General features: G+C 39.6%; 3 protein-coding genes across 6 annotated transcripts in view; 2 read left to right on the top strand and 1 right to left on the bottom strand.

Moving 5' to 3' along the window:
- Positions 1-3,750, top strand: part of sla1a (Src like adaptor 1a) — a 4,610-nt gene extending 860 nt beyond the window's left edge. For both annotated transcript variants that reach the window (XM_062435756.1, XM_062435757.1), the window contains 6 exons: positions 385-484; positions 692-778; positions 1,032-1,135; positions 2,296-2,427; positions 2,899-3,028; positions 3,255-3,750. In XM_062435756.1, coding sequence (XP_062291740.1) covers positions 385-484; positions 692-778; positions 1,032-1,135; positions 2,296-2,427; positions 2,899-3,028; positions 3,255-3,456 — 755 coding nt within the window. In that variant the 3' untranslated portion in view covers positions 3,457-3,750. The remainder of the gene's footprint in view (positions 1-384; positions 485-691; positions 779-1,031; positions 1,136-2,295; positions 2,428-2,898; positions 3,029-3,254) is intronic.
- An 8,926-nt stretch (positions 3,751-12,676) lies between these two features.
- On the top strand, positions 12,677-14,903 carry abitram (actin binding transcription modulator). Of its 2 annotated transcripts, XM_062435719.1 has the most exons (7): positions 12,677-12,814; positions 12,989-13,040; positions 13,651-13,780; positions 13,884-13,960; positions 14,072-14,141; positions 14,418-14,566; positions 14,605-14,903. In XM_062435719.1, the coding sequence occupies exons 1-6, from the start codon at positions 12,733-12,735 to the stop codon at positions 14,553-14,555; spliced, it is 549 nt and encodes a 182-aa protein (XP_062291703.1). In that variant the 5' UTR covers positions 12,677-12,732; the 3' UTR covers positions 14,556-14,566; positions 14,605-14,903. The 2 variants fall into 2 exon arrangements, with proteins under 2 accessions (XP_062291703.1, XP_062291702.1); XM_062435718.1 differs by having other exon boundaries at positions 14,418-14,903.
- Positions 14,904-15,174: 271 nt separating this feature from the next.
- On the bottom strand, positions 15,175-67,285 carry ctnnal1 (catenin (cadherin-associated protein), alpha-like 1). 2 transcript variants are annotated; one of them, XM_062435717.1, is made up of 19 exons: positions 66,936-67,284; positions 35,528-35,717; positions 30,808-30,995; positions 29,848-29,967; positions 28,352-28,441; positions 27,957-28,127; positions 26,886-27,086; positions 25,844-25,930; positions 25,331-25,489; positions 24,386-24,478; positions 22,657-22,807; positions 21,563-21,600; positions 21,437-21,487; positions 20,934-21,088; positions 20,549-20,597; positions 19,970-20,026; positions 18,403-18,522; positions 17,655-17,738; positions 15,175-16,573 (listed from the first exon to the last, which is right to left on the bottom strand). In XM_062435717.1, exons 1-19 carry the CDS (start codon positions 67,029-67,031, stop codon positions 16,403-16,405), a joined length of 2,271 nt encoding a protein of 756 aa, XP_062291701.1. In that variant the 5' UTR covers positions 67,032-67,284; the 3' UTR covers positions 15,175-16,402. The 2 variants fall into 2 exon arrangements, with proteins under 2 accessions (XP_062291701.1, XP_062291700.1); XM_062435716.1 differs by having other exon boundaries at positions 16,400-16,573; positions 22,642-22,807; positions 66,936-67,285.
- Between the last annotated feature and the right edge of the window lie 4,804 nt (positions 67,286-72,089).

Raw genomic sequence — 72,089 nt, 5'->3', positions numbered from 1 at the left:
AACCACGGTTAAAATGTGCTCTGTAAAATAAAAATGTGCAACAATGTGTAAAAATGTTATTTTGTACTCAGCCTGCACACAGCACTGAAGCACAATGACTTCCGTTATTTAATGCAGGAAGTCTGTATTTTCAAATTGCATTGATAAAAAGAAATGTTGCCACAAAATGTCATGTTACAGTATGCATAGGTATAACATTTATATTTAGAGGTTGCCTGATGGTATCAGATATGACATGATAAAACAGTTTTGAAACTAACTTCCTTAATTTCTTTCATAACTGACTGAGGTTTGGTCTTGAATACCTCTGGACATTCCCAATTCATGATGTCTGTTTCAGCATTTGTCTGTGTTTGTAAAAGCTGTAAATATTTTTCTTGGCAGGCTCAGAAGACGACATGGTGGTAGTGCTCCACGACTACCCAGCTCCTGAAATCAGTGAGCCCGTCTATAGGATGGGGGAGAAGCTCAGAGTCATCGCACAGTATGTTTTTGCATTCTTCATTAAAAAAAGATCCAGTTCCAGTTAAAGCCTTTATTAGTAGATCAGACACATATTTGGTGAACAAACGATTACAAATGAGGAAATGAAGTCAAACAGACAGAAAGGACCATATGTAACTGCAGTATAGAGAAGTGCTCACAGAAAAGGGCAGTGGTTGATTCCTTTGTGCTTCTTTATGGTGATCAGGGAGGCTTATTGGTGGAGAGTCCGCTCTATCCAAACAGGAATGGAGAACTACATACCCAACAGCCACGTGGCAAAAGTCTACCATGGGTGAGTGCAAATTAGTAACAACAAAAAGTTATCAAATTCATCTTCTTCCACTACCTACCCCTACACTTATCTAAGATCTCTATCTTAACAGAGGAAGCAGGAGATCTTAGTAAAGCAAGATATTAGTCATATGTTCTATGTGTTTATTGCAAGGTTCTGTGTTTAAATATGAAATGGATTTATGCTGTTTGGGTCTAAAAAGCTACAGGTAATAAATCTGATATTTCACTCACCATGTTTTTTGTTCTATCAGTTGGCTGTTTGAGGGGGTGGAAAGGCAAAAGGCTGAAGAGCTGCTGCTTCTACCTGGGAACCGAGTGGGCTCCTTCCTCGTACGGCAGAGCGCCAGGGAGAGAGGTAAGAACACTTAGGCCTACTCACAGCGGATTACGCAGTCGGCTTTGTTTGTTTGGTTCAAACTTGGCTGTTTGTAAAAGTAAGGGGGAGAGATTAGATCAGGATGTCAAGAACACAACGGTGGAGTCAAAGGCAAGACCAGTTCTGGTCAGATTCAGGTCAGAAGAGAAAATGGCCAACTGACAAGAAAATTCACTGACATTCACAGATAATTTTCCAGCGGAATATATATTTTTATATAATAAAAATGACAATTGAGAGTTTGAATAAAATTATTTTTTAAATAAATGTCTTTCACAACAGTTAAGGTATTATTATCCCATGAGCTAAAATAAAAAAAAAAATATTATATTATATCATATCATATTATATTACATTATGAATTAATTTCAGGTTTGGAGAATTGACATGGTCACCACTTGTCCATTGTTTAATTCTGTCTGGTGAGCTTTGTTGCATATCATGTTTCCAAAGGCAAACAGCCCAAAATATTTAATAAAAAACAGCATCATTTTGGGTTTGACATTTTGGGAAATACACCTGTTTGCTTTCTTGCTTAGAAGTAGATGAGAAGATCAATACCCCCCTGTCTTTTTGGACAATATGAAGCTATAACCAGCAACCAGTTAGCTAAGCTTAGCATAAAGAATGAGAAACAGCTACCCTGACTCTGCCTGAATATAAAAATAGACCTTCAAGTACCACTAAAGTTCTATATTTATCATGTGATATCCTGTTTGTTTAATCATTTTTAAAAATTGAAGTGTAAAAGCAAGAACCTGTGGTTTGGCAGAGTCAGGCTACCTGCTTCCGTCTGTTAGTCTTTATGCTAAGCTAAGCTAACTGACTACTTCATGGACATATATAAGTAGTATTGATCTTCTACTATTCCTTTAAGGACATGCATTAGAGGAATTAACTGTAAATGTTACGGGAGACAGACATTACAGGGCAGGACTGTATTTCATGTAACTTCTTCTTTCACGATGACCTGACAATGCCATTAGCCTATCATTGTATCAATGTTCTTTGTTGCTGTCAAAATTATACTGACCTGACATACAGAATACTGTGATGTACTTGTTTTCTGAAACATAGCAGTTTGGTGTTATGACTGAAAGTTTGAGTGATTAAATGTATGGTGTGTATGATGCCATCAGGTCTGTACTCGCTCTCAGTGAAGCATAGGATCGTAAAGCACTATCGTATCTTCAGGCTGGACAACAGCTGGTACTACATCTCTCCTCGACTCACCTTCCAGTGCCTTGAAGATATGATCAACCACTACTCTGGTGCGTGGATACACAAACACACTAAGAACTAAACAGAAAGTCGCAACAACAACTAACTCAAGGCATTTCTAAATATAGCGCCATACACAAGCACACACATCAGAGTTCGTGGTCACACATACTGAAAATTCATTATCATGATCTTTATATAGCTTTCTTGTCATTGTTCAGCTTTTTATATATTTCCTGCACCGACAGAACATTTTTGTAACAAACAGGAAATGAGATATAAAATATGCAAGCTTGATAATGACCACTGATGCATACATGGGGAAAAACTTGTTTGACTTAATTGTGGTTGTAGTGGAGTTATTCTTGGCCAATATGGATCCCCAACCCCTTTTCACAAGTTCTGTTCGCTTGAGCAGTCGAGTGCATGAGTGCTTAATGTGACTTATGCAAAGTGACATTTGCTCTGTATTTGTTTGTAAGCTTGTGAACTGAATTTGACTTCTCCTTTTACCCTTTCAGACTCTGCAGATGGCCTGTGTTGTGTGTTAACCTCTCCCTGTCTATCCGGCATAACACCGGCACCAGATGCAACCCCTGGACCTCCACCTGTAGTCATGCGACGCAACTTTGACTGGAATAAAATAGACAGGTACAGTAGAAGCTTGGTGGTGATAATTTCCTGCTTTAAACATATCAGCATGTTAGTGGATGATGCTTCTAGCATGCATTAAAGATACTCGGTGTGAAAAGATGGGAACTAAATTTGTGTCGCCTGATGAAATTATGGAAACTCAAGGGGGTGCATATGAATATTAAATAATTCACAAATGAAAAAGAAATGCTCTTATTCATTTGTTCATCTCCTCCCTGAACAGGAGGCAGCTTGTCAGCACAGACAGCTGCACCAACAACATGGTCAGCTACGGAGTCAGGAACAGCATTGCCTCCTACCTGTCCTTCTCTGGGAATCAAGACCCTGCACAGAACAGAGCAAAAAGCAGAAAGAACAAGAGTAAATCTGTTTATGCTATCCCTGAAAACGGACTCTCAAACATTGACTACGCTGGTGACTTCTAGAGAAAACAGTGGAATTTGAAAAGACTGGAATACCTTCACATGGAAGTCAATAGAGGGCATCCTTCTCTGATCATTCTCCACCACATTTCCCATGTCGGACTGACAGTTGTATTAAACATCATGGACAATAGCTGTATTTCCATCTAATGTGAAGCAAATTTTAAGCGAATTTTCGTCAGAAGTTGGTGGTATAGGTTACATTATGCATGGCTGTAATAAATAGAGTAGAAGAAGTGGAGGCTGTGAACTGGGGAAAAAAACAGTTGCCCTGGCCATTAAAAAGAGATAAATGGAGAGAGGTCTTCAGGAATTTCTTTCGATTAGGCAAGCTGTAATTGTTCTTTCATGTCAGCTAGCATTGGCTATATTTTCGAGATATCCAGGAAGATGCCACCAGTGAAAACAGCTGACCAGTCATTTGATTTAAATGTTTGCTATGTCAGAGATTATTGGGCCAAGGTGTTTCCATCTCCCATTAACTCTTTCTCAAAAATGCAAAAAACACCAGCAATTGTAGAAATGTTTTTGCGAAACTGAGGACTTTTTTTTTCCATAAACCTTTTCTAATGTGGTACTTCAAAATGCGCACAAAAATACATTGACGGATACAGTGTTGTCGTGTATGATGAAGCTTCTAATGTGAGCACTCTGAAGTACCTTAACAATAACACAAATGATCATGACCCCATATGGTACACTTACACCTTGATTTAACTGATAACAAGGAACTAAAAGATGGAGCTTAACTGGACGATTGTGCAATTGAACTGCAAAATGTGTATTCTATACACAAGCTAGAAAAACAAACGGCCTGGCATTATGATAGTCAAAAAGGAGACTTGAATGCTATAAGGCATTAATAGCAGGTAACATTAATGTGTATAGGCTTTCAAACTATTTTCTTGGGCTCTTACTGTAATAAATCCTTAATGGTAAAATGGTCATATGTGACACCAACTTAAACCTGTATTTTCTTATTTGATTTATTTTTCACCCTTTAAAAGTTTATATGGTAGGCAAGTTGGTTAACATGTTAGCACATGATAGCTTATTTACACATTAAGCAGATAAGCAGCATTTATTTGGAGTCATGTTTGTGTTCACCTGGTGAAAGTAAGTACTCTCCTTTGTTCTCCATCAACTCATAAGGGAAATATCCAGCTCTTGCTATTTATCTAGCTGCTAAATGCTCCACTATGTTCAACAGCTATAGTCACTGACTTTATCTGTCATTTAGTGCTGGTCAGGTAGTGTACATGGGGTTTATCAGCCTTCCATAATCTTCCTTTTCATGGAGGAATATATACCGCATATAGATTTATACAGCATGTAGTGTTGATGAAATAGACAAAATTATAATTTGTAAAAATTAAAACCATTCATTATGAAATAAATAAAAACAAACATTAAGTGACAAGCCAATCATCTATTTTATGTGTAATACTATTCTAATCTTTGACATGAGCAGTAGTGAAGCAAACATTAGACTCATGGTTATCTGAGAACTAGTTCTCAATCCTCATCCTCCTCCTTTGTCCATTCAGGTTCTTTGGCAAATACAGTGCCACAAGATTGTCTTGTGCGTCAATACTTTTAAACATTTGGAACCCTTGTGTTAATTGAATAAGAGCCAGAGTTAAAATCTACAGAAAACTACAACGGGCTAATGTTCTGAGAGTTCCTAAAGGAAAATGTCCTCACAAACATATCTGTTGAACTAAATTGTGGTTATTATTGAATGTCTGACGGTCTCACTAATGCCACATGGTCACCATATGACAGGCTGACTTAACAACTGCTCTTTAATAAGATGATAAACTCACAGCGTTTCTTACATAATAGCATGCAATATGTAAATAATTATCACCACTACAATGGAATTGTTTGTGTCAGAAAACACTAAAAAACAAACTCTCCTCCAACATTTTAATTTTTGTGCTTAAGCAACTCCCTCTTTTGTATTTAAGGACGTCACATTAATATATTTAACCAGTAACCCTAAAGATGAGACTGTGTGTATACATATAGTACATATACTTGAGTCTAGAGCAGAGAGAGAGCAGCAGCATGTGTTGTTATCTTTAGCTTTTCTGCCCCTTGCTGGTGCATCTGAGTCAGAAAGCAATGCATGATTAATATGGCTGAGAATGCAAACAGAGTCGTTCTCTAAGTGAGCAAAAGTTTAAGTCAACGGAAACAAGAAAGATAACTTCATAGTTTATTATGAGGTTTCATGGTTGCAGTTTTCATTTCACGGGGGAAAATTTACAGAAAACTGTCTTAAGACCGAACTCAGGAAGTTGATGTATATCCGCAGACTAATGTGCTACACAGTGGGCAGCCTTGTCAATCTAATTTAGTTTTCATTAAAATTCATGAGCCAAGTGTGTGTGACAAGACAAGCTCAGCACTTTCTTCTCAGTTAAAGAGCAGGATCAAATGCTTGCGTTGCCTGGTTTTAAGGTCTCGTAAAATACCTGCAAGTAACCGATTGGGAGAGAAGTCAGGCGCTGTTTGTGTGTGTTAAGTGGAACAATCAGTGATGCAGACACACACATCTGGTTGCCTACTGCTGCACCATGCAGAAACTGCCGTCCAGTCAGCATTACTCACTCCTCACATCAGTCTGCCTCTCCAGACCATGTGGAACCAGTCTAGAAAACACTGGAGACGAATCCCATGTGTAGTGATATCATGTTTTTCCTAATGTATTTATCAGTGACTGAATGATTCATTGATAGTTTTGGTCAGATGTGTCTTACAACTATGAAGAAAAAGTCAAACATTGAAAGTTTATTTCTGAATCAGACTGACTGCAAAGTTATGGGAAGCATGGTTCAACAAAAAGCACTTACATATTCAAAATGAACTTAACTCGCCCTTTGACCCACCTACTCATCCATATTTACATTAAACTTTCAACAAAAAACAACTCTACCCTGAAAAAATGCAAGCATTTTCTGTAATAGCAATGCAGATAAGAAAGACAATACTCCATCACGATGCCAATCATCACACATCTGTGTGTGTACATGGTGAAAAAAAAGGCTCTCAGTGAGGCGAACAGCGGAAGAATTAAAGCCTTACAACCTTAACAAAAGCAGACACCCGCACAGCGCATGTTGTCTTATGAGAAAACCCTGGGCTCAAGATGACTTTGTGATGAGACAAGTTGAGTCCCTTGTTCTCCATCTGAATTTTTGTTTGATGTTACAGTGGATGGAAGCACCAAGGAAAACACTTGAACAATGCACTGTCCTCTGATTCTTTCCCCTTTTTTCTGAACAAAAACAAGAAGAGGAAGGAGAGCTGAGACCGATCTGTTCCCCTGTCTCTAGAAATGGGACCAGGGAACAGAGAGAAAAGGGGGATAAAGGAAGGAAATTAAGAAATGGAGGGAGACCCCTGTCCCTATAGCCTGTTTTCTGTAATCAGGTTCTTCTAATCTGGCACATACTTCCAAGCCCAGCTGTCCAAACTTCTGACTTCACCACTTCAGCGCTGGATGCTCTCTAATGCGTAGCAAAAAAATCTAGATAAATGTTTGCTTTTCTCAATGAAAAAAACGCACTCTGTACTGTTCTTTCTTGTTATGTAAAACTGCTTTTCCACCCTTTGCATAACAATTCCTTTGTCACATGGAACTGCAGCACTTTATGAAGTGGAGATGTCTTGCAGATCATCATGAAAAGTAAGGTTTCAGTAGGGTTTAGTGGATTCTAATATAAGACTCATATATAATGGTTAAACAGACATTTGGTGGATTCTTTTTTGACAGAAAACCTCACACTCTGAGCTGTTGTTTTATTTGGTGTGAAAAGGGGTGCAGCATTTTAACTTTAACTCTGACCACTTCCTTCAGTTTTAGAATAGAAATAATGTATAGATCTCTATCTACTTCTCTAAAGCCTGCACTAATATTGCAACTACTGGTTCAAAAACAATTTTGAGATTTAGCTCAACACACGGAAACAGAAAAATGGTCCACCAGAGCCAAAATTATATTAAAAGAGAGTGCTGTCAACAACATAGAGTGCTCGCTTCAGAAACAGCACATGAGAACATGTCCTTTAATGCCGAACTAAGGGCTTCAGCCAATACACACAACCGCATCCAAGACTGTCCAGAGAGCCAGGAGAAAACAAACAAAAATTGAACACTGCAAAAAAAGAAAAAAGGTTCATATCGTTGCCAAAGACTGGAGCTTTCTTATGTGACCTGCTAGGACTCTTTCTGCTTTCATTTCTTCAGCCATTTCTCATAAATAAGGCAAAATGAGGCAGTGACGTACACTGTGCTCATAAAGTCCTTTTTTCACATTCTTTAAAAGAAAATAAGGGGAAAATGGTCACGTAAACATATTCACAATCGCTACAAAACAATAGTAAGAGTATGTAATTCCGTGCTTAACGTGATTTTATTGACATGCTGCTCTGAAGTGCACGCATCTGTGTGATGACTGTTTTAATTTCTCATTAAGGACACTTGTACTTTGTGTGTAACAGCTGCTTTCTTGGTTGGACCTGAGTGATCCAGTTAATAGTTTAATAATAGAAGAACATTTGAGCACCTTAATAAAACGCTGTTAGCAACAAAGTGAGAGATTTGTGCGGCCTACCGGAATGGGGAAAAACATTAAAACATATTTTAGAATAAAACGACCATTTGGATGTGGAAAGCTTCAGTCAGGCGGTGGGATTAATGAGCTTTTCTGGGAAGCAGTTGAAGGATAGATATTTGGATTAAAAAAAGGAATAACCTGGCTCTGCTGTCATTCAACTGCCAGCTGAGTTAGAGCCCAGAGCATCCCGCCTGCTGCTGCGCTACAAACAAACACAGGAGGTGAGTTCTTCTTGGAGAAACCTCCTCTTTCCATGAGGAACTTTTCAAGCAGCTGTTTGCCACGTGGCTTCTTGCAAATAATTAACACAAGCACTGTGCAGCCACTGTCTAATTACAAATTCAGTTGTTGGTAAACCTGAATAAGCCCGGTTGCTGACTTAAAAAAATATGCATATTCCTTTCATTAAAAAAAAAAGACTTGTTAAATTTTACTGCTTTGGCAAGAGAAACGTGGTAAGAATTCAGGGCTGAAACCTCTTAATACCTGTAAATGATTCCTTGTGTGTGCATGTGGATTTTCTATCCTACCTGGCAGTGTGCATGTTCTTTCCATTGCCCTCAGCTCCTGTTGAACCCCATTTGTCTCTGGAAATGACAAGTGAGATGACAGCTATGAACAAATTAGCATCAGGAATGAGTCTGAATCCCTTCATAATCAGTGAAATGAAAGAGAAAAGGAGGTGGAAAAAGATGGATGGGCACAAAGTAATAATACATATGATGGATGTGTTATTGAGACAGAAAGTAAAATGTGACAGATAACACCAGGTCTGCTACACTAGTGACTCACAGTTACTAGAATATGCACACAGACTTGTGTTTTAATCTAAAAAATGTATTGCCTTTACTAAGAAAAAGAACAATACTGATAATCGAAACAGACATTCGGCAGCTGAAGCAAGTCAGTTTAGACCACTTCCTTTTGTTTTCACACTTTTGAGGTCAAAGTGAAATGACATCACATGGTGAGAAACCTGTATCTCAAACTTTTCAAAGAACCTAGAGACATTTTAGAACTTACATGTTTGTGTGATATTTCTACAAAACGTTATATATATGATGTTTATTTGACTTCCCACAGCTACAACTGCTGCCAGGACACCTACTCACTTTCTCCCACACAGACATACATACATATTTAAAATGCTGACTTATTTCTCCTTTATCAGAGGCAGGTGTATAGGTTACCAGCTCTTGCCATTCTCCCTTTTAATCAATGTGTTCCTCATGATAACTAGTGTATCTTCAAGCCACAGTGAGATCTCTACTTGCTTCATCAGGCCCACATCATGAACTCATCAGCTGAACAAAGGAGCAAAGAGTTCAAGTAAAAATAATAAGGCTTTGCTATTAAAGAGATCTGTCTCATTGCCCTGATAGTAATAAATTCACTACTGATATAAAAAATACAGCATAAAAATACTGCAATAAATTCTTCAACAAACAGTCTGATATTTTCAGTATTTAACACACTTTATCCTGTTCAGTTTATTGTCACCACTTTGAGGGGAGGCTGATGCAAAACAGCTCTGATGAAATGTGTCTCGACCGATCATAAAGTTGACTTGCGTGCACACATTTCTCAGAGCCTGAGGCCTCGCTGGCTTTGGAGAGAGGCCAGAAATAACAGAAAAGCTGTGATCGATTGCACCTTTGGCCGCTGATTACCACAGAGAATAACTTGACATGGGTCCAGCTTATCAGAGTGATACTACCTCTTTATAGCAATGGCATTTTATAAAGCTCACAGGATCTCCAATTAACAGAGTCAAAGCAATAGTCGTGAACTCCGGGGGTTTCAGTGCTGTTGCAGGTTAGCGCGTTCGCTGACAGCAGGCCGACAGCTTCATGACTTGCCATCTGAACTTCTCAAGGGGAAAACATATGGAAGCTGTCACCATGACTGTGACACTAACTGAGCAGCCTTTCAGCAGGATATTAAACACAACCTCACTTACATTTTTTCCTTGTAACAAAAAAACACATTTGACAGCTCTTTAAAAACAAAAGAATTTTACTGATATTACAGTTCTCTGATTGAAACCCACTTGGCATACCAGTGAATAAGACAGTTGTAAATGTGCATTCTGGCAGTATATGATTCAATCTACTTAATGGCAAATGCAGGTGAATGTGCCTCTTTGCTTTTCCAGAAAAAGGACAGACTGTATGACTTACTGGAGCATATAGAATAATGAAGGTAAGCCTGGATGGTATGCAATTCCCAAACTATGAACTGCTTAAAGAATTACTGATAGTTTGCCTGCAAGTACCATTTAAGAAAAAGAAACCCCTATTCTCGCTGTAATTCACTCTGTCTAAATTGCAGCCACAGAGAAATATCTCGCCTGTCTCTCTTACTAAAAACTGTGTGCCACAAACTAACAAATCCTTAATTTTTCTAGTCTGCTTAGATGAGTACATACCTAATAAGAAGCAGCCACAAGTATTCTAAGAGCCACCCAGACATCAACTACTTTATTGGTCAGAGCTTCACTCTTCCCTTATCAGGCTCTCCTCTGGCTCAGACGACCATCTCCACAAAGAAGCTGGACAACTTCCATTTGAAGGGAAAGACTGCTGGAGCCAAAAAGACAAACAGCAGGCCAGAGAAGAAGAGCTGCTGCAGCAGTAGCTGACGTGGAGCTACGTGTGCATCAAACACACACACATACAGAGAGAGGAGCCTGTGCAGCTGGAGACACTCGAGATGCCTGTCTGGAAGCCAGCTAGTGAACCTCGAAGTCAAGCTCTGAGAAGTGGGAGATGGAGCATTTCATTCCAACAATAAGTAGTAAAAGGTTAGGAATGTACACAGACTGACAGCTACATATAGACATGCGCAGAGAGATAAACACAGATGCAAACACACGCATACAAATGCAAACATCCAGTGAGGTCACCTATTAGTTTTCAAGACAAAAAATGTAAATTGTCAAACATTCAGATGAGCTTTTACAGAAAGTCATCTATTCTGTCTGAGGATCTTCAGTTAAGTATCTGATCCTGATTGTACTACTGCATACGTACAGTAGAAGATCTTTTGTCTTTTTGATGTGACAAATCTTACCACATTAATTAAGGGTGTCAATTAGAATATACATGTTGTTGTGATAGCTGCTTGCTAAGGCAGATTTCTGGAAAATGATCACAAGTAAAGCTTTTCACTCATATAAAGGATAACTTTTTTATGGGACATGAAAGTATTTTAATCTTGATATCTATGAGATACTCCCTTTGTGTCCACTGTTTCCACACTGGTTTCGTGTTTCATCTCTGAATTAATTGCAGACTATAGCCTACAGTACCACAGACACAGAAGTAATGGAAAAAGTCATTACGATTGGCCTTGACAGCAAAACTTTCCAAGTCTTGGTAATGGTGAGTAGATACATGGAAAACTCCTTGTGCCCTCAAACGTCAGCTGAGTCTCAATTGCTCTTCCATTCTTTTTCTCTCAATTATGTGACCAAGATGAAGTCATCATTACTTAATCTGCCTCGTGCCCAGGCCAATCCCCTGAAAATGTTCTCTCAGCATTGTCCACATTGTGCAAGTAACACATCAAGCAAGATATGTCCGGTATGTGATTGGACTGGGTCAGTGAGGGTCTATTTGTGAAATCCAGGGAACATTCCTTCATTCCTGCATCCCTTCTCTCAGACCTCTAATTACATAATCCTGCAAGATGCAGACTCACCATACTGATACGACCATCTGTTTTAAGCATTGAAACTGTAGTGATGTTCCAAAACTACCCTTGTGAGATGCCTCAAAGCTGTAGCATATTGTAAACTCATTTACATGTTTAAAAAAATAAAAAAATATCAAATATTAAAATGTTTATCTGATGATGTCACTTTCATTAAGGTGAATAGATATGAAGGTGTATCCATCATGCAGATGGACTGTATTTGAATCAATTTGATGAGGAGTTTGCAAGAACAGAGTTAAATCACAGTGACTATAAAGAGACTGTATGCTGTAGTAGTTAGCACTAGTCTGACATCTAGTGGGCAATGTGAGCAACTGTTCTCTCAATGTTGCAACAGGTATGTGATGTTTTTACAGTTTACATCAGCATAAGCATGGCCAAGTAAATCTAGTCCTCAAACCTTGAGGAAGAATGGCCAAAAATAATTAAGAGTGAATAAAGTGACAATGGGATACTTCAGTGGCCAGCGGTTTGAGGCTGAACAATATATGTTTTGGGATAGTTTAAAATGAAATCCTCATGTAGTTAAAGTCAAACTGACGTAGAGCAAATGTGTGCCTACTTGTCCAGAGAAACGAGCAGCATTCAGGTTGTTTTGACAGCTGAGTCTTCAGATGGCCCTTTTCTTAAGAGCTGTGTGCTGCAGTACAGCTAGGTTTCCCCAGCTATCACTGTATGCCATTCTTCTCGAATACATAAATGTGACATCTTTGAAAATTAAAGTATAATCTTAGGTAGTGAGTTCACTTCTTTTAATCCAGAAGAGGCGAGAAAAAACAATATCCGGAACTATTTGCTGCTAAAGCTTTCGGATTCCTTTGAAGGTGGCACCGTCATGTGTGACCCAATTTATTGTCCGTCCAGTAAAGTAGTGGCTAAGTAACTGGTGCACATTGCACATTGCTATTTTTTTATAGCCTGTATTGTGAATACTTTTGATGGACGGCGTGGAGCAAAAGGACACAGAAGCAAATGCGCCTTCAGTTATCGATCGATATTACACACGCTGGTATAGAGCCGGTAAATCAAACTTGAATTAACTGTCTGTCTTGCTAGCTGATGTTAGCTGGTAGGTGGCTAACCTAGCTAACGATACTTAGACTTAGAGACTTAAGAGATGTTAATAATGTTAATAATGCATTTCATTCAAGAGATACTGAAAGCGTTTAAAATTAATTATTGTTTTGTATTTAGATATGAAGGGGAAACCGTGTGAGGACCACTGTATACTGCAGCATTCAAACAGGTAACTGATGCCTAGTTATACACTCAAACTAAGTATGGACTGAGTGACTTTAATATCTTTCTCATTTCAAATGTTCCTTTATTACTATTGGTTACGTATATAGCCCACGTATTGTAATGTTCATAATGTATAGATTGTATTCAATTATTTTTACTCTATTTTGTTTGAATTTATTAGTTTTAGTTTAGTCTAGTTTTGATTTATTTCCTTGTTTCTTGCACTGCTTTAACACGTGAATTTCCCCTCTGTGGATCAGTTAAGTCTTATCTTGACTTCTATTTTATTTTATTGAAAGTTACAGTATACATACTAATTTTAAAAAAAAACACCTATAAATGTAATGCTACCCAATAAAACAACAATACAAAGAACATTCAGGAGGTATACGCTTCATCATAAGGGTGATGTATATATTTAATATGACATTAAAAGACTATTGATTGCATATTACAGTATACAGGTGTTTCAGTTTTTCTGGTCACTCAGTGTATCTCAGTGACTAAATTATGTGTCACACTGGATTTAATCTCCACTCAATGAATGACTAATATTGCAAATTTGTGAGTTGCTTTTTAAAGTACACTTTTAAATTTGTGTTTGCTTTTTCCAGATTATGTGTCATCACTTTAGCAGAGACTCACCCGGTTCTTCAGAAAGGGCGAACAATCAAAAACATCAATTACCAGATCAGTAATGCATGCAGTCGGCTAAACAACAAAGTATCGGGGAAGTCCAAGCGGGTAATTTTATAAAGCTAGAAGCAATTTTGATCTTTATCCATTAATATTTGCATGACACCCTTTTCAAGGCCTTTAACCACCACCATTTGTTTCTATGCTACAGGGGGGTCAGTTCCTTACTGATTTTGCACCTCTGTGTAGGATAACATGCACAGATGAAACTGAGTACACAATCTACAGGTGAGCCCATAATCTGTTTTTAGAAGCATGCATGTTGTGTCCCTCATGCCTGGTTAATTAATATTTTGCCAGTGTGTCTCAATCTGTGACCCAAATCTGTCATCTATTTAGCTGCATCAGGGGTCGTCTTCTTGAGGTCAATGAGAGTATTTTAGAAAGACCTGCTCTTTTGCTGGAAAAGGTAATTATATTTTTTCATCATTATCTTATGTGCATCTTGACACCATCTATATGTTCTTTCTCTGATCATGTGAATTACAAATAATCTACACTGGTACGTTTATTTGCACAGCCTGCATACTCGTCAAATGCCTTTTAAAGTCAACACATTAAAAACACATGTTCTATATTACAGTATAGTCCACGAGGAAAGCACGCCCGCTTCCCCACTAGGATTGAATGTTATCAAAACAAATGTATGTCATTTTCATTTTTTTTGTCTGTCAAACCTGAACAGCCATCCACAGAAGGATACATTGCTGTCATCCTGCCGAAGTTTGAGGAGAGCAAGAGCATAACGGAGAACCTGTTGACCAGAGAACAGTTTGAGAGTGTCGTATCCAAGCGGAGTGTTGCCCAATCACAAACCTCTTGACAGAGCTCATTGTTCTCGCCTTATACCAGTCAGAACTGTTCTGGGAAAGTTTCTCCCTCTACCGCTTCCACCTGGTTCGGTGATGAGTGATGCACTCTCCCGGAAAGCAAAATTTACATGGGTTCACTTCAGAGGGTCTGTTGTGTATAATGCAAGCAATGCACTTTGCTTTTATACATTGAACACATTTTCAGGAAGAACTTGGCTTCCAAGTGCTTTATTTATTGTTTTGTTTTTTCTAATTTGATAATAAAAATTAAAACAGAGCATAACATGAATTCTGTTGTTAAAAACCCCAAATAATCTGTAGTTACGATTATTTTTCTAAAATGTCAATAAAGAAAACCAACAAACAGTGATTTAAGAAAAATATTGTTTATTTTTTGTGTCACTTTTATTAACCTTTCAATTGTCAAAAGAATAGATGGTCCAAAACTAGATCTATGATTTTTTTTTTCACATCTGTAGAGCCACTACAATACCCAGCATCCTTAGCTGCTCTCAAACAGTACAAACATCTCTAAAGCTTAATGTATGTTATTCATTTCAGTCACTGTTGCGCCCTCACCTAGTACCAAAGTCATTATCATACTGTATTCATATATATGTATATATATATATTTATGTATATATATATATAAATGTATGCTTCAAGTACCATATTATACATACCATATACCATTTAATACATATTGGCCTACTAGGCAGCTTCACAAGGATAGTCTTCATAACAAGTACACTTCAAGGCTCCATTTGACGCTTCCATTTCTTTTGTAAGAAAAAAGTGTTACAGTATACTGAATATGATTCGATAATGCTCAGAAAAGTAAAAAGTCCTGTCTTTCCAAACTTATCTTAGTGGTAAGTTTTTATCTTGATCAGCTGATTATTTGGAGAGACAAGGTCAAAACAGAAATAAATCTCCAGTGATGAGTTTTATATTTTAGATTAGAAGCAAGCTGAAGAGGAAAGCGTCTTCACCAGGACAATCATTTGGCATGAAACTGATTTTTGCATTGTTACTAACAGCACATGGTGAACACTCCATAGCAAACGGTATGGAAATTAGACACTGATCACATGTCATGATTGACTTTTAAAATGCTTATCCATAGGAGACTACAATGCAAGTAATTAAGGACACAATGTACCACTATGGCTAACATTACATAACAAGTGTACTTTACAAGCCCATGGCACATTGACCACAGGAGACTCAAACACAGGGTATGGTGATGATGGCATCATGCATGCTGGGTTTTCAGCCATGTCACTGTTTTGTTTTTTGTTTTTTTCTTTTTCAGTTGGCTAAGATGTGCAACACAGTTACGGTACACCACAAAGCAAATATGTTTGTTACACAGAGGCACGTAGTGAAGACAGATATATGGCTGAGTTGAGCATCAAGAGGAGTTTTTACCTGATTTCTGATCAGTTTATCTGCCCAATAGAATACAAATGATAAAAGTAATTCCAAAATCAGGTTTGTGCCAGGCCCCTCTTTGAGGAGGCTCACTTCAAATGACCAAGTCTTAGTGTTGGGTAATTGTCTCCATCTTGTGGACTGGGGTGGAACTGGTGCTTTGGGTAACAAGCTACGGGTTAAACTGCCCCAGAGCAGGGATTGGATCTGCTTTTTCTGCAGTAAACCTTATAATTATTCACTGAGACAGCAAATGCAAACTCTGACAAGGCAACCATCTTCATGCCATGGCTCTGGCCCGTTATAAAGTTGGTGCATGAGGATGAGGGGAGTAAAGTATTTCCTGGATTACATGTTCTCCAGCAAAGTGAGGTTGGCTATGTGATTCTCTGAGGGAGAACAGTGGAGGTGAATGTTTCCTGGATTATTTGCTCTCTAGGAGGTTGAGACCAGTAATGTGCTGCTCCAAGGACTTGACACCGAAGCCGTTGGTATTCTTGCCATTGAGAGCTCCCTCCTCTTTGACAGGTGTGGATGCATCCTGCCTTTCTTTCCAGTCCTGTGGGGAACCCAGGCTGCTCCTCTCTGACTTGTACTGAAAATGGACAGCACAAGAGGAAATTAACAGAAAGAGAAAATATGACAAGAAGATGTAAAAACACACTTTTAGCTACTACAAAAAAATCACACTTGAAGTTGCTAGAACCTATATTTGTCTATAAGCAATGTATCATATGACTACATGTATGTGAGAAGGCTTGCTAGTAGTGATTCTACAGCACAGTTATGGGTCTTTCAGTTTGTTTCGCTTTCAGGGCCTGCAACTTTACTGTTTTAATTCACTCTTACTGTCCTCATTAGTGTCTTTTTTTGGCCACAGCAGGCAGTTGTTTTCAGTGATAAAGTTCTAAAACTAAATGTATACCACCTGCCCAGCTCCAAACAGCAGGCAGTTACAATTACACTAAGTGACACTAGCTGCAGATGAAGGAAGTGGCATATTCAGCAAGTACAGAACTACATTTCCACCAAGAGTTGGAGACCAAAAACTATGCAAGCACATAGCATTCACCAAAGAAAAAAAATTCAAGGCCTCAACTGGTAAGGCAGATAAACTAGTATGGGATGCAAACAAATACATCGAAACTATCAACATTTTTGACCCTAATTAAACCCTGGTAGCATCATGTTTGGTAACAGCAAAGTAATTAAGTACGATAAAAACTTTTGGAATAGAAAAATAGCTGAAATTCCTAATCAGATCACAGAATATTGCATATCACCTGTTATCTCATAATTAAGAGCTCTTTACTCGTAATTCCAAGGTAGTAAGTCATAATTATGGGTGTTTCCAATTAGTTTCTCTGGTGAAGGCAATTCACTTCCCTAAAAAAAAGGAGAGTGAATACTGGACTAACATTTGTCACCTGGCCAGAAATGTTAATTTTGCTCCATATCTGCTCGATGTTAAGGCACATATTTGCAACTTCACCATAAAAAATCAAAATGGTGATAATATGTAAATGTATGTAAAAATGTTGTTGGAGGTTTAATCTTTGTTTTTTTTTGGACTACACTAACATTTCTTTCTCCTCTATTTCAGTAGATTTCCACATAGCTTGCATGAGTGCCAGTCATTCAGTCATGAGTGTTGTGTCCCATTCAGTGGCTGTCACCTTTCTGTTGAGCTTGTTACAGACAGGGAGGAGGGAGAGGACAACAGTCAAAATGCCTCTGGTTTTCTGAATGGATGAATCCACCTTGAGAAAAAGGAGAACACTAGTTTACATTCAGTGTGGATACACAGATACTTACCAACACATCAACCCAGCCGCCCACGCACACATCTTTACATTTCCCATTTTTAATGACCCCTGACAGACTCACTCTCTCATTAATGATAAATGATATAGTGAACATCAGGATAGAGAGACAGAGAGATGGGAGCAAATACATATCAAAGAGACGCTCATTAATCAGAGGACATGCTATTCTTCATCCCGTCCGTTTGATTCCAACCTTTGCCAATATTACAAGGTGACCTAAGGCAACTCATCCCTGCCCAGGATGCTCATTAATTCCTCATAGATTCATTAATGTAATGCCCTGTGTCTGATAATGGTTATATTCACAGATCACTCAAAGATTACGCCATAGCAACTAATGAAGTAACGCGGTTAGTCATGCTCTACTGTGTTCACTGATGCCCAAATGTTGTTGTCTAGGTAGTTTTGATGCTGTCAAAGCTAATTATCCTTTAGTAAGTCTTTTATGTACATAGTCCTGTGTGATATGACTCATTTACTGTGAATCAAACACAACAGACTCTGCAAAAATACGTCATTTATCCATATTAATAACAAGTGTATACACCAACAACAAAAGATGCTAAGGGAGAGATACACACAGGTGTAGTATGGGTACCTTCTGGAAGGTGGCAGTCTTGCCCTGAACAGGAGTCTTGGCCCCCATTTGCAGCTGTTGGCATAATGCCACCAGTTTCTCCATCTCTGTCATCACCGCTGACTTTTCCTCATCAACCAGCTGGAACAGAGAAAAAGACAGACATGGAGCGAGATGTCTTTCAGGACAGCAGAGATGGTTTATGATGGTACTTGCCAGGGAGGGTGGGTTAATATACAGGCATTGATAGATTTACTGGACAGGATTCACAATGATCTTGGTCAAACATGCATCACAAGAAGGAAAAAAGGGGATAAAATAAATGAAAATTGAGTGTTGCTTCATGTAATCCATCATCAACAGTCAGGTCATGATTTACTGCTAAAGTCTGTTATCCAGCTGAGTTAATCCCTAGATCTCAGTCACGGGGGCCATCAATCTACTTCAGTTACATGCATGCACACCGCAAAACACAAGCTCTTTTATTCAGTGTAGCACTACTCAGTCTGACTGACAAAAGTACATAAAACCTCTTAAACCTCAATTAAAAATTCTTAAGCACATTTGCATAAATAGCTTCATAATTTCAGTGAGGGCGACACAGGTGTGCTCTGAGAATGTTTGGCGCCAAAGAAGTATAGGAGAAGAGGATGAGACAGAGGGACTCCATTAGCACCAGTTTGTTTGATGTAATTAATCAGAAAGCGTGAGCCTCTTGATTATGAATTAGTCCTGGGTAGTAGCAGTCAACTCCCCCACCTCCATCCCTTATACACATACAGATGTGCACAAACACACGCACCCACGGATGCAGCAGAGACAAATGGTGGTCATTAATGGCTGTCAAAAAAATGTTTAATTAAATTGGAGGACCTGGGGAAGAAGTTGGTGGAGGGCAAAAGGGAGGAAGGCACCAAGGCTGCATTTATTTATCGGATCTCAACTCAGAGAGGACGAGAGGATGGTGAGAGTGTGTGACAGCCTTAATTTCCTGCTCTCGCTGGGTGATTTATAAGGCGGACCTGGCACCGTGGCATGCCAGGATGGGTGAAATGAGGGTGTGTGTGTATGTGTTTGTGAGAGACATCGTGGGTGGGGGCACAGGTCTGAGTGTGTGTTTGTGTGTGTGTAGGGTAGAAGCTCATCTCTGTGTAAAAGAATATACGCGTTTAATTTCTCTTTTGCTTATTTTTTTCAATTACTGCCTTCGATCATTTCCTGTCAGTATATTTGATCAGATTCTGACAGAGAAGCTCAAGCACACTATAGAAAATAAGAATATTTCCAGATTCTTTTGTTTTCATATTCTTTTGTATTAATTTTACTACTATTTATACATAAAAGCATAAGCCTATCTTTTTGCATTCTTTTAGATAATATGTAACATTATTTACACTTTTGAAGTGCTTGATGTGAAAAAATAGTTGAAAATAGTATTTCATGAGTAGATTGTAATGTTTTGATATTCACTAAACTGTGTGTGTGTGTGTGTGTGTGTGTGTGTGTGTGTGTGTGTGTGTGTGTGTGTTTGTGTGTGTGTGTGTGTGTGTGTGTTCAAGAAAAAGAGATTTATTGCATCAGTAAGTACCTGAGTGGAAAAACTGCGGAGAGATGAGCACAGCTGGAGCCCCTCTTCGGAAAGAACCTCAAGAGAAGAAAAGACAAAATCAAGTAATGCAAATAAAAGAAAAAACTTTTTTTTTAACTTCCACCGGGAAGCAGAAAGCACAGAGTCAGTAAATATTAGAAGATTTTACTTTTTTCTTGGCTCTTCTTATCAGTATGCCTTACCGTCTCTTTCCCCTCTCCTTCCTCTTCCTCCTTTATTTCATTTGCTCACACCCAAATAGAATAAATCCTGCCTGACATTTTGGGGCCTGGTTCTACAAATTACTGCACATTACTGGCATTGATCCCAGTTCAATAGTATACACCCTTCAATGTAATCATGTTATCACCCCATGTGGCCTGCAACAAATTGTACTATATTTCCATCATATTGATAAGTTGTAGTCATGCCCTATATCAGATCTGTGAGAGGCGTGTGGACAAAAGGATGCTAGCATTTACTAACCTATTCATTAGCCAGCCCCAGTATGTCTTTGGTCTAAGTAAAAAGAACCGAAGGTGGAGAGAAGGAGACATCAGCGGATATCGATGCACATACCTCAGCTTGGTGGAAAAGATCTAGTGTTGTTTTCAGCAGCCCCTCCCCTCTGGGAATCAATATGGGAAACACAGAAAATAAGGAAACATGGGTGATGGATGAGGACAAAACACATCCACATCAATCAACAAAAACTTAGATGAATCGCAACGATTTGATTGTAACAATGAGTCACAGCGATGTCAACTTTGTCAGTGTCTCAAACTCTGCCTGGTAAATACCGATAGCTGGGGGCTCGAGAATCTCATTAACACTAAGCCTCTAAAGAGATTCATGCAGATGCTTAAGAGGCTTTACAATGTTGAGCTCCGAAATGAATATAACAGTTCGGCAGGTTGCAGATATGAAATGTGAGACCGTGCAGTGTGTGGTAGCAGTAGGCTACCTGGTGAACAGGTACATGTTGTAGGCCATGCTGGCCAGGCTCTGGCTCTGACGGACAATGTCGTGTTCTTGCTCCTCCCACTTTTCCACCTCCGTATCCATGTCTGATGACAGCAGACGAAGCTCCAGACCCAGTTTGGCCAGGCTTGTCTGCTCCTGTATGCGCGCACACACACACACACACATACACACACGCACATGAACCCTCAAGTTTAGTGCACATCATCTTTAAAAATCCCTAATGCATAAGTGCAAACAAGGCTATTTTCATTTGTTAACACACTCAGAAGTTCTATAATCAGCATAATCCTGTGGTTCTTGCGGTGGAACAGCGTGTGAAAAACTGCTGACCAGCAAAACTGCAGCACATTACCATACAAACTCCATCAATTCTTCAACTGAGTGACACAAATTTTCCTGGAGATGAATATACTGCAGTCAGAACAGAGTACAAGACATGACATGATGTATTGTGCTGCCAGACGTGTTTGCGGTGTATGCTACCTCTGCATCCAACTTGACAGCCTTGGCAGTCTTCAAATTAGCCGAGTGTTTCTGTGGGGAAAAGGCAGAGATTACAAATGATTGTATCATAAGAATATTCATAAGGCTGGATGGTATGATACTCACCCCGGGTCTTGGAAGTGACAAATAAGGTCTTTTATCTCCTAGAAATAGAGAATTATTATGAGTATCTGAACACAAGGTCACAAGTTAAAAAAAACAGCACCAAATAATCATGTGTTTCATGTTTTAATGATAACTGAATTATGTCAGTGAGAGGAAAAAATATACCCTGTTGTTATTGCTCTTTGAATGACTGTGCACACATTCAGACTTTTTTACATGATTAGGGTGGGTAATTACAGTTATTCCATAATTGTGGTAATGAAATTGTTTCACTTTCATCACTATCCACCCTTGACACATTTTTATCTTTCATCATAAACACGAACAGCACGGTTCGTTTCATTCGGCAACAGGAAAGATAAACTCTACTGTCATCTTAATATGGGAGAGAGGGGGAGGGATTAGGAGAAAACAATCAAGCCGATCTCTTCTAAGTGTCCACATGATGTTTTAACACAGCGTTTTGGCTTTATGAGAAAACAACAGAGTGATGTACAGTATGTGTTCCTCTTAACCCAATTGAGCTGCACAGAAAATATTTACTGCCCTTCATGTCAGAGTTACATTCTTGAGGGCAACTAAGTCTTGAAAATGTGCCGTCAAATTTTTCCTGTCTTTGAGATTTCTCTGACTTGCAGTGTGAAAGCCACACCAGCCAGTGCCTTCACATGTACTTTCTGAGTCTCTGTAAGCGAGGACACTGTATTAACAGCTGAGTTTGTAAGAAGGGCTGATTTGATAAATTGAGTGGAGAGGAGGAATGAATGCATGTGTGGTTAATGGCATTGACATAATACCTTTTTGCAAAACACTTCCCACGGTCCATGATGATGAATTTTTAAAAGATATGCTCAAGCTGCATGCTTTGCCTCAACTTTGACTTTCATTAAGGCTACTGAAGGCAAAATGATTCACCAAGGTTTTATTTGATTTTTCTAGGCTGAAATGCCACAAACAGCACACTTTGCATTCATTCAATCTCCCTCTCATTCATTCTGAAGTACTCTCTGTCCCTTATATATGTGCTTATCTTTCATAGCACCCCAACCCACCCAAATACATGCAAGTACTGTACACACCCAACAAAAACACACCTCGCCTGCCTTCAAAGACGTCATTGATCTCTCTGAGCAGCAGAGCCATGTCACAGAGCTGAGACTCCCAGGCCTCACAGAACACCTCCAGGTTCTCCTTTGCTATCTTACTGGACGGGTGGAGGGCCAGCGTCTGGGCTGCTGAGATGATCTGAGTTTGAAGTTGAAGAGAGTGTGAAGAATTGTGACAGGAGAAAAGGAATAATTAAATGAAGCTTGTTACTAGGCAGAAAAATGCAGTCAGGACAGACGTAGAGGAACAAAATTAGTAGTTATTTTTCAGGAACTGAAAAATCTTCAATTAAATCAGATGCCACTATAATCTGAATGTAAACCTAAGTGTCGTCCCACCATTCAAATTCAGAATGCAAGATTGTAAGTGGCTATTCCTCTAAAATTGATCAACTCCTCCTTTAATACATGCATTGCCACTAAAGCTAGGTTAATATTTTCTAACAATGTTAAAAGCTTGTTCACACGAGTAAATTTGCAGTCATAAAATACATGTATATTTTAAATAATTACTAATACCAATTTTCACACAAAAGTCACATTTTTAATCATTTAAAAAAAACTCTGCATTTGCATTTGTTTGTGAATTTCACTCAAATTTTGTAGTGTAAAAGGAAGTGAGACTTAACCCTTTATGAGCAAAGTAATAGGGTTTCATGAGTACATTGCAGCACTTTCTGAATCATAACTCATCACACGTGTAGCAACATTCAAACATGCAATATTTTTGATTGAAATAATGTGTAACAAATCATAATATTTGATATGCTTGATTGACATTTTTTTTTATACAGGGCAAACTTTCTTTTGAAGGATTGCCGTGGTGATAGATATGATAAGTGTGACAAATAATAATTACATGATAAAACATATCATCACCATGAATTAAAAAGACAAGAGATTAAAAAATAGTAGCAAAGGCAAGAATATCAATTAAAACATTTATATTAGAAATAAACAAAGAAAGAAGCAAAAATAACAAACTAAATATATTTCTATTAGGCTCAACGGAAATAAGATTTCAGACAACTACATTTGACAAATACAACTTAAAAAACAAACACATGTGCAAGCACACACACACCCCACTTCCATGGCCTATAGTGTAGTAGTTAATAGCCAATTACCCCTGGGCCACCCCTCTATTACTTTGGGAAGACACAGAGAGATATCACCACCGCCACCCTGTACTGCAGCGTTATTGATTGGCTGACCTTTGAACTTAGGAGAGGAGTCTTTACTGCAGAGTCATGCGGGGCCTGACATTAGCGCCTGAGGACGGGAACATTATACATTGCTGGATAATTACTGGCATGGATGGTTTCCAAGAGCAAACATAATTAGATCTGGGATAGGGGGACTAGGTGGACAGCATGTTCTCAGCCATCTCCAATGTGTGGCAGGTGTAGGAGGTAGACAGAGGAGATGTGAGATAATTTGTCTATTTTCCCTCCCTCCTGTATTTAAGTAGAATATTACTCCGGTTTGATTTCACTCCCAAATTATGGTGTGACCAGTTTAACTTTACTGACACATAATAGAAATGTTGAATGGGAAATAAATGGGCCTCAAGTTTAATTACAGTTAACCTGTTGTCTTTCTAGACTCCTCCTGTCTCCCCTGTTTGCTGACATTTACTGATCAAGTCAAAGTTGCTTAATACTAAGAGCCTAAAAATAACAATGCATTCAGAAAGTGTTTGAAGGCTTAATGTTACCTGTGGACCAATAACATGGAAGGTCTCCTCGGCATGTACGCAGGTAATCTCCAGCGGCTCTGTCCCCGACACATGGTACAGCAGCCGACAAGTCTGGAGTGAAAGGCACAGGCGGAAAAAAGGTATGGTACTTCTGAGGTTTAAAAAATATATACTTCTGTAAAATGGCAAAAACACACTCAAATGTAATTGTACCTTATTGTATCACAGTGAGCAATTTGACCTGAACTTTCCCTTTAGAGTAACCGTAACATTACAGTAACCTTGTCATTTTCTGGTTATTTAAATGGAAGGCATATTGGTGTAGACTACACAACACCTGCTTCCCTGCTAAATATAAGTATATATATATGTATTATCCACATTCAAATTTAAATGTTTTGGCTTTTTTTGTGAGAGTAGGTAATAACTGAATCTAATAGCTTAACTCTAATATCTGAATAGGACACGGTTTAACACCTTTTCTTTGTTAATGACAATCAATCCTAAAAAAAATCTTAACATGTTCCAAAATGAGTACCTTTGTTCTCAGACAAATGTTTCTTTTTTAAAATTCTAATGAAAGTTTTGTTTTTGTAGGACCACTAGCAAAGACATGAAAAGGCCTGCATGGAATTTTTCCACTCAGTGTCGCTCAGTGTTTTCATTACAAAACCACAAGTTGACTTTCGTTTGGTTTCAGATTAGTCTTCCACATTTTTATTCATCTCGAGCTGTATGTGTTTCCCTGTGTAAACAAGTGCTTGTGGCATGCTGCTGGTAGCACAACTTTTTTTTTTCAAATACAAATTCCTGACGAGCAAGCTTTTTCACAGAAGAAGACAGATTGAAAGATTATTAGAAAACTAATGATGTGGACAAACATAGATTTTATTATAGATATCTGTTGGTGTATTGGTGTAGCAACTCTGTCATCTAGTCCCCTGTGCCTCCGTCCCCACCTACCTCCATCAGCTGCTCCTTCTGCTCAGTCAGAGTGCGCGAATACTCCGCCACTGCCTCCAAGTTACCCTCGGCGCCTGCAGCTTTGAGGGCTCGCAGAGACAACTGCTCTCCGTGAACTTTCAGCAAGTCTGAGGCACGACTGACTGCCACCTTATGGAGCTGGAGGAGGAGGAGGAGTGGGATCAAAGATTGTATTATAAAATAAGAAGAGGAGGGAGTAATGGAGGGTGGAGAAAAACAAAAGAGAAAGAAATATGAGTGAGAGGCTTGAATGAGAGTGGATTTTCAGCACACAGAGGAAAATGAGAAGAGTGGAAGTTATTTTAGCATAGTTGAGTTAACAGAGAGTCAGCAGGTCAGCAGAGAATGTGATAATGTGAAAAAGAAAACCAGCAACATAAGCAAAGAAACATATGAGAGACCACCCAGTCATGTTTGTCTCTCTCTGAAACGGAGTACATACATTCAGTCTCAGTGGGCAGACAGGCAGAACGGCGACAGACTGATGCTCACCTCACGTCTGAGGTCGCTGACGCTCTGACATGTCTTCAGGATGGCCACTTCCATGTCCTCTGTGGCCTCTTTGGCATGGGCAGACTGCTGCTCCAGTGAGACAGAGCCAGAAGGGAGAGAATAAAACATGAGACACAAGATGTTTTTTTCTCCCCCAACACACACATAAACATTGTAATCTGAAAGAGAGTGACGATGCACTGGCAAAGTTTGGGAACAGAATGCAATGGAAAATAAACTTTGTTTCTTAATAGCATGTTTTTTAAAACTTTCTTAACACATCTGTGACCTATTATGGTTTAAATATGCTAGGAGGATCCGCATTTTCAATGCGTAATTTTGTGTCATCAAGCAGAAAAGATTTCAACAAATTCTATGACTTAAATATTGTACAACTCATCAGTCTAAATGGAATAAAAATTCTAAATTCGCCACAATAAATATCACATTGGAATGGGTAGAACACCCAAGCGTATTTGCACAGTCACATTTACGAAGCTCTCTCTGCAATTTCAAAACACTGCAGTGTGTTCTGGTCTTTTCAATTCCCCAGATGACCTTCAATTGCAACGGCTAGCTGAGGCTCCACTGTTATTATGTTCAGCAGTCTCTCTGTGTACTCTGAACACGCTGAAGAAAGTTTACAATGTGAAACTGCAACATAATGACTTGTGTTTCAAGTCCATCAATTTCTAAGGCCAAGGAGACTCTGCTGAATGCTAGCAAGATGAGGAACGCTACGTGATGTTTCTCACTCGGCTAAACAAGCTGGGGTAAAAATGGTTATTCAAGTGGATTATTATGCTCTGTTTTTACAAGGGGGATGTGTGAAAAGAAAGTGAATGACCAGCCAGCAAGGAAATCTTAATCTGTGTGGGACTGTCTGTATGATTTTCTGTCTGTGTAGCATGCTATGTGTTTTGCGTTTTATGTCACTGTGACAAAGATAAGATTGTTATCCATATACTTCATATGGCAGCATATGTGCTTATGAATATTATTGTAGATCTATGTGTATCTGTGCCTGCTTGTGCCAACATACCGCCTCAATCCAGGCGTACACCAGCTGCTGAGAGTCCCTGTGCGCCAGCTGGCACAGACCTAGGATGGCCTGACGCTGCTCGTGGCTGGTGTAGGCTGAATCAGTGAAATCCTCTGTCCGCTCCACCAGTGCCTCCAGCTGACTGCCCACGCTCTGGGGTGAAGAGGAGTGCAGGTTCTCCCGCAGGCACTCCACACTCAACTGCAAAGGGGGGAGGGTGGGGGAAATGTTGGGAGGTGAGTTGAAGGGGCATTTGAAGGATGAATGAGAGGAGGAGGGGTGAGATTGAAGCAGCAACACAAATGGAAAATAAATGCAGTAGAGTTTTAAAGTTTACCATCTTATTTTGGACGTTACCTCACCTTTAAAAAAACAAGGACTGCACAATGTGGATTTAGCCTTAGATGCATCTGCTGCACAATAAATTCAGCAAGCAGCATCACAAGTACACAAACATAAAAGCTAGTGTTTTTATCCCTCTCCTTTCATTTCCGTGCAAATGTGTTCTAAAATGGTAGGTTTACATTAGACACTGCTTTTATACAACTCTAGTTTAACTCTGCCATTAAGGGCTTTGAAGCCATTAATTAAAAACAATTACTATCTGTGGTACTTTCATTAAGATATATTCTTTTTCTTTTCAGTCAATGGAAAAGATCACCTCAATACTATTTTTTTTCTATTGCCAGTGCACAAGGAGGTGACATATTAGTCATAGAGATGAAGGTTCACTAGTGATTCATGAGTTCATATTAGCCAAATTATCAAATAGATGGGCCTAATCCTCCATTAGAAGCTGTTGCATAAAAGACAGTGAATGCAATTAATGTTAGAAGCCAAACCACAAGTCAAGGCTTCGAACAAAAATCATGATTTGAGGATTTTTTGCTTAAAACCATATTCTTGTTCTCCTGAATAATTTGTGTAAATCTGCCAATTTCTGGAAACAACAAGACCTGTCTGCATGATGATTTGCCCACAAGAGGATCACATGCATCAGATGAGAAATACTCTTCTTAAGCCTATCATGCTGTATCCATTCCTTCACTAAATTCTAATTTCTGATCCTACCTTGAAGTCCTTGATTCCGTTGTAGATGCTGGCAGGAAGGACTTTGTTCTCCCCACAGCTCCGTGCCTCAGTGACTATCTCAATGACCTGCTCCAGGGCACAGCGCATTCGGTGGAACACGGCGTCTTTGTTGATCCGTGCCGACTCGCAATCTGGATGCCTCAGGCAAGTCTTTGGAAGCAATTCGATGCAAAATGTCAAAGCTCGTGCCCTCGTAAACACTTATCCACTTCTGTCCTTTCTTCATGAATTTCTGACTTAGTGTTGAGTATGAGTGATTGCAGCATATAAGAAACCTTGAAATCATGTAAACTTCAGAAGGCCTTAAATGTTTAAGATGGACATAATCCATATCCCTTACCCAGAGGTCCACTGTTAGTGTGCCAACTTTTTACCTTTGAGGCTGTGAGGAGCATCATGGTGCATTTCTCCAGCACTGCTCTGGCTGCTGCCATCCGGGCTTTCTTCTTCTCATCCTTCAAATCCTACAGCAGAAACACACACATACCAGATGGTAGTGGCTTTACTCCAGTTGTAACTTCTCAGAACTCTTGGGGTGTCCGAATGCAAGGAAGCATCAAAAGTATGCAACAAATCTCTTTCATGCTGGTATGAAGGGACACACAAATGTGACAGAGATTTCTCTTCAAGTTAACACATACATAAAGCTCCCTTTATTCACTGTCAGCTGATCAACAGAGATAAGAGAGAGAAATAGAAAAGAAGATACTTCATGTATGACCTGATCCATCCCCATTCATGTATTCCAGACATAAATAGACAGCTTGAATTAGGTAGATATGGGATTTGGAATAGGCAGCTGAATCAACTCATCTCCTGGCACTTCGCCATAGATTACAAAGACGAAGTGATTATCTGTCATTATTTTTGCCTCTGGGCTCGCTTGGCTTCAATAGACGAAGATGGTAGATTTTCTAAAGGGCTGTGTGCTTGTGCATGTGTGCGCCTGAGTGGCAGAGAAAACAGGGTGGTAAATGAGGAGAGAGAGCATTAGCTGCAATGAGGAGCATTGGTGAGAAACGTGATGTGTGTGTCAAAACACAAGTCCAGATGAAATTCAAAAAGTGGGATAGTCGATCCTCTATCCCTGTCTAGATATTGCAGTGGTTGAACTTTACATCGGCTTCTGCAGGCAGAGCGCTTTAGCTGCAGAGGCTGCATGTGTATGTCAAAGTGGGATTAGGAATATTTGACAGAACAAAATTGGAACCCCTGAGTTGAACTGTTTTCTGAAGCATTGAGTAAAAGTTTTATTTTTGTAAATATACACGGTTATATAGCTGATACCTTACGTGTATATATATATTCAGTGAAAGCATAGGACAGGTCGTATAAGCACTGTATTGTGATGTAAATAGTCTTTGTGGACTATGAGTCATAACTGACCTGTACGTTCCTTTTTAAGAGAAACACAGATTGGAAAAATAGACAATATGTATGGACTGGAAACCTCAAAGAAACAATAGACTCTCAAAGAAGCCTTGCTACTTCATTGTTTGATTTGTTGAGAAATTGTAGACATAATTGATGCTTGAATTATTGATCTGTTCTGAGTATGCCTGCATAAGTATGGCAAGTTACACAGCCTAATTCCACCACCTGCTCACACATTCAGAATATCTTATTTGTTAAATCACTGTCTGGTAGATTACATCCACATGAATAAACAAAATGTGCTCAGTGTTGTAGAAATGATAAATTACTCCTTGTTCATAACCACACTACATCCATTTGCAGCTTTTTGACACAATAGACTACATATACATTTCATTTATTGAGAAAGATCTGAACAGTACAGTGTGGTGATAACAGATGGTTTTGACACTTTTAAAGCAGAAAGCCAGAGTCAGTTACTTCACATGCTACTCACGTTCTGTCTGTCTCCGGTGAGGTGGGCAAACTCCACCATCTCATTGCCAAACTGACTGAAAATCTGTACAAATTCCTGGAAGGTGCTCACTCTTTCCAGATGGTCGAGGGTTACCAGGACCTGAGAGGAGTGACAAGATCAGAGTGGTGTGTTGAATGACCGCATGTGTTTTATGTTCTTCTAGTCCTTTCACACTGTAACGTCCTCCTTCTGATGTTGTGGGACATCAGCAGTACAGTATGTGCAGAAACAGTATGTCATGGACTGTGTTTACATGCAAGGAGTGATTTCTGCCCCACAAGATGTCACATTACATGCAATGAATTTTAATATATATATATATATTTTTTTTACTTTCTGGATATTCTCTTACTCCAGTGATCCCTTCTGTATTATTAATGGCTCAGTGTTTAAGAGATATCCTAAAATAAAACCAGCAGATTAAGTAGTTCCTAACCTGCATTTTAGTTAATTGTAGTCTATACAGCTGCTAATTTAGCTGCTAGTTGGCAGTGCTAACACAGCAGCTTTTACCCACGCCAGACAAAGAGGAGGAAGAGATCTAATTGTGTTTGCCAGTAATGGAGAACAGAGGGCTGTCGACCAGTCATGATTAGGCCCCCTGTTTCCATTCTTGGCTCAGTCTACAGCTGCATCCGTATCTCACTGTCTGGCTAAGAGCATAGCCAGGTACGACAGACAGAGACAGACTCTAGCTCTGTGTTTTTATGTGGTCTCTAAATGTGCTGCTTCCCTTCAATTACCTCCAGAGTACTCCTTCAGAGACTGTGCTTATCTGTTGGGAAATAAAGGACTCAGAATGGACTCTACTGAGGTGTGTGTGTGTGTGTGTGTATTCCTGTGTGAACCTGTGAGCATGTAAGGGAGAATAAGCAATAGAGTTTATGCATATCCTTCAAGGTCCTAACCCTAACCCTAACCCATACTTGTATGTCTCACCTTGTTGCGAGATGTGATTATCTGTTTGATGACGATACGGTCAGCCAGGACCAGGACTTTCGTGACTGAGGAAAGAAGCAAGCGGGCAGCCTTCACCATGCCCGTCCTATCACTGAAAACCGTGACACGTCCGTCTGACTGGGATGGAAGGGCTGATGCCACATCTGTCAGCTGAGCTATGGCATCACCTGCAGGTGGTGAGAGAAGGTTACAATCTGGTTCACCAATAGAGCTAAACAGATAAATTGGCCAGGCTGATATATTGTCTGACATTAGTGTTTTGTTATTGTTATTATCAGTGTATAAGGATGCATCAAGCCAGCCTTTTCTCTCACAGTGCCTCAAAATCAAACATAACTTCAATAAATAACATCACTAAAGCATAAGTTTCTAAGTGTAAGTGAAAACCTTCATACACCAACATTCCTTTTAAAAGTTATTTTAATTGCGTTGATTTATACAGTTTATAAGAATACATTATTTTATGAATAAACGTCACTTACATTTTTACCATTAGTTTGGCAGTATTATATATTAACAAGTGAGTGAGCTGGGAAGCTAACAGATGAATTATTAGTAACGAGAAGTTGCAGTACAGAAATGCCAAAGTTCTGTGTAAGCATTTTTATAAGTGTTTCCATTACATGTTTTGTCCACCAGAGAGCACAGGCATGTTTTTTTTAATGATTAAATAATTTAAGGGATCCTTGTCAAAAATATGTTGTTTTATGCAAGAAAGATTAATACTGGCTTATATATCCTTATCAGATTTTCTAAATTGTGAAATACTGATTCTGTCTAAGTTCATTTTAGTCAGACTATATTTAGCAATGCTGTTCGTAGACTTCTGACTCGAATTATACAGAAAAAAACCCATAACATTTTAAATTCTCTTTAAATCTGAGAATCAGATCAGTCAGATAAGGGATTACATATCCCAGCTGGCCCTGATCTTTCTGGAGGATCCCCAGAGCTGAGGAATCCTAGCTCTTTCAGAATGTCAAAATGTTCTACAGACACTCATGGTCCCCACAGGATAACTTCTAATGACTTCAGAGCTGAAAGATGTAGCTTGGAAGAAAGACCTCAAGGCCAAAGTGCTATGCCTGCTGCCACTGAGATTTTGGACCCACATAGGAGGCAGTAAATGGAGAAATGGTTAATTAATAATTTGTCTAAATGCCCTCTAAATTAGTTCAGACTTCAGATTATACTATAGCATTATGTTCTTCCAATCTGCTAGTCTTCCCCATGGGATAAAATGGGGTTCTCATATCATCCATATGATATGAGAACATGTCATCCTGGACAAGATGGAACATAGTACTATATTCAGCACAGTGGTACGACAGCTATGCCAGCCACACGCAAACACGACTGGCATGCTTTCTGGTGATGTATGAGCCATTTTTGGGGCAGGGAACTTCCCTCAAACATGCCACAGCAAATTCATTCATACACAGAATATGCAAATGCATTAGGAACCGTATGCTTATAAAGTCCAACTTTCCCTGTTTAACCTTTTTTCTGCACATAGTATCCCCAAAAAGGGAAGGGTTTTTAGGCTGCAAACCATCCCCAAAATAGTCCCTATCAACAGAAAGAGGAAAATGGCCAGAGTTAACAGTGAGAAGGAAGAAGAAAGAAATCTCAGAGATAAAGAGAGAGCTTAAATGGAGGGAGAAAGAGGGGAGGAAGGAGAGGAGGAAGGGGAAATAGGTCTCTATCGGGTCATGCAGCTTGGCTGTCTATTTGGTTTGGCTGGTCCTTTAAAAGAAGCTGCAATGACGAACTGATTGCATCCGACAGGCTGCTCTTCAGTGCCAGCTCCACTAACCAGTTAAAACATCTAGGCCTGGCTCACAAAGAATGCTGCTCAGCCCCCATGACACTACCAGGGTGGAAAGCAAAGGGCTGAGCCAACTCTCCCCTCTCCAGCCCCTGAAAATAAATCTTATGGACTCACATATAAAACAAAGCTATCACACTGACCCTTTAGTAATCAATTATATGTAGTCAAGACCTTTGTATCTCCCATTCTCTGTAAACAAAACTAAAAACTACATGAAAAAGCATCTATCATTTGAAATTCTACTGAATAGCTATACTAGTGACATAGCTCTAAAGATGAAATGTCTCAGCAACTACTGAAAGAATGGCCATAATATTTAGTGAGCAATTCCAAAGTTATTACATTTCCTGCTAAGGGGGGATCCCTTAGCATGAACTGTAATGAAATCCCTTACATTTTAATCTAGTGCCATCATCAGGCCAATCTTTTTTATTTTATAAACCATTTGGTTTATTATCACTTCCCCCTCAGCCTCAATTGTACTTTGTGTTCAGTACTTATTAATGAGGCTTTCATGTTAAATTAAGATGGTGAACATGGCACAGGTTGTCATTGTAAGCATGTTAGCACCATTCAAGTACAGCTTCACAGAGCCGTGAGCGAGGCTGTCAACTCTTGTCTTGTTTCTGTATCATTTAGATGTCATTTATGAATGAAAACCTAAAAGGCTGACCCTTGATATGTTGGTACAGGGTACCTGCAGTCTAGTACATGAGCACTCACAAACTGTCTCTAATGTGGTTTTAGCCTAATCCCTACTACCGTTTAGGCATTTATGAACCTTTGTAGGGAGAAAGAGAAAGTTAGAGAGAGAGAGAGAGAGAGAGAGAGAGAGAGAGAGAGAGAGAGAGAGAGAGAGAGAGAGAGCATGCAAATGTGAGAAGACACAGAGAGATCCAACACAGATTGCCTTCACTGACCTGCCTCATTGGATCTCTCCACCACTCTGATGATGGGTAGCATCTAATTAAACTAGTGCTTTCAGCTTGCCTTTATTTCATTCATTATAGCACACAAGGCTGAAGCCTGCCTGATTAAACTCTCCCTGCGGCTAGGTATTAGAGAAATGTCAATCCTTCTCTAACTAGCCTTTCTCTTTCCTGCAGACTTAAAACTCTACAAGGCTTTCTTGTACATCCCTCAAGATGTCTTCATCATTAAAAAAAAGAGAACAGAAACGAGAGAAAAAAAGGGGTCTTTCTCTCTTTTATCAGGGAAGAGTTTTACAGTGTCTGTCAGGAGAAGTGCAAAGGAAAACTGTGAAAACACCTCCCTGAGAGAAAAGTAAGAACCGGAATAAATTAGTCACAGTGGGCAACACACAACCTGACATGCACACATGCAGGCCTCACCTATACACACACACACACACACACACACACACACACACACACACACACACACACACACACACACACACACACACACACACACACACACACACACACACACACATTTTCTCATCAGTCTCACTCTCTCCTCCTCTTCCCACCAGCACTCTCTTTGTTTGAGTTTTAGCTGTCTTTACAAATCAGCACTGTGTGAGGATTAAACGCTTTGCTACACAAGCTCGTTCCCCCACCATAAACCTATTATCACGGTGTTGTGTCTAAATTCTTATCCAATGTGATACTGTTTCCGGTCTGCTCTGTAGTAATCTAAATGAGGTCCTTGTTTGGCCTGATAAGAACAAAGTTGCTAGAAGAAGTTTGAAGTTTTTGTGGAGGAAATGGTGACAACTACTGAAACAAAAACAAAAAATTGTCAGAGAGTTTTAATTGACAGGAAATACAGGGTTGTCATGTGTCCCAAATAGACAGCATATTAATGACAAATTGTTAGATAGAAGTGTGGAAACACAGAAAAAAACACATTTCTAGTAAAACCATCACCTCTCAGGTTCAATAAAAGCTGACAGTCCTATTACAGTGATCCAAAATTAATTTGTTTCCCACCCTGGCTGTCACCTACCCCTCCCTCTTCTCTTATGTTGTTCATGATTTTATTAGTTGTTCACAGTTTTTATACATGCATCCATGTATAAGAGCCTCATGCAGCAAATATATTCACGTTCACAACTGGGGGGCAATTTAGGCTCAAAGATTCACTTAACCTGCATATCTTACTGAAAGTCTGTATGGTAGGAAACCATAGAAATGCCGAATGGGAGAAAATGTATACACAAGAAGACCCTAGACAGCCAGCATATGCAATCCCAGGGAGAACGAGAAGTCCTTACCTCAGGCTGAGAAGCATTTCTCTACATACTTAGACCAAAGCAATTTGGCATGGGGGTTTAAGGATAACTACAATCCCTTCCATCTTGCCAACAGGCTTATGTGTTAAATCTTCACGAGCTTTCTATCAGAATCTATTATGCAGACACCTTCATCCCCTCACTATATACCGCACCCTTACGTGAAGCTGCACTTTTTTCAGTCTTTACGTCAAACTTAATAACAACAATGTCTTTAGAGCATTCTGGAGGTCTTCTGGTGTAATACTGCTCGACAGCCAAGCTGCCCAAACAAATCGAAATTTGATCAATTTGATAAAGCCGTAAGGCCTGACGGTGATGCTTTATGAAACTGTTGTGGTTTGTCTAACTGCTGTGGAGACAATAACTGAAGTCTTATTCGCTGACCAGCTAAAGCACCCTCTATTATATAGCCACAGTCATGCTTACGACATTAAAATGTAATATTCACCATCAAGAGGTCTTATAGATAAAGAATCCTTGAATAGTTTTACAACATAATTTGTGACCACGAAATAAGAGCAATTTTTGTCTCCTTCTAAGGAGAAACACTTGACAGTGTGTTAGGTCTAAGTGTAGCAAATCAGTAAAGTGTCATAAAAGTAGGCTACCTGCTCTGCGTGCTTCGAAGCAGGCTTGACCCATCTCATCCTTCAGCTCTTGGTTCTCTGTAGCGATGGCCTCCCCGACAGCAACAAAACGTCCCACTGCCACGCTCACTGCCTGACCCACCCTGTGTATGGCTGCCAAGGTGCGCTCAGACTTCTTTGGCTTGTCTTTATGGTTGATCAGAGTGGTGATCTGTAGGAACATATGTTTGAAAAAAAGGGTGAGGAAGTACATTATTTGAGTGGGAGAAAAAACATCGGAAATTTTAAAGAAATAAAAATTCTGTGAATCGTTACAAAATTGTAGCCAATACATCAGCAATGACTTTCACCAATTTTACTCATTACGTTCAGTTAACTGGTCAAGTACTACCCAGCCTGAAAAAACAGTCGTATAATGTCCTTAGTGAACTTTACAAAGTTTGAAAGAACACAACCTTGATGTCATCAGCTATTGAGTTGCATTATGGGAAATGGAGGACCACTCTGTGTTCCCAGTAAACTAGCATTTGCTTCATTCTGAGGTAGCAGGGAATGCTTCCAGAGCGTGAAAGGCAACACCCCACACTTCGTATTTGAAAGGTCATGGCTCCAAATGGAAAGGATGGCACCGACCATAAGCAGCAACTCTGAGCTTCAAATCGGCTCCAATGCAAAGGGGTGACGTCATAGTTTGCAATCCATTTTTATATAATCTATAGTTGTTCAATTCCATTGTAATGGTCTATAAATATTCCCAAAGAATACATTTCCCAGAGCCAAAGGTTCTGTCAGTTTCAATTTTGTTTCTTGACCAAAACCCAAAAATATTAAATTAACAATGACAGAAAAGCAGAAAACAGAGAGCAGAAGATCCTTATATTTAAGAATTTGGTATTAGAATACTTTTGGCATTCTTATTCGATAAATAACTTGAACATGTTACTAAGTAACAAAATAGTTGTTAATTTTCTGTTGAAAGATGAAATGACTAATGGATCAAGTTGCATGGCTACACATTGCCAAACTAGAATCAAAAATTCTTGAAAAAAATGTAAATTAAATCTTTCCTTAACATAACACTGTGAGAAAAATTCATTCAGTATCTTTGACAAGGGAGCATGTTGAGTCTGGAGCACCAACTCCATTTGCTTATCAGGACAGAGAACTTTCCTGTCTGTACAGCTACAAGTGGAGATAACATTTTGGGGGAAGGCCCATGGATAACCAAGTAAGTGTCTCAGAAAAAGAGAAAGCATGTCTACAGCACAAATATGTTATAAAATGTGAAAGAAAAACAGCAGCAAACGCAGCAGATGGGACGTGCATACACATCTTATGTGACACATACAAGGTAGTCCACCACTGGGTACACAGGAATACTCACACACAAAACTCAGATGGGGCCTCTTAGTGGTAATTGAGGGTATCAATTATGAATGGGTAGCGCCAATTATCATTAATTATTTATTGATTGCTTCCACTCTCTCCAGCTGTTATCATTGTGGGTGTGAGCGTGCATGTATGTGTCAAACTGTTTGGCCAAGGGAGTGGCGGGTGGTCCACAGCTCCAGGTGGTCCACCTTACCCAGTGAAAGTCTTTGTGAGCTTGAGAACACATGCTGATTCAGCTGGGCTCAGATGGCTGTTTGAACCAGCAGCATCCTGTCACAGCAGCATAAGGCTGACACACTATTCTCACAAAAGAATCTGAATAAAGCGCTTTGAAATGTGTTTGAGATGTATTTGAAAGTCAATCACACCATTAACCCTCAGGTGACATGGAAAGCTGAATGGATTGTTACAGATCAGCATGTCTCAGGTAGCATAAAACACATTAAATTGGCCAGATTGTGGTCAAACAAATTGTCCCAATTGAAGTTATTAATGTTTTCCTTATCTGTGTCCAAAATAAATATTTTTTGTCATACTTGCTCGACACAGTAGGATCATAAACCAATGCGTCTTGACTCTTGAGTGCCGCAGCACTAAAGACTGCGCTCGGCTGAACGGCAAACCTGAGCTATTGCCCTATGAGACATGACCCACATGAAAACTGTAAATCATCTCCACTGACAGTTTCATCAAGTATCACTGAATTTTAACGTCCTAAGAGATTTTGACAACACCGCTTCTATAGAAAGAATTTTTGCTTGTTATCACTGTCCACTACAATATGTTTCTTGTTGAGAAATGCAGTGATAATGTGCAATATGTAAGAGGATGTTTTGAAGATGGATACAGAGAAATTTTAGTATCAGGTCAGACTCTTCAAATTGCTGAGAAATGCCTTAGTGTATGACATAAATACCATAAAACATCATAGAAAGAGAGTATTACTGAAAGACTGGTGGAGGTGACAATCAAATGGATTTTAAACACATATGGTCATACACTACTGTACATTAAAGTACAGCTGAAGTCTGATGGTAGTTTGGTTCAGTCATAAACAATACAATTGCTTTGATAATAGTACTCAACCAGCAGCATTATAGGTAAAGCTTTTAGGTCAACAACCTGTAAGTCTTATTGTTCCCATCTACAAAATGAGATACGATATGAGGTGCCTTACATATAAACCAGTCTAGAAGCCATTAATAGTATATAAAGCATAAAAAGAGATACAAGGAAAAAAAGTTGAGACATAAAGAAAATGTACAAAATTGCACTCACCAAATGGAAGAGATGTGCATTTCAACATCAGCTCGTGTTTTGACCAAATTATACACCCCCCAAAAAAGGAGAACCGCAAAGGTGCTCAGAGGCATAATGAATGACTGAAGTTATGGTGCTCCACTGGAATATCAGTATATAACAGTATATGAATAACAAAAAAACACAGAAAGCTTATGTCCCCTTCAAATGGAACAAGCACATGGCTGCAATAATTTGTTACATTTCCAGCTCTTGTGTCAAGTCATTTTTTTATTGCTCTCCATTCTCTGACAGACTATTGTTCTGTAGCAAGATCATGACCCTAAAAGTGCTCATAAAGCAGTTCTTTTGATCTATCACTCATCACTTAATGTATTGATGTGTCTTTTTTTATTGCAGTATTAGAGCCTCCCTTCCTGCCAGCCTACTGTTCTTCACTGACTCATCCACACAGGGTAGGATACGCCTTAGAAAACACAAAACCCCAGTTGGCAGTACATTATGCGGCCAAACAGAGGGAATTAGGCCACAGTGACACATGATTCAGATCTACATTATAAATCAGTTGTTGTTCAATGTTAGGTGGTATTTATGTTATAGAACAGACCTGATTACAATTTCTGTAACATATGGTAGATGTTACTGATTTCCCCAGGTCCTAAGTTATTCTGCAGGACTTGGTGTGTATCACAGTGCATGTTTGAATCCAGAGAAGGAAATGCGTGTTCTCCAAGAGGACTTGTACAATGTGAGAGCATGAAAGAGGAAGCTGACCATTAAGTGTTTGCTGTTGTTAAACACCAGCGCCTCTCTAGGAGCAGTGTGAGGAAGAGAAAGTGACAAAAAGAGACTGCATAGCAGTCAGAGGGAAATGAAAGTATAGGGTCAAAGAGAAAACCTGATTACAGATCTTCCTGTACAAAAATACACAACTCTTTCTACACTGCAAAAGAGTGGAGAGTGAAGTTAGTTTAACAGGTTTAATACGGTGTGTCTGTGGAAGACAAACAGAGAGAAAAAGTCCAGTGTGAATTACAAAGAGAGAGGGAGAGAGAGCAGAGAATAACCACTGCCTGGGATTTCCTCCATTAGGGATTACTAGGTGGGTACATTTACTGGGCTGTGCAAACAGGAACAGAGCAGGGTGGAGGGAGCATAATATTGATACAGTGCCATCGCAGAAGAGAGGGCTTTGTATTTGTGTGTGTATCAAAAGACCTGCTGTCATTCTCATTCTGCAGAGAAAGAACAAACTGCATTTTCACTCTACATTTGTCAGTGAAACGCCTAGCATTTCTTATTTAGTCTGGGTATCGATTGAAAGTTTTCAATAGCACAACAAATATGATGACTTGAGTTTCTAACCAAAAAAATACTTTTTTCAATACTTAGCTTTAATAGAAGTAGAAACATTTTTCTCCAAAACTTTTTTCTTCTTTTAATTAAAGCAACCAAATTTCGCAGGTGAATGAGAATTTCGCCTAAATGGTTAAATTAATACTTAAATCAGAAAATATCAGATTGATTAATAAGTAAACAAAACTACAAATCTGATCAATGCCAATGCCAAGTACAATTTTCTGTATTCTGGCTAACAGAAATATGTCAGTCAATAGCACACCAGTATTGAGGTTTGATTCCCAGCTCTACTCCTTATAGACAGCTGCTCATTCAGTGGAGCCTTCTGGCCAAAGGTTAGGAGTTCACATTTCACTGCAGGAGTCTACTCATTTGAAGTCCATCTTGTCAGTTCATTTTTCATCTCTCTGTTTCACACACACCCTCACCATACGGTACCAGGCTGCTGTGCACTGCTGCACTCCAGCAGTGCTTGAATGCCAATGAGCGGTACCAACCGAGCCATCCGACCCAGCATCCAAAACACACTGAGGATTTATGCCAAATAAAATCCATGAAATAAGACAAATGTTGCTTTAAATGCAACACCAGAGCTCCAGCAGAGCTGCTTGTTGGCATGATTAACTAAACACTTACACAACCTAAAAAAACTTTACTCCCTCTTGGTTCAGTTGCATCCCCCTGTGCTGTAACAGCTTAGCAACAGAAGGGTTTGAAAAAGGCCTGATCTACATTTTAATGTGATGAATGTGAGAGCCAAGTTGGAATATACAGTACATTCTCTTGAAGTGGCCCACTTGTCCCTGTTCCTCCCTTACGTCATAATGAAGACTTTATTAAATTCCCTGACGTCTCTGATCTAGGAGAAAAGCTCTCAAAACTTCCCGAGCTCAGGATTTTGATGAACGGTGGCAATCCCAGACACACACATACACACGCACACACGTCTGTATATAATCTCACAATGTGTCAGTCTCTCTTTATCCAATCACAGATTGACCCTGCAGTTTCTGTCTGTCCTGTTCTTGTCACTTTCTCCTCTGCCTCACAACCAGTCAATCTCAAACCATTCACCTCTCATCTTTTTGTTGTCCTTAATTGGTATGGCAATTACAAGGCCATAAAAATGACATCAACAGCTTGCTCTGAGCAACACAATACACAAACAGAGCCCACCCATTGGTTAGCAGGAAATCTAGCGTAACACCTCAAGGACACAGTGAGCAGCTATAAATCAGTCGTAACAAAAGCTGGAAACATTTGTGGCTGCCTCCCATGACTGCTGTTTAACTGAAAGGAAAAACTGGGAGAAAGTTTGGCATTAACAGCGTCATTCTTCCTCTGTTCCGGTCCTTGGGCTGGGCAACTGTGTGGTTATGTGTATATTTGTGTGAAGCTATTTGCCAAACATAAGTGTGTAGTTAAGTGGATGTTGGTGGAAGAATGCAGATCAATTCAAAGCCTCTTTTCCAGCAGCAACATGTGTCATTCATTCATTTAATAACAGCAAGAAATTCTTTGCAAACAAAGCCAGCAAGATAAAAGTGAGAAGCAACAAGCTCATCCTGGAGGCCTGTTGGAGCTTTTATTAAACACACAATAATTCATCACAATAATTGCTTGGTTGGTGAGTGTTATGTTGCTCTGCTTGTTTGTCAAATCAATATATCTGATTTCTTCAAGCTTTACTTGGAATCCTGAATCACCAGCAACTGGAAGTGGACTTTTTTTTTTAGGGCACATAGATTGAATGTACAGTCTAGATTAGGAAGAGAGTCCTAATGAATTAACTCACATCACATTCAACCATTAGCGGTCAAACTCAAGGTTTTCCACACTTGAATGTGGGTGTGTAAATCAAAAGGAGAAACATTATTTATCCATCTATGGTAACAGCACAGTTAATTTCTTGTGTTCTGAAGTGTGTGTGTGTGTGTGTGTGTGTGTGTGTGTGTGTGTGTGTGTGTGTGTGTGTGTGTGTGTGTGTGTGTGTGTGTGTGTGTGTGTGTGTGTAGATACACATATTTATTTAACTTCATCACTACTGCATGTATGTGTATGGGTAAGAAATAATTGGACACCATTTTTCTGCAAGGAGAAGACGGGGAGCAGGGAATGTAATGTGCAACATCTAAAACTAAGTGCAGCCTTGGTTTTGTTTGCTTGCTGATCAGATGAAACTGTCAGCATCATTTTGTTTGTGGGAGTTTTCATGTTTGTCCTTGTTAATACGGAAAAGACAATCTCCATCTGTGGTAACTTCGGAGCACCCTGTTTCAGCACACCTCAGATTGTTGCTCTCATTACACTAACTCCACCAGCATATGGATTGCTTTGCAAAAACAAACAGGAAAAGGAACACTTCCAGGTTTCATCTAGGCTTATTACTTGCAAGCACAAAGGGAGCACTGTTGCAGGGAAGACTGCACCGAAAAGGACACTGAATGTTTGTCTTATCCACGTGGATTTCTCTAGGACAATTTCTTTTTTTTTTGTTTTCCAGGGTGTCTGAACCGCGGTGCCCTTGAAAAAGCTGCATTTCTGTTCGGTCTTTATTGATGCAAGGAGAGCGTCGGCTGGCTGTTCGCTGGGGACGGAGAGAGGGAAAGAAAAACATAAGAGGAAAGGGATGAAAGTCGCACTGAACATGCACTTTAATGGCCAAGCAAATTCCTTCCAAATTGGCTCCGAGCTGACGGGAGTTCGATGCTGTGTTGGTCGACAGCCAGACTGGAGAAGCGATACGAGGAGATGAAAAGAGAGACAAGGGAGTTAGAAGGAGAGCAGATAGAGACAGATGGAGAGAGGTGAAGGGAGGAAGAGAATATAGAGTAGTACATGTCATAACTCACATCACACTACACCCCTTCTTGTCTTCCTTACTGCCTATCCAACGTCATCCTTCTCTCTTTCAAAATTCCCTCCCTTGTGACTTCAGTAGTCACTGTCTCCTTCTCTCCTACGTTCATCCTTCTATCCTCTGGAAGGCTTGTGCGTATAGTGACTGATTCAGGTCTGTCCCTAGAGCTAGTCTGCTGCAGTACAGTATGTTACGATACAGTAGCAGCTTGCAATGTTTAAGCTGCATCCTTTGGGGTTTACTGTAAAACCAGAGAACAGCAAAAAGCTGCTGCACCATCCACCTCTTACACTGCAAAAACGTATTACTCAGGGAACGTATCTGCTTTCACTCCCCAATGAGATGAATTCATTTCTTCTGTCCTAATTTCACTGCACAAACTGAGAACAATTTGATAAAGTGGCCCAAACTAATGTAGCCAGCTTTCTGGAAACAAAGTTGGTCATTACTGAACAAAAACATTAGTAAGATGCACCAGGCCAGTGACCAATTTAGAGCCATATTCTGTAACAATGAGTCATGCACTCATCTAGCAAATGTAAGCCCAACTCATTGTATGCTCTTTCAGCTGTCTGTAGACACAATGGAAAGAGGAACAGAGTCAGCTAATGGGAGCAGATTCTTTTCTGGTCTACCTTGTTAAATTAGAACCACAAGGAAGCAGTTCAATTTAGCATAAAAGCTGAGCTGAACCACATCCATATGTTGTCCTGACTGGTCATGCATTCTTTGGAAATTAGATTGCATATGCAGTTCAACTTTTAATGTGTTCTCCCTTCAGATACACACACGCACCTGCAGACACACTGTGTTTGAGTTCCCACCCTAAGGAGCTGTGTCAAATTTTAATCTTTATATAGTTTCTAAAATCTACAGGCATTGACACAATGCCAAAACACTTCTGCATTTGGGAAAAGTAACAAAGAGAAGCAGAAACTTAAGAATGCTGTTACTTTAAGAATTAAACAACCCCAATAATCAAACCTGAAACATCAGATTGTTAGTTGTTGCTTGTTGTAATTAACCTGTGGAGGTCACACAGAAGGCACCAGCATCACATTCCTTTAAATGCTTTCCTGACACAAACTGACTTCAGACCAGTCTCCTGGTAGCCAGAGTCCTATCTAGGCTTGACATAACAGTGATCGCATCCAACTTGTGAAACACACTCTTCCTCTATTTCGCTTCACACACACACACACACACACCTATCTAGATGAAGCACCACATTTCCCTTAGATAAAGATAGAGAATGCTGTGATTTGGCAGTAGTAGCTGGAGTCCTTTAGGATGATTGAACACAGATGGTTTTACCCTGCCAGGCAGATGATTCCAGATAGAAGATAGTCAAATCACTGTGTGCCAATACAACCACAAGATGTAAGGGATAATACCAGCTGATAGCCAAACAGAGAAGAATAGGGGTTGGATGAACACAGCACACAGAGAGAGGTGACGGATGTGGGAAAACTACAGAGGCCAACAGACGGGGCAAGCTGACAGCCATGTAGAGTAGCCAACAAACAGATTTGCATTCTTGAGTATTTATGCCCAAAGGGCAAGCATCTCTGTCTGCTTTTGTCTCTTTGAGACTTTGGGATTTTCACTAGATCCTTATTAAACTTTAAATGCAGCTACATTAGAACACTGCTTTTCTATTTTAGATGTCTTTTAGCAATGGGCAAAATGAATGAAATGTGCATTACCATAATTATCACAGAATTACTTTGATATTTAAATATTAGTCAGACGAAAAAAATATATAATCCTTTGTTCAGTCAGTGGGACAGTCAATACCTTTATTTTAAGGTTTCCAAAAAAGAAAAAGAAAAAAAAAAGATGAATATGTTTAGTTGAGAAAGTTTTAGAAGTTTAGAAATGTTTATAAAATGATGCACAAAAAAACATGTAATATATTTCCATTTGATTGGTTGGTGCAGCCATAAAAAACATTATACAGCACCAATGAAGAGTTGGAATAAGGTGAAGATGAATAATAATATGTGATACTATCAGCCAGTGTGGAATAAGATGACACCTAAAGAAAAATGGGATGTTGAGCAGTTAATAATCTCACACAGATTTTATTACACCTGAATCCATCGAGACATGAAAAATGTGAACCTTATTATCATCTCATTTTTTAAATTGAGTCACAATAGAATTATGTGGACATAATAAATTATTATATCAAATGGTTGCCCAGAGCACTGAATTAGTCACATTTCACGGCCTTTTGCTTGTTAGTCAAGATTAGCTATTTCTATCTCCCTTTATACTACCTATGTTAGCAGTAAAATTAGTGAACAATTACTGTTCAGACAATCAATGATGTCAATTTTTTAATGTCACATTTTCATGTTGATTAAAGTCTGGACAGTGGAGACAGACAGTAAACATGATGTGTGAGAAAGCGGTTGACATGTGACAAAGGCTACAGATCAGAAGGAGAGCATGTGACATGAACCTCAGCCCACTCATTCATGTATGCCAACAGACATGCATCCAATGAGACAGACGAGCAGGGAGACACTGATGAAGATAGACAGAGAGAATTGGGAGGGGAAGAGGATGTGGAGGGATGAGTGTAGCACACAGTCAGGCTAGCAGATCCACAGAGGCAAAAAGAGAGAGTAGTTGACGGACAGTAAAGGCAGCCGGAACAGCGTATGGGAAAGCAGTTGAATGAGTTTGGATTTTTATCAGATTGTACCCCATTGCAGTTGTATGAGAAAAGGGCACTGTTTGGCCTTCAAGCTTTGGCTCAGCAATCACAAATGACATTTGAATATGTAGACAGGCAGACTGAATCCATAGCAAACATCAGCGAGAAAGGTTATCACTGATGAATAATAACTAGCTGCGTCCCAGTGTCGTATAACCAACTACTTAAGAAGAACAATGACCAACAACAGAGTAGCATGTGTCTTTATTGATGCTGAATGACACACACTGAGCCTGTTAAAGATGCACTGTTGAGCAGTGGAAGGAAGCCAATTGAGCGGACTTGCGGCCAAAAACCCCCAAAAAAACAGTTATTGCAGGTTTAAGTATTTGTGAGCAAATAAATAGGTTAACTTTGTTTTTCAAGGCCAAATTTTGTTTTGTAGACAGTTGGCGAGCTTAGTGCCCAAAGCTAGACAACAAGCTTTACTGGTGCGTGAACTGAACCCCTCAGTGCACCAGGTAATAATCACCAACAGTGTTGTTGAGGCTTTTATTCAAAAGCTGAAAGAATGTTGAGCCAGAAATACGGCAAGACCAACAAAATCAAAACCATGTTCAAGTGCATGCCATTCACATACCTTGGCTCAAAAAGTTTAGGGAAATATGCATGTTTTGTTTTTTTTGTTAGTTTTTTACCCAAACAGAGATAAGAAGAAGAAGATTGATTTAGAGACTTGGCGATCCGGATATATTTAGGGGAATTCAGGATTCAGTTTGCCTTGCTTTGTCCAAACTAAAAACAATATGCCTAACACATCATTGTTCTAACTCTTTTTGATGTACAAGTTAAATAAATTCAGTTATGTGTTAAATACTCTATTTCAGGGTGTAGTTGGTAGGCACATTTTTTCTACTTTGGACAGAGCTGCTGTAGCTCTTTTCCCCTGCCTCCAATTTTGATGCTAAGCTAAGCTAACCATATCTTGACAATAGCCCCATACTTAGCATACAGACATTGAATTAACAAATAAGCATAGGCTCAGATCTTTTAACAATCGCTTTGAATGAGTAAAAACAAAGTATCTGTTCTATCCATCTTCCTCTTGATGCGAATCAATTCTTAAGCTTTTGTTATATTTTTAAAGGAGCATGAGGAAGTATGCAGCAACAACATGTGCCCCTACTTGTGTGCTGCACAGAAAGAGGCCACAGATTGGCATGGCTGTTTAACTGGTATGTTAGCGGACAGAGCACTGTGGTCCTAGGCTCTGATCCAAAACATTATGCCAAGCTAGTACAGTGAGGCAATGTACTACGTACAGTGCAATTTTACTAGGTTATGCTCCACTATCTACATTTTTCAGTGAATAAAGTATTAAGTCAAATGTTGAAATGGGCTGGCTTAAAGTGAACATACTTTTGTATGTATCTTATGCCATACTGTTGTAGATGCATGCTTTGTGTGACTCTGACATTTGAAGAAAATGGTAAATTATGCTGGTTAAAACATGTTCCTTGCTCCTGTGACCACTGTGGCATGCCAAGGCCACGATGTCTCCATAGTTGAATAGCGCTAGAGTAGAGAAAAGACAGCCCCTAAAACAGAGACACAAACACACACATACACACACATACATGGTTTGCATTCAACAGAGCACAATACCTCTTTTCATTCCTTCTTGCTCACGTAATTCTCCGAATAGTAGGTGGGAGGGAGACAGAGAGAGACAGAGACAGACAAAGGGAAAGTCAGGAAGGGGGGTCAACCAAGGAGAGGAGATGCACCCTGAACAAAACGTGACTGCCAGGTCAAACTCCCTCTGGCTGTCTCAAATGTTCACCTGCCCCTTCTCCGGTGTACCTGGGGATGCATCTAGGAATATACTGGGGGTCAACATCAGATACAGAGCACCCTGAGGCAGTGGCTCACCTGGGCCTTGAGACCTACATGCAGTAAGCTTTTCATGCTTTGACAGTGTCTCCTCTGTGTTCAAACCATTTACATCAGAAACTGACTGCTGCATTAAACACTTTTAACTTTCAACATTTTAAACACTATTCATGGGTTTACAGTGACATATTTATTTTTCTTTTAAAGTCGTATTTAATACTGATGTCAAACCCAAGTTATCAAACCCAAGTTATCAGTGTTTAATGTTGTTACCTGAAATAATTCTAAGTCAGATTCAAAGTCTAAATTCAAAGCTTCCTGATTTGAAGAGTTAGAAGAATATCATCAGGCTTTTGATGACAACTTTTAGATACTCGATGTTAGAGATAAACTAATAGACTAAGAGACTAATAGCTCAACATATATCAGTATCTGCATTCATGTCTGCTAAGAAGAAATATGTTGCTGTACCAAAATGTGTTTCAGGTCATTTAGTTAGTGTCACCCTCATATGTTTTATCCACCATAGAGCACTGACAACTTTTTTTTTTTTAGCTGGAAAAAATGACTCTTTATACTCTTTATACTTGTTGTCTTTTATACTTCTATACTTTTAATAACCAATTTTAAGGGATACTTGTGAAAAATGTTTGTTCATGTTATGTTACCAATCTGTCTCATTTTAATATTATTTTGCATTATTATCATATCATAAGATCCAGTGTGGGTCACACTCTATTTGATACTACAGACACTAAAAAATATTTGGTCTCTGAACCCGACCCAAGCCATTACATGTTGAACGAGCCAAACTTCTGCATCGTCATGCGTTAAAACAGTACAAGGGGCAGCGGTGGTGAAGGTGTGCTGATTGAGGTGCCGTTGAGTCAATGAAACTACAGATTAATGCATTTAAAGATTTATTAAAAGCCAAAACACTGCACTCTGGTTTGTAACATTCACAGATAATGATCATGGGGTAAACAGCTGAATGCAGTTTTCACATTACATAATAATCCACAAGCAATGTGTGTTTACATGTATGTGATAGGTCAACGCAGCACCTTGCTGGATGATGTTGAGTTGCATTGCGGCAAAAGTTGAGTCTGGTTCAACTTTTTGTTTAACGACCGTTGCATTTTTTTGCATAGTCGTGTGCGGTGGCATCTCAGCTGTGTATACACTCTGACCACATTCAAATGAATAGGAGGACTGCATTTTTTCACACAGAGCTGATTTCGGGTCCGAACGTGGCCTTAATCACTACTCTGGTACAGTGCTGAGATTCAGCTGCTTTGTGCATTTTTATGGTCATAACACGATTTGGTAACTTAACTGTCGCATCTGCTCTCTTTGCAGCTGAAGCCGTAGCAGGTGAGCGTGACTTTCCAATTAAAGCTGAGGTGGCATCTAACCCTTGAGTAGTCAACTGAAATGTTTGCTCCAGGCTCCTCATATGACTCACAGCGGGGCAACGTGTCAAAAACTATACTCTTTCTCTGCTGTTCCAGCTTTTGTCGCACCACGGCACAACAGCAAGTGCTGCTGCAGTGTGCATCATCATTTTTTTGGGCAAGGAATTCAAGCTTGGTCAGATTAGCTGACTCAACCGGGAGCCCTTTGAATATAATGAAAAATGCAGATATGTTTTTACTGGACAAAGCACTTAAACCTATTTCATTAAAAATATTTTTAATGCTGACAATGCAGACTTGCTGGCTAACTTTTTTTTTGTCTTTGAAAAAATACCAACAATAGATTTCTTTAAAAGGGAATATAAATTATACAGTGCTACAGTCAAAGACTGGAAATATGTTACTAAAATGCAGTTGAATCGTGTCCGAAACTGGCCCTATTGTCAGGGGCAGTTGGCATATTACAGAAATCTGATCGTCAATCGGTTCTGTCTGCCTACGTGTATGCACAGAAGCCAAGACAAAACAACAGAGTAGACTGTACAGTTGGCACACTGAAGACAAACCAGTAAAATCGGCTCATATTTTCCAAGGGACCATTCACTGTCAAATAAACGACAAATATAATCCCACTTATTGCCTGGTATTACAGCTTGGCATCGATCCTTGGTGCTCTGCCATGGTCCAAGTGTTTCGCAGCCACTCTGAAACCTCTCTGAGACTGATTTCCAAATAAAAGGATGAAAATATAGCCCAAGGTCTCCAGATTACATTTTTGTGATTGTTTCACATGAAGAGAAGTATTCATCTCCAGGGCTTGGCAGCAGATTGGCTTGCCATCCATGTGCCATAGCAAGGTAGTGTTTCCACTCAGGAAGTAGAAGCTTGAAAAAAGCAGAGCAGGCAGCATGCTACCTGGTACTCCATCATGGCTGTCTAAAAATAATGGGAAATCTATCAAGTCTTAAGTGGGCCCACTGAGTGTGCTGAGAAGAGAACTCTAGAGAGTCGCCCTGAACTGAGCCACTTGCAGTTTTACATTTTGACATGCCAAAAAAAAAAAGAAAAGTCAATTGTTTTTATTTCAATGTTTTGCTCCCATGTCCATGGAAACCTTACTCGACATTTGAGTGGATGTATTCCCCATTGAAGTAAAAACCTTACTAATGAGAGGAATGAGATCAGTATCTAAAATTAACTTTTTGAATTGCTGAGAGGATAGGTAGTTGAAAAATCCACCGGCCAAGCATATTTTTTACCAGCTAAAATAATATTTTTCCTTTTTAGTCACATATACTGCAGCAAGTGACAGTTTAGCGGAGTAGAGGAGTAGATGTCCTGTATGGTTAATATTACTGCAAATCTAGGAGCACTTGAGTCTGTGGCTGGAGCTCCTCTGCCTCAGACCATCTCAAGCGCTCTTACAGTTTTGCAGCCCAATTTAGACGGACATAAAAAACCCAAGTGTATGTCTACACAGTATAAGGACTATCAGAGCCATTGTGCCAGATATTATAGAACATGACTATTTTGGTGTAAACATTTACACACCAGTGTGGTGGATAGCCTTCTAATATTTACTCATCAAACAGAAAATCTACCCATATTTGGTGCTGGGTGGGTGTTAATTTCGGACTCTGCATGGGACTCCACTGACCTGGTTTGTTAGTGCACTGACGGTGACACATAATCTCTCTTGAAAGCAGAACAATGCTACAGTGTAATCAGTTAGGCTGATATGAGGTGCAGGAAGCCTAGAGGAACCAGCAGCAACTGATAAGAGAGAATGATAAACCTGGGAGAAAAACAGATGGACAGCTGTGATGGAGAGATAGACGGGAGAATGGCAAAGGGCATACAGTAACTAAGTAAAGAGGGTGAGCAGCTAAGATGGAGGAAAACAGACAGAATGGGAGAAGAGCAACAGAGGAAGCAAAGCAAAATTAGCCTTCACACTCTACTGTGAGGTCACGCTGCTGTATTATAAAACATCTTTAAATTGCTCTCTTTCAGTTAAGAGTGACATTGGGGACAGACAAGATCAGACAGTGTGAGTGAGAGTGACCTTTGATTCAATGTTCCTTGCCAGGGGGTAAACAAACAACGTGGCTGCGGATCAATTTTTGCTCTGTTAACCACAATCCAAGGTTAACTAAGATGGGAAGGGGAGCAAAGGGAATCAATCTCTGTTTACAGAGCACAAGACCATGACACAAACTACTGTTGTGGTTCACATTTATTCCCTTTAAAAACCTTTATGGTTGGTAATGGAAGAATAACAATGGAAAAATATTAGACAGGGATGCAAACGGGTAAGGACTAAGGGTGGAACTGTTCATTAAAAAAATCCATCCCGTTTGTTTGTCACATTTCGGGGCACGCATTTATTGTTCGGTTTGTTCAGTTCATGACACGGGCAACAAAAGCCTTGCCAGTAACCCAGTGAATTTTTTTTTTTTTTTCATTTGGCACAACACAGAGGCATTACATTATTATATGTGGGAGCTTTCCAACAGTACGAACGCCTGAAGCTACTGACCTGAGAGAGCCTCACCATCTCCAGACAGGTTGATTATAGCAAAGCAGCCAAACTACACAAAAAACAAATACAAATAGGATAGACAAACATGTGTAAACCCATCTCTGAAAACCAAAATATCTCTACAAAGTAAATATCTATAGCTTTCTATTATTAGCACAGCGGTTGGTCTGTTACGAATAAATGATCCCATTTTATATTGACGTGTCACCTTGATCTCCTAAGGAGAATGTAATAATAATAATAATAATAATTATTATTATTATTCCACGTGCCACAGGCTGATTTTAGCAGCATCAATGAAACAGTTTCCCTCTCTTTTATCCTGCAATGTGCTTATTGAAGTTACACGTTTTATTTTAGAGTTGGCTTGTTGTATTTTAGCATTGTGAGGCACATTGGTCCGTTTTTTATGTGCAGCGGCTGTAAATAAATCAATGCACATATAAAAAAAATAACTGACACAGAAAAACAGAGTAGCACGGACACAGGACATTTCTAGTAACTTCATCAAACAAATGAATGTATTATGGAACATGCATGCACGATGGTCTTCACGTGACAGCTCTTTATATTGTTATGATATTTTCCTCCTTCAGTTAGGGCCGATAAGGTGGGAATCCCTCCTGATGACATGTTTTTCCGGGGAGAATCCCGAAACCCCAGCCTGTGTTCACGCTGTCAGTGTGTGTAAAATAATGTTAATTCGTCTGAGGCACTAATTTAAAAGTGTCCTTGATACAGCCCACAGCCCAACAGCCCACAGCCCAACCCTGTAGAGGGGTCAAGGGGCATGCTCCCACATAAGTATTTTATGCTAATTTTGTACATTTTTAAAGTCAAATGCATCATTTTGGTGCACTCTGAGAGCAAAATATATCTAGAAAAAAATAGTTGTGCTTTAGTAATTTAACTGCTGGTTGTATAGGTATGAATGATAATGACACTCCCACAAAGTACAGGAAAGACATTTTACCAGTTAATAAATGTTCCAAACAAACCTTCAAAAAACACAACTAATGTCCATATTTGAGCTCTGAAACAAAGAAAGCAGATGTGCTTATCCAAATACTATAAAATAGTTAGATTTTGACATTTTGCAATACATATCTTTTTCCACATTGTTTCAAGTTTGCATTGTGTTTCTTCAAATAACTAAACTAACTGTCTTTGCTTATCAATAAAAGACTTTCAGATGACTTAGAAGTGGATCAGGATCAGAGTTCATTTATTTCACAGATGGAAATTAAGAAGATCTCTCATTAAGACTTTTTTAAACTGAACCAACCAAACCAGCATAATGCTGCTGCTGCGCACTCCAGTGTTTCAGATTCAGAGGATTTAGGCTGAGCTGCAGGGTTGGGTGGAGGTGTGTGTGGGGTAGTTTATTTGTGTTGTTGAACGTAACCGCTGTGAAACATTCAGAAAATAAAGTTTTATTGACCTGATTCACCTGCTTTCTCCCTCTCTTCATTCACTCTCTAGCTCGCTCGACCACAGCTAACACAACAGCGTCCTGTAGCCGCTTACAGACGTAGCAACTCTGTCCCCCATTCAGTGTCCAGAACGTTTATACAGAACAGCTAGGAGGAATAAAGTAGCAGAAGAACAGACTCTCTGACAGCAGAGGAGAGCAACACGACGAGAAGTGACAGCAAACAGCAACAGAGACTAACGTTAGCCTCCCATCCTCGGCTCTGTCTCAGTGGGGGCAGAGCCGAACCCTCCGTGCATCATATATTTGTAACTTTTTACTGAGAACTGATTTAATCTCATCATGATGGCTGGTCCAAACATGAATATGAGACACAATGCCACAATGTCCAGAGTTGGCTTTTACTATCCTACGTGATGCAACAAATACAGCGTAGACTCAAATCTTGGCTGCCAAGATGTGTCAAGTGAACAGCCAGCTGTTTATGTGGTTCATGATGTATACAAAAATGTATACTGTAAGTACAACAATGTAATAGCACTCATAAACTCACTCAACAAAAACAGACAGAAAGGTGAAAGTGATCTTTTATGCACTTGTTTTGATAAAACACAATAGAGACGAGGTTATGCTGCCAATTAAATAGTAAAACAAGAAATCAAATATGTTTCCCCAGGCCTTTCATTAGTGTATCTCCAGCCTGTATACTAGAGATGGGTTCAACTTTTTCCTACACGTGTGTGGGTGATGGTAATAGTGATGCACCTGGGAGAGTGGGCTCAAAGCTGAATACAACTGACAACATTTCACTTTAAGGGTGTAACAAATATTTCACAAGCTGTGAATAGAACATAACATGCATGTTCTTACTTATCTCAAATACATGAAAAATGTTGTATAATGCCTGAAAAACCATCACCGTTGAAAATACCCAGAAGGCAAATCATAGGAAGATTAACACAGTTAAAGTGTGTGAAGCAAATTGTGTCAGCTTATACCTAACCTAAAAGAGACAAAAAGAAACGCAAGATACTGACAACACAGACATTTTTATAATTGGATCGGACTGTTATTATGGTGACACCAACGAAGCCAGCCTGACAGCACAGACATCTTTGATCTAAGCACATTTTCGCAAAACATGCTAGATGTAATATCAAAGACATCTCTGGCCCGGGCATCAGGGCAATGCAGATGAGATCCCACCCATTTAGAAATGTACACCGTATGCAGTTACAAATTTCCCCAGGCTACACTAGCCTCTTTGTTCCACAGAAGACCAGGTTATTTCATAGAAATGTCTGCTTCATGCCTTTCCCTGAAAATAAGTATTTTACAAGGATATGGCAGTTGTTTAATTTGGCAACAAAGGGATCATAACACAGCGGAGGAACATTGACACATCACATATTACATCTATATGTGAGGTCTCCAATCTCCCCATCGGGCTGCTGGCAACATTTAGGGGCAGTTTAGAACTTACAAACAGCATCTCATATTACAGCCTTCTGCGTGGATACTGAAATCATATTTTCGCTAATTGAATATGACTTGAAACTCTGTAATAGAATATTCAAATTATTCTATTAGGTAAGTCGTTTCATTCCAGGAAAAGAAGAGGCAAAGAAAAACAAACAAAAATATCTCAGTGGAAGGTTTCATTTGTAGATGTGGCCTCATGTTGGTGACCAAAATGTGGCGTGTGGCGAATAACTGAGTCCTACACAGGCAAGATACATGCATTATCTATTGAATATAAGAGGGGAAAGTCTTGCCAAAGTCAACCAATGAAATTCATTTTCTTTTAAGAGAATAATTTAGATCAGTCTCACCCTGTGATATGATGCACCTTCAAAAGAAACAAGGAACAAATTTAAATTGTCTGCAACAAATCATTCTCGCGGAAACCTCTGGGCCCCACAAAACACACCTTGTGGCTCACAGCATTCTTTTTCAGCGCTTCTTTGTTCTTGCTATCTGACTCCAAATTTTTGATTGTTTCCCTCCATGATTTCTTTGTATTGTTGAAACTTAATATGAAAGCACTTGAAAAGGACAGACTCTATCTCTTGATTAGGTACTATTGTGTTTTTTCATTCTACCTTTTAATTATCTCAGTGAAGATCTCCTCGGTTGCCAGTAAAGATTGATGGGTACCTGTGTGAAACCCAAAGAGGCAGAACTAAAAATCGATACAACATGTCTGAGATCTATTTGGAGATTCATCATCACCCAAAATCATTCAGGTGAAACCAATCCATAACAATCTAGACAATTAGTCCCTGTATCCTCTCATCATCATTATTGTCTCAAGCTTCGTTTAAAAAATAGGCCTTTGGGCTTGATGACTGCAGTCCACACTGACACAACGCAGCAGCCATTGCTCAGTCATTTGTCCCCCAGTCACTTTCTTGGACGCAACATAGCATGACGGCAACAGCTTGCTCCAACATCCTGGAGGTACGAACACAACAACGAGCCATTGGCAAGTCGCCATCCTCAGGTTGTCTTCACACTGAGGCATGTTTAATGACTGGGTAATTATATAAAGTCCTCAACAGGATAATTCTAACTGCTTGCCAACTCAGCCTTGAAAACATTCCATAAGTCATCAAAATGGGTAATTACAAGTATGGACAAGTAATAGTGTATGGTGAACAGTGTGTAGTTTAACCAGGCTCTGTGACAGCTTCCCACAGTGAAAGTCTGTTATGGGAAGAAAAAAAAAGACTGCTAAGAAGACCTAACCTAATACACCTGACACAAAGGCACTGGCTTGCCTTTAAACTAAGATGGTTTGTTATTGTTGAATGAAGAAGCATATAAAAAAGCAAATATTGCCTTTGTTTCTCAGGTCCCTTGAGGCTCAAATCAAATAATGTCTGATGAAAGTGCAGAAATAATTCCCACCAACTACCACCAGGATTTTGCCCTCCCAGCTTTCAGCCTGTGAAAATTCTTCACAGATGAAAGGAAAAAGATGGAAAGATAAGAAGTCAGGTGTGGAAGAAAGTCAACATGATTGTTAACTAACCCCAGAGCAAGACAAATCCTCATCCAGAGGGCAAAAAAGGTATTTCTAAAAATGGTGGTCTTGAAGATTTTGCATTTAAGAAAAAAAGCGACTTGAAAGTGGTGAGTGAACAAAGTGAGGCAAAGTTCAAGCCCTTGGGGGTAAAGGCACTAACGTATGCATACCAGCCAGTGTAGAGTGTGTAAAAGTCACCCTTTGAGACTTTGACTTTTGACCCTAGCTGTGATGCCTCTATAAAGAATACATAGACGCGATTTCAGATACCACTCACACCGATGCACATTGTAGGAGCTGGAAACATGAATCCTGTGAAGGAATGTAGCCCCCCCAGATATCAGACTGCATAATGGCCTGTGTTGTGACACTCTCTCTCTCTCTTAAACATGGATTCTCTCTCACACATTCACAAGGGGCTTAGGGAACATGCTTTCACTACATGACACATACCAAAGTCCTCAAGTGGATGGAGTTGCCATGTTCTATTTCAGTTCTATTTAAACATAAAAAACTATTTATGAGCACCTAGAGCCTCTACCAACACATATCATCTAATACCGACAATGAAGTCCCTCCCTTATTCTAATCATCCCAATCAGTAAACCCTCATATTCAAACAAAACATGTTTTCATATCATCAGCACCTCAAAATGCATCTTTAGCCCTTCAGATTACAGACACGCTTGAATGTCCAGAACAACCAGAACTTTATTTATAGAAGGTGAGTGACTTTAACTTATTTATAGGGGTTGGCACTGTGTGCATGTGTCTAAGAACACACACACTGGGCTGTGTTTCCTGGCTGGCTGGCCCCCAGCTGTCACCTACTGGCTCCAGTCACCCAGAAACAGTGACAAGATGAAAACACACTCCCCATACTGATAAGGCTGGGTACTGCTACACAATTGATCAGGGATAGACATCACTGGGGTTGGGTGATAGGATAACAGGACAGCGAGTCTAAAGCCATGCGAGTGGTTCTTTGAGGCTATACTTGCACACAGCTTTAAGCTAAGAGTTAAAGCTAGTACAGTAACTTACAATCACAATGCTAATATGCCAATGATCCGCAGGTGTGTTGTTTACCATGTTCACCATCTTAGTATAGTGTGTTCACATGCTACTTGAAGATTTGACCTTATGATACAGCAAGAGGAAAAGTTAAGAGATCACCAGATGTCTAACAATTCATACTGGGGGGGACATAAATGTCTGTAACAAATGTTATGGTAATCCATCCAATAGTTATCTAGACCTATCACTAAAAAAAAAAAAATGCTGGTGGCACCAGATGAAAAGTCAGGGGATCACCAAAGTCAGTAGGCTTCCTCCTCTGGGGAGTATGAATGTCTGTATCAAATTTAATGATAATCTATCATATTGTTGAAATATTTCAGTCTAGAACAAAATGGTTAACCAACGGACCCTGCCATAAATATAGTCATTTCACTAAAAACAACAGCTATCAGTGACAGGCTCAATCTGTAGCTGATACTTACTGTATATTTCTGCTTTGTTAGCCTTAAAGCTGTAAAACATGAAGCAAATTATCTCCACAAGCACAACTGGTCAATTGTTCTACAAATTGGGACAATCTGACAAAGACTGTCTTCACATTTACTGACCTTTTATATATACCCCAACTGAAGCTGTCATTTAGAAAAACAACCTTAAAATATCCCGGCAGAGCTACTTTAAATACAACTCAATCCTTCACAGAATTCGAGCAAAACCCATTTATTCAGAAACAGCACACCACGTCTGTGTAATCATATAACTATAAAGATGAGATGATATTGGTTTATTCTTGGTACTAAGTCTTTTCACAATGTTTGAGATTCTATCTGCCTACAATTGTGCTTTCAATGCTGAAAAACATTTCCCCTACAGATATGTGATGGTCAGACAAAAGATGGTAAGAATACCATCATTTTGATCACTCTCGGGTATTCTAAGTCAAAGAAAGGGACAGCCAAATCTGGCTGAGCTGGTTACGTGCTTTTCCCGTTCTTGTTCTTCAGATTAGGTGCACGGCTGACTATTATGTCTCAGTTTACAGAACAGCAGAAAAAGGGAAGGATCCTAAGACAAATGGCAGGGCTGAGATTTTCAGCTTTGTGCACTACCTGTAGCCTCTGGCTAAATTTTCAGTCAGCTGCATAATTAATTAGGTGATAGAGGGACACTGGACTCTGGAGGGATTGAGATTAAAAGTGAGAAAACAGGAGGCTAAGTGGAGAGAGATGAGGAGAAACTAAGCACAAGGCTGAAGACAAAGAACGAAAGTGCAGGAGGGTAAGGTGTGTGACCAGAAAACAAAATCAGGAAATTGGGCAGAGCAACAGTGGAAAGGCGGAAGGCATACAAACAAGGTGCTATATCATCTTACATACTGATACTCCCTCAGACCAACACCCAGAACCCACATCATACATGAAAGTGTGCTTAGTATTGACAACTTAAAGTTTTATTCTGCTGGGTTTTATGGCCTCACACTGAGCCCAAAATCATTGCACCTTAAGAGGAAAATATATCAGAAGTGTGAATCAATTCAGATTCTGTTCAATGCTATAACAATAAAAAATCATATAGAAGCATAACAGTGTCAGATATAGGAGTTACACCACATTGGAGTGATTTGGCAAACACAGAATATATGAAATATCTGACTGTTCTGAATTAGAAAAGATAAGAAAATGTTTGGTATTCTGTGTTCTTGGTGTCCTTCACACTCTCTTTGTTCTGTCATGTCAAACCTCATCTCTTTAAAAGAACTCATTATCGCGAGGGGAGAAGTTCAAAGACGCTCGAAGAAAGCAATTAACACATAAGAGCCAAACTGAAGGATTTCTCAGTGGTACAGTCAGCAATGTTGCTGCTGGAGAAGGAGAGAAGAACAAACATGTTGACTTGGGGAGCTTTGGGATGTATGTCAGATATTTCTGTTTGGTATGATCTTAGAAAATAGATCAGTAGATAATTACACTTCGTGAATTTAGCTGACACGCATATCAAGAGCAAACAACAGTATTTACCAATAGCAATATTTATTTTCCAGAGTCACTGCTGATATCCTAAATTAGTGGTTCCCATCTATCCTGATTGGATTAGCTTGTCACAGTCGTGTAATGTTTTCAGTGAAGAAAAGATGTGAGATACACGTTAAAGATGGTAGTTAGGTTGTTACAGCTTTATGCAACATTATTTCACCTTTTTTAGACAATCTCACAACAGGAAATGTGTTCTGCTCCTCCCATTGATCTACTGAGCCTCCCCACGTGATGCCCAGTCCCCACATTGTGAACAACTGTCCTAGTCAATGCCGTGTGCTTAAGACTGGATTTATCACTACACCGAGCCAAGAAGCATTGCCGACAGAAAAGCCCTGGGAGACAAACAGCTGCTTGCCAAATACGGATTTGTTTACCTGTGGTTGTCCAGGCAGCAGACAATATAGATGCATTGATGCATTATCTCTGGCAGTACATGACAAGATGAGTGGGAGAGTACATGCCTACAAGATAACAAGAAGTGGGCTTTCCTGTCACGCCCTTTGGTCTCCTCTGTCCTGACAGCATGTACAGTGACGCCTAGTGTTTCTGTCCTTTATATCTCTGTACCAACTTTGAGAGCCGTAAGGAGAGAATAAAAAAGATAAAAAAGGAGTTGCATACTCATTCCTTTAATTAATACTAATACAACAATTTGTTGTTTATTTTGTTATCTTAAAAAGCACACACTTTGTCATCAACTGTTCTTTAAAATATAAATAAAGCTACTGTATGTATGATGGTTCTGACAAGGAAACTGTGCTGTTTCAAAGTTTGCAGATGGCCTCTGTGTGACTAAAGAGTAATTAATGTCTGTAAGTATGTCCTTGTCTGTGCTTCTGGGTGGGTGTTTATGCATCTGTTTCAATCTGCAGGGTGCTTCCAGTGAGGCTGGACAACACAAAAACACCACGCTACATTAGGCACTGCATCCATGCTGATAGAGATCTCTTCCTGTGCGCCGACACTTAGGACATGTCTCATCACTATCTCATCATCATAAACTAAGAACATACTGTAAATACAGGCCGGTAATGGGCCAACCAGCCACTTGATACTAGACAAGAATGCTAAGCCATTAATAGCCAGTGCAGGGCTCAGAGGACCTTTCATACAGAACACACAGAGGGCGAACATATAAGAGGACCATTTAAACAGTGAGCTGGAACAAAGCCTGATATCCCCAAAAGAGAACAAGGCCAACATGCAAAGATTATTTGTGTGAAATCTGCATTTTTTTATTATCTATATGGAATCCAGGCATATCATGGAGTAAATAGAAGCATGGATTTAAATCAAATTCTAATTCTATAAAGAGATTTGGTAAAAAGATGAACTGAAATCCAAAACAGTTTTAATGATTCACAATACCAAAATAAATGCATAAATGTTCCTTGTTCTGTTTTACATCTAGGGTGGTGAATTGTTTTTGGAGATTTTATGCATTTTTATTGGAGTGAGGTAGAATTTGTGGATAAATTTAACATTTGTTTCTTTGATCTTATTACTCGTAAATGGAAAATGTATTCTATCACAAATATTTAGCCAGGCGTTTTCATCTATCTCCATGCTTAGGTCTTTTTCCCAAATCCTTAAAAGGTTTGAGAAAAATGAATGACCTCCTTTAGACAGCACGTCATAGAATTTGCTGATGTTATTAATAGGTCTTCCATTTCAGATCTAACAAAACTCAAAGTACCTTCCTTGATGAGTGTACAAACTACAATCCATACCTGTAAATATATTTTTTAAAATCTGTACCATTAATACCATACTCCATTCTTAAATCCTCGAATGATTTTAGTTGCCTGGTTCTAGAAAATAAATCTATGAATTGTTTTATCCCAAGATTTGCCCAATTACGAATATTGATTGACTTTTGGCATTTGTTCAGGTCTCGGTTTTGATGTAGAGGAGAGTAAATAGAAATATTGATGAAGGAGCCACGTTTTTTATAACAGTCCTTCCAAGCTAAAAGTGTGTTGAAAACAGTAAAATATTGATCTATATTTTTTAATTTTTTGAAATGTTTAATAAATATAAGAGTGATCAAGGGTAACGAGTCGAATATGCTGGCTTCAATTTAGATCCATCGAGAATCCTGTCTCCCCATCGACCACGACACAACGTTTCGCATTTGAGCCGACCAATAATAATACTGGAAATTGGGGAGACCTAGACCTCCCATAGATTCTGGCTTCATGAGAGTGGATAGGCTAATTCTTGTTTTTTTATTGCACCAGATGAATTTTGAAATATTTTTGTTCAGAAATTTAAAAAATGATGTAGATAACATTTGACAAGGTAACATTTGAAAAAGAAAATTTAACCTTGGGAGAACATTCATCCTTATTACATTTATTCTTCCCAACAGTGATAGTGGAAGACTTGACCAGTTACACATGTCTATTTTAACCTTATCTATAAGAGGGGTGTAGTTTTCCTCATACAGTTTATTCAAATGTGAGGTGATATTTACACCTAGATATTTAAAACCATTTCCATTTTCAGCTGACACAGAATAGAAGACTTTGAGCAATGGGAGCGCAGGTAATGCCACTTTGAAGCTCACTGATAATGGGATGGATGTTTAATCAATACTTTATCAACCTCCAAGCTACTGCAATACGTCTTGGTCGGAGGCAGAGACCTTCCTTGAGACAATTAAAAGTGGTTATCGCTATTAGCTACAGCCTTCAGATAACTTAAATGGCAGGGGGGTGAGATAGCTTTTTTCACCATTAAGTTAACTCTGCTGTTCTCTCTGGGTGACTGATCCCTTTAAACTGGGGTATTTGGAGGTTCATGCGCGTTAACTCTCTCTCTCTCTCTCTCTCTCTCTCTCTCTCTCTCTCTCTCTCTCTCTCTCTCTCTCTCTCTCTCTCTCTCTCTCTCTCTCTCTCTCACACTCACACACACACACCTTTCGTATCTGGAAGTATATTAGCCGGAGAGAGGTCAATGGATCGACATTTGAGACCCTTTTATCGGCACTTAAAGAGAACAGCAATCTGTAATGACTCCCTTGATAGCAATAGTGAGAAGTGCTCAAGAGGGAGGACAAGGGGCGAAGCCGTGGTCAAGCAAATGTTTGAGTGTGTGTGTTTATCTGTGTGTGTCAGAGATATGCAGAAAACGGAATATGAGAGAGAGCGAGGTTTGGAGGTTTAGGACACTGAATGTAATCATCAAAAAAAGAGAATATGAATTGACAAAGTTTGCTGACTAATTCAACCACTTCACTAGAGTTGAGTGGAATTACATCTCATTTCAATTTGATGACACAGAGCTGTGGACTGCCTGTGTATATACCCAACGCTGGGTAAGAATTTGCATCAGATCATCATTTACTCAACAGTAATGTGAGTCGGGTTCACTGTGATTCACATATCGAATGTTTCAACTGGGGGGAATCTGCTTTATATTATACATTCTGCTAGTCTCAAACTATAGAGCAAGATACATCTTTGTAAAGGAATATCAATGTATTAAAGAGTGTGGGTGTTGGTGTACACATTGGTCATTCTTCAAAATCTTCTACTGATGATGGCATAACAGGAAAAACGGTGCTGGTCCGCCCTGCACTGAAAATGTGTTATCAGACACACTGTTTTTGCTGGTCAAGGCCTCAAAGAGTCAAAAGCTGATTAGGTGTCAAGACATGGTGGCGACACACAACACACATAATGCAGGTGACTACACCACCAACACTAGCGCCACAGATAAGTTTCTGTTGTTCATGAGCAAACATTCATAAGTTTGAGATACACAAAAACAAACCATACCGGAATCCCCCCACCCTTATCCCACACAAATACATGAAATAAAGGCTTATCCCACTCCCAGGAGGTAAGTGTATGTGAGTCCATGAGTGTGTACGCACACACGTGCATGCTTGCAGTATGGTGTAATCCTCATGTGGTTCCACCTTCATGCCAGGGATCCATTTGTCTTCATTATCATCATACGGCTGGAGGAAGCAGATCTGTTAGGGCTCTTGGCAACGGTAATGCCTCTCTGTCTGGGTATAAAAAACAACTTAACTACCAGGACGTTTGTCATGTCACAGCAACACAGGACCAGCAACATTAGAGAAATAGTGCCTCGTACCTCAATAAAACTCCATTTCAAGTATTTCCAGAAAAAGGGATGAAAATTTGACTGATGGCCGTGCTTACAGAGCTGTTAAGTGAGGAGTATGTTTATTGAGCGCTTTTCTGTCAGCATTTTATTTAATGTATAATTTATGTGACAAAATGCTAAATGCTCTGAGTAAATCACATCTTCGAACGTGCTGCTGAGCTTTTGTCTGGGTGGTAAATATGCCATTTCAATCCAGTTTGTGAGCAAAGTGAACATGGGAAAAAAAAGCTTTTATACTCAGTTCTTTTTAGCACATCAGAAGGCAAAACTGCAAGCACGACAGAACCCCTGGAAGCATGAACAACTCAACACTAACAAACTTGGACAGAGAACGGATTTTCAAGGCCCAATTATAGCAGAAAATCTTTTAAGAAACTCATGGCTTAGCCCTGCAGGAAAATGATGGAGCCGGCATAATCACAAGGCCAGTGTGTCACAAGCGTTTAAATGTTCACCAATCTGATCAAAGTCTGAGATATTAGTTCCTACCCCGTGTTCGTTCCCACATATCTTTACCTCAAAACAACACCCTAACACCTCGTCAGCCTGAGGACCACCATGTCCGCACCCACGCAAGGCTGCTGTGTTTTTACTAGTAACAAACCTAGGAACAGGACTGTTATTTCAATAATCACCACTTCAAAACAGGAATCGGATCTTAAAAAAAGATTCCAGATTATCACTAATTGCCTTCCAGCTGGCCACAGACCACATCACAGGTAGGACACACACACAACAGCAGACATGTTCGCTTAGTTCCCCTCTCTGTGTGATGCCCATTACATTTTTGACCACCACCAGAGCAATTCATTACCCTCACTATGCTCCTCACAGTGCAAGTCAATTGGTATGGAGATGGCTATGGTAGAAAAGGTGAAGTAAAGCAGATTAGAGAATTCCAAACTGAAGGGAGTGCTTCCACAAAATTAAGACAGGACCATTTCTGTTTAAAAAAAAAAAGTGTGAAATGAACGGTCGAAATGATGGAGGATGCAGCTAGAAATCATCCAGGTGGGTACATTAGAAAAACAGAACTCCAGACGTAATTTAAACTGTAATAACTCAAGGGCAGCAGTAACGTCAAGAATGAAGTTGACATTCAGACTCACTGTCAAAACGGTAAACACACACACAAAGAATCAATGACAGGTGAACATACAAGCATGAAAAGAGAAGAGCTGGGTGGGACTATGTTTGTGTCCATCTAGTGTGTGTGTGTGTGTGTGTGTGTGTGTGTGTGTGTGTGTGTGTGTGTGTGTGTGTGTGTGTGTGTGTGTGTGTGTGTGTGTGTGTGTGTGTGTGTGTGTGTGTGTGTGTGTAGAGTAAGGCCCGGAGTCTCCCAGGCCTATAATTACACCATGGTGGGAGTGAAGCTGATAACAGAGGCCTGAGGATATCAACATCATAGCAAGAAGAGGGAGGAGAGGAGGAGAGAGCGTGAGGAGATGAGAGGAGAAAAGAGGAGAGGAGAGGAGAGAAGAGGAGAACATAATAAAAGAACGGGGGATAGTGCACAAAATGCTACCTTATCAACACCAGCTTTTCTCACTGACACTGCTTTTTCATTTCCTCCTTGATATTTATCTAATGACCCCTGCAATACATGAGCAGGCACACACACACACACACACACACACATAAAAAAGCTTGTTAAGAAGAAAATCCACACAGCACCGCCCACACAGTCAGCGTGTTTACACTAACTCTAATAATTCAATTATAACCCATGTAAGGCAATACGCATTCTCGGAACTGTCACATAAACACCTTAACTGAGTTATCTTACTCACATTAAGGTGGCAATTGGAGCACCACAGCTAGGTTAAACATTAGTCTTTCAAATGATTCTTGGCATAAACAATATAAATGCCAGACTGGTGTCTTTTAAGTGTTTTCATTCAGAGCATGTCACACAACCTTTATACAAGTAATATAACATTAGTCGTTGAATTGATTAGTCAGTCAACAGAAAATTAATCTGCAAAACTTTTTAATAATCAATTAACTGAGGGTTTTTTAAAGGAAAAAAGGCAAACATTCACTGGTTCCAATATCTTAAATGTGAATACTTTCATTTCTTTTCTTAGTCTTCTGTTAAAACAAACTGAGTATCTTTGGGTTTTGGACTATTGGTTGGACAAAACAAAACATTGAAAGACGGGCCTCAGGAAATTGTGATGAACACGTTTCATGTTAAGTAGATTAAAAGATAATTAAAATAATTGTTAGTTGCAGCCCTAAGTCTTCACACATGCCATATGTAGCCTAAAACATCTGATATATGAAATAACCCACAGAAAAATCCCTTTATGTTCCTATTTCCTATTTGCCAGTATGTTACCAGTCCTCCTTTGTGACCAAACCAACTATCATCATTCTTAAAATTATGTACGTTATCATGTAAAATCCCAGTAAACTACTGTGGGAAACAAGCTAACCCTGGTATTAAACGTGTTATGTGCATAGTTGCAGTAATTGAATTGCCTGTGTGATCACGTGACCGAATAAATACTGAATGAAAAGCACTCACACAAACTAATGTACCTGTCAGCCTTGGCTGAGTGACCTTCCCCCTGATGTCATCACAGCAACAACAAAACATTACGTATGGTGTTAACAGTCCTTAGAAATGTTGTTTCTTTCAGCATTGCAGAACTCTGTTGCCATAGGGACATGCCTCACACTGTGAAAGGGAAAGTTAGGAAAAATTGTCCTTGAGGCCCAGTATTCAACAGTGGACAGTATACACCACATTCTTCTATGCTATAGACTGGAGAGCTGCCAGTCTTTCTCAGCGGGCAGGAGTGCACCATAAGTTTGCTGCAGCGTAAATATTATTAAGATAACGCAGAGGGCAGCAGATTTAGTGTATGCTTTAGCACAGTATAATAGCAGGGTTTACTATAAATCTTACAGTAATAGCTGTTTGCATCACAGCGTAACCATACCTACATTTGCCCTTTATTAGTAGTTTAAGTTCTAAGATTTTGTTTTTGGTGCACTTATGAGTGATTAAAATTGAGAAACTGGCAGCCTACAAAGAAAGCACATCCCCTGACAGATGTCTCTTTCTGATAACTAACCCATATCCATTCAGGACAGGATGACCTTTTATCTTTTAAAGGAGCCAGTGCAATGAGAGGGGAGGAAGCAGGCTTTCAGCATTAACAGGGGGAAGGACAGTGTCAGGGAACCTTTCCATCGCAGCATTGTCCAGATGCTGTTAACCCACTAGAGAGGTGCCTCTCTCTCCCACTGCCTCTCAGTGGAAACAACAGTCCATTTACATCTCTGTCCCTCAGCCTCCTGCACAACAAGGGGATATTAGCATTTACAAGACTGGTGGTCATTCAGCTATTCAAAAGATGCAACCCACTTCCAATCCTATGTGTCATGATGGAAACAAAGCAGGGAAAAAACAAACCTGCTCATTTTATAATCAGAAGCTTTGTAAAAAATGAATGATATTGTTCCTGAAATGGATATTGAGCAGCCTCTTATGACACAATAGAGGAAGAGGATTTAAGTTTGCATTCTATTTTGTTGCACCACAACAGCAGAATGATTAATTAACTAATTGACCTAATGCTTTTAAAGCTGGGACTACTGATTCCAGCGTGCAAGTGAAGAGTTGTTGAAAGAGTGCTGTGGCCTCAAGTGGGTCCTTCATCTTCTTCTGTTTATTGAAAAACAAAACCTCAGAGTGGCCAAATTAAAGGAGTGGGGGTCACAGTGCTGTTCAGGACTGGCTGAGGGGAACACACTTAACTTTTGGTAAACTTAAGAAACAACCTTAAAGTAGTCAAGAGACTTCCAGGAAAGTTTCTGGTCATCTCTGGTAAAAAAAAAAAAAAAAAGAAAAGAAATGACTGACAATTATTTCTTTGTTTTTTTAAGATGGCTGAATCATTGGTTTAATAAATATCCATCTAGTACAGTGACCTATTATGTAATCCTGTTGCCTACCAAATTCTGCCCAACAACAGCCAACATCTAATCAAATCTAAATCTAATCAAAGTGTGTGTGTGGTCTGCTGTTGCTCTCTTCGGATGTTGACAGTTTTGATGACCTCTGCGCAATTGCACTTTGCTGTGTGCAACTTGCAGCCTCTTGCAGCAACTCCACTTTCCCTTTTTTTCTCTATTACTGGTGCGACAGTCACAGCAATAACAATGTAACAACTGGCAGGAAACTATTCAAACGCGTGACGGAGTTAAAACGCAGTAAGAGGAAGAAAACATGCAAACATGTAAACACGAGAATCAAAGTTAGCCTCGTGTGTCCGAGACACAGCTGTTGTTGTGAAAGCCACAAGTACGTTTTAAAGTACAATAGGTTAATAGGAGAGCAATAGAACTCCTTGTTTTGGCTTTATTGAGTACTCACCTGCGATACTAGTGGAATAAGAGTCTGCTCCACCGAGCGAGTTTTGATTTCCAGACCGGAATCAAAGTTACTGTTGCTGCACGGAGATGAAGCCATTCCCGCCGAGCAGCCCCTGCCTGCCTGACACAATGCACGGCACTACTGACTTCACCAAGAGCCTCTTCTTTTGGCTCTTTTGCAGATGTAAACTGGTGTAACGGACTTGCTGTTACACGCCGGGGTTTCTCACTCGGTTACAGAGTCGTTTTGTCGAGTGGCTCTCTACACACGCACGCTGTTTTTAATCCACTCTGGCTCGGTGGTTGTGCCGCTGCGCCCGCTAATGTCCATGTAGTTTACTCAGCAACGGCAGGGAGCGGACTGCAGCACACCACTGTGGGCAACCACACACACACACACACGCACCAGAGCACGCACACACATCTTCAGGTTTTCACTGCTGGCTGCAATGCTTTTCAAAGTGCAATTCATCTTTTTTTCTTTTCTATTTTTTCCCACACTGACATGCTGGATGATTAGTTCGATTTTAATCTGCCTGTTCAATCACTCAGCTACACGAGTTATGTAATTCAAGCCAAAACTGTGTGCCAAATCAAACAAAATGTGAATAAGGTATTTGGAATTTATAACATCAGTGTCCTACAGTGCGTCTATTAGTTGAATCACACAATGCTAAAAGAAGACTTTGTTTTAGCCTATAGGCGTTTAAAATAAATAAAAAAATTCAACATCAATTCATGCAAAATTCAATGGATTTCATATGGAAGTTTTACATTTAAAAATTCATAATCCATTCATCATACAGATTTCAGAGGACTTTGCATTCAGTGTCCTCCAGAGAGAGGCGTGATGCTTTGCTCATAGCACAGCTCTTATTTGATCCTTGAGACAAAAAAATCTCACATTATCCCCCGGAGTCTGAAAATCCCTTATCATACTCCCCAAATACACACCAAATATGCCAATCAAACCTGGCTTCACTGGGCCACATGGGACAGATGCACTGACTGGAATACAGCGCTGAAAAAGTATTTGTATGTCTGGAAAAAGTGTTCATTCTCATGATCCTATCTTCGGCGCCCTACAGTAGGTTTCCCAAAGCTGAAGAAAAGTCTGAATATGTGGATTCAATGCTTTGTAATGCTCAGGTTTTGGTTGAAATCACTAAAATATCAAATCAACTTTTTTTAAAACACAATGGTACAGCTATTATTGAAAACAAACTGGCACACAGATCTGGAATATAATCCTCCACAGACAGATTTCAAGCAAGTGCTGAACGTCTGGTTTAAAAGCTTAGTGTGAGCCAATCAATAAAACCCATTATTTCAATCAGAGATGTGTTTGTTTGTGAGCTTGTTTTTGTTTTCACAACATTTGATCAATTATTTCATATATACAGGTAGAAGGGTTGGGTGCATTAAGCACACAGGAGTATAAATCCCCCAGTTCTCGTTACTTCTCCAACACACTCCCACATCTTCCCAATACTGCTTACACTACAAAGATCTCAAGATAGCAAAAAAAATGGTAACACTTAAAAAGGGACTCATAAATGCCAATAGGGATGCACCAAAACATCTGCAGTGTTTCGCAGTGGAGGCCCGTGTAAGAATTATCAGTCTATGTTACTTTTCTGGATAGAAATAGGGATGACGAGAACTTGTACTTATAAGCTACAGTAAAATACTTTGTGAATTCAGACATTGTTCCTCTTCTTATTTTGTGACCCAGTGACTTGTATTCATAGTAGGACTTCATTGTTGTCTGGATCTGTGCCTGACCAAACTATTGCCAAAATCTCTGTATCCTCAAGTGGCTCCAGTAGCTATTTCTAATTTTACGAGCGCAGCCACTGGGTGACAAGTAGTGGTGAGTAACACTTCATATTACAAACGCACCAGATGGCTGAGAGCAGATATGGCTTATAAGCATTGTGGCACAGTTAGTGAGGTCCTTTTGCTGCCTGCTTTATCATCAACTATGGTGGATATAGCACTCTGTGTCAGCACTGGAGACAATGGGTGTGTGTATGTGTGTGTGTGTGTGTGTGTGTGTGTGTGTGTGTGTGTGTGTGTGTGTGTGTGTGTGTGTGTGTGTGTGTGTGTGTGTGTGTGTGTGTGTGTGTGTTACTTAAAGCTCTCTGCCGCTCACAGGCCCAGCCAGTATTTATTTAAAACCCCAGAGCTATGCTTTACTTTAACCCTCCCTGTTTACATAGGTTTCACTACACACACACACACACACACACACACACACACACACACACACACACACACACACACACACACACACACACTGCATCATTATGAAGGCATGCAGGCAGTTTGGCTGCTATGGCCCGAAAGGCTTGCTTTCCACTTTGATGAATGGCTCTACTACTAACTAGATAATATCTGTATTTTTTTTTGTTAATCTGCTCTGAGGCTCTCTTCTAAGCAATAAGACGATAACAAGCTCCACTCAGGCTACTTGCATTGTGCTGTATCAACTTGTGTTGGCCCAAATGATTCTGTTCAGAGTAGATAAGTTCAAGAGGCACAATAAGATAAGAAATATGATGCATCCCGTAAATGTTGCAGTGGAAATAGTTTAGTTATCATCCAGACAAATAGCTTTGAATCCACACAAGCAGACACAACACACAGTGTGCACATTCTCACTGAGTTTGTCAGTGCCTTACTCCTTGCTGTGAAAAACGGGCTTGTTTTTCTAAACAGTATCTCATTTGCTCTGGAATATTCAATATTTGCTCCTGTGCCTCTAATCTCTTTTAGACACATTGCATTTTGACAATGTGCCTGAAAAACCCATACAAGCAGGAAGCCCCCTTTGTGAATACTCATCGGCACAGTCAAAGAGTATTGCTCATTAAATAAAAGATGCTTATATGGTGTGATTGTGTTGCTAACAGCTGCTACTGTCTCTCCCTGTGCTTTAGAAGCGCGGACTTTTCATCCCTCTCTGGATCATTCCTTCTGGCTGTGCAGTTCCTGGGACAGGAACTGCTGAGCCTAAAGAGGTAGTGATTTTCCACACTGCAAGATGTAAAATGAGTGCACTCAGTCATATTCCCCTGTTGGATAAGTGGATTGAAATTTGGGATTCAGAGGAAGATTTGTGGTTGAATGCTGAAAGATTTTTTCCCACATTCAGCCCCAAGGAAGTAATTTATGCTGATATAAAACATACTTTGCATATAGGTACACATTGCTCTTACGTGATTATGGCCCTACTTATAAATATTTTATATTTGGTAGTTTAGTTCCCCATGTTTTGTTTTGTGTATGCTATATTTTTCACACCGCAGGTCGCACATTCACATATGCCTCCAGGGCAAGCATATCCCTGAGCGAGCCTGCTGGTTAAGATAAACTTGTTCAAAAAAAAACCTGTCACCCAAAATACTTGCACTTCAGGCTAGCATGGCCATGATGGAGACCTGCAGCTGAACTCCCCCTCATAGCATCACACAATAACTGGAGAGGCCTCTGTGAAGGGGAGGAGGTCAAATTGAGGTGACGTGTCCTGGTTGGATGTTTAGTCGGCTGTTTTTACAGACCGACCCTGAATGCCTTTACAGTTTAAAGCTTCAGGAGTTGTTTATAATGTCTGATGAGTTAAATCCTGACAGGCTTCAAGGCGTTTGTGTTAACATGGACTATGCTCAGTAAAAAAATCCCTTCTTCAAGTACAAATAATACATACCACAGAAAAAGAAACTGGATAGAGATCAGACATTTTAACATGCTCAAACAGACAACTACTAAAGCAGCACTGCTAATAGGGAGCAGGTCATCTGTCTGTCATTTGCCACTCTCCTCCTGCCAACTAGGCACCCACAGGGACAAGGCTAATTTAATTGGAGGTAAACAAAAAACAGGCAGCGGCAAAGTGCCATGCAGACACCCAGCGCAATAATCGTGGCTTTTCAGCGTCTCTATTTCTGTTGTTACATAATCACGGACACCTTACACACACTCATTATCATTCTGTTTCCATCCAGCACTTCTTCGGGTGAAGGCTGCCTCATTTGTCAGACGTTCCTCTGCAGTTATAGAAATAATAGCATATGCAAGAGATGGAACACATTAATGGACATAGTATGCATGTGCTGTATTTTTGCATTCAAATTGAATACACAGCCACTTCCCAACATGGAAATGTGTGCACGCACAGCAGAGACATTTAATAACATATAAAAAAACACTGCTGCTGTACTAAACTGTAAATTGTTGCAAAATACAGCTGTTACCTTAGATTCTACAAGTGTAATGACATAATTACAGTCATTACATTCAAATGTTGTAGCTTGTCTCAACCACAGTGTTGAAATATGCTTTCATTAAATTTAAAAAAAGACAATGTAAACTCCCAAAGAAAAACTGAAGGTGTCTTCATCATCCGTCCTTAAATATCTCCATAAGTATGAACTTCATCATCATGATTTGTTAAATTACTATTCACTCTCCCAAGAAGTCTTCAGACCTCATCAGGTGCATTGAGTTATTGAGTTCTTGGTGGCAACATATGGCAGAATGAAACAAATGACAAAACATTTGATTTTCTGCTTTCATAAATTCTTGATGAATAAGGACGTGAGATGAATTATAGTAGTACGGTGACAGGAGATTTCTGCAACTGCTCACCACTACTGTGAAAACTAAAATATACAACAATGGAAATGAATCTGAATTACAGCATACATTACTAAATTGAGCTTCACTCTATGCACGTAAATTAACAAAAGCATGCCAGATAATCCATTTTGCATAACATTTGTGACAAAAATTGATCCAGAAAAGGAAAACCCTCACATATGCCTGCTACATTTGCTCACACAACTATGGTATAGTATAATTATTGATTATCAGTCCATATACTGCTATCTGTTCACAGTGGCTAGGTTAAGAATTTTACATCCCTGTAATATACTGATGAGCAGGAACTTTCTTTTCAATACACAGCTTTATCATAAAGGCAACATTTTTGATGCAGAGTGTGTCCGTTGTCTAAATCACAGTGCTTTCCCTGGATGACTCTATTATCGCTGGCTATGGGAAACAGTTTTACTTGGTGCTACTGCAGAATGTGAATAGCAAGTCTTTTTTGGTGCAAAAGCGTCTCTTGCAAAGGGAGCTGCTTATACTATAT

The sequence above is a fragment of the Scomber scombrus genome, chromosome 16 (genome assembly GCF_963691925.1).
Source record: "Scomber scombrus chromosome 16, fScoSco1.1, whole genome shotgun sequence".
NCBI lineage: Eukaryota > Metazoa > Chordata > Actinopteri > Scombriformes > Scombridae > Scomber > Scomber scombrus.
Note: the sequence above shows the minus strand (reverse complement) of the source record. Positions and strands in the feature narration are given on the sequence as shown.

What these genes read in the sequence shown, in the direction of transcription:
- ctnnal1 (XM_062435716.1), bottom strand. Translation starts at nt 67,031, where the DNA reads ATGGCTTCATCTCCGTGCAGCAACAGTAACTTTGATTCCGGTCTGGAA. An exon ending in TCCGCAGTTTTTCCACTCAG is followed by an intron (nt 18,523 to 19,969) that starts GTACTTACTGAT and finishes TCTCTGTTCCAG; the next exon opens with CTGGTTGATGAGGAAAAGTC. An exon ending in GTAACAAGCTCAACAGAAAG is followed by an intron (nt 16,574 to 17,654) that starts GTGACAGCCACT and finishes GTCCATTTTCAG; the next exon opens with TACAAGTCAGAGAGGAGCAG.
- abitram (XM_062435719.1), top strand. Translation starts at nt 12,733, where the DNA reads ATGGACGGCGTGGAGCAAAAGGACACAGAAGCAAATGCGCCTTCAGTT. An exon ending in TATCGGGGAAGTCCAAGCGG is followed by an intron (nt 13,781 to 13,883) that starts GTAATTTTATAA and finishes TCTATGCTACAG; the next exon opens with GGGGGTCAGTTCCTTACTGA. An exon ending in ACTGAGTACACAATCTACAG is followed by an intron (nt 13,961 to 14,071) that starts GTGAGCCCATAA and finishes TCATCTATTTAG; the next exon opens with CTGCATCAGGGGTCGTCTTC.